Source organism: Equus przewalskii, chromosome 11, assembly GCF_037783145.1.
Source record: "Equus przewalskii isolate Varuska chromosome 11, EquPr2, whole genome shotgun sequence".
Taxonomy (NCBI): domain Eukaryota; kingdom Metazoa; phylum Chordata; class Mammalia; order Perissodactyla; family Equidae; genus Equus; species Equus przewalskii.
Window position 1 is genome coordinate 18,149,943 of NC_091841.1, and position 72,089 is coordinate 18,222,031.

A 72,089-nucleotide genomic window follows, 5' to 3' on the forward strand; every position below is an offset into this window, starting at 1 on the left:
CTACACCATATATTACAGAAGGCCTTGACTTACATTGGAAGCATCCCTTGGGATGTGATAATGGTGCTGAGATCTGCAGGTGAGTGGCAGCTAACCAGGTGAGAAGGAGTGAGGGCAGGAAGAGTGAAGGAGCAGTTCAGACACTGGGTTCAGGGGCAAAGTCCCTGTGGCAGAAGGGAGTGTGATGATTTGAAAGAAGCCTTTGGGGCTGAAATAGAGGAAGCAGGGGCCAGAATGGTACAATGTGAGGCAGAGTGCAGAGGGTAGGAATAATGCAGGCAAAATCTGTTGGCAATCTTTAGGGTTTGTCCATTGAAGAGTTTTAGGTAGGGCTGTAACGTAACTCTCAGGAGTCATTTAGCTTAACGAGGCAGAATCCTGGCTGATTAACCTACCTTCATTCGTACAACCACAGTTCAGAGCGCTAGAGTCCAGAGGGCAGAAATCAAATGACCTGCAGGAAGGATCATGTAAATTCTAACTCATTGCTCAGTGGTCTAAGAAGTTGTGAAAGTAACAGGCCTTGGTTCTCCTCCTCTGGGAGGCTTATTGTAGAAGCAATAGAAATGTGGTTGCACGTCTCACCAAGTGTGAATGTCAGTCACCACAGGGTGAGAGAGACAATCAGTTGAGATAGTGAATTCAGGAAACTTATCTTATTAACTAGCACAAAGCAAGTTAAAATTTACTCCATCATACATGTTTTATTCTTACCAAGCATATTTTTAAACTGATTTCATGTACCCCCTACATAATCTTTTGAAATCTCCCAGGTTTGTTCAGTTGCACATAACCTATTCCATTTGGGGAACTACAAAGCTGGCCAGCTTTGACACTGAGAAATGAATGCCTTGATGTATCTAGTGACCAGAACAGCAAATGATACTTGAGCATCTCTGGAAGTTGGACCAGATGAGACAGAAAACCAACCACTGTACCCAAATCCCACTTGCACCCTCGACTATAGGCAGGAGAAATCATCTATAGATCCACTAGCAGGAGGGATGTGGTCTCTTGCCAGATCCATCCAGGCCTTAAAAAGTGCTTTATCACTTAACAACGGGGAAACATCCTGAGAAATGCGTCATTAGGCAATTTCATGATTGTGTGAACATCACAGAGTGTACTACAGAAACCCAGATGTTATAGCCTACTATGCACATAGTCCAAATGGTATAACGTATTGCACCTAGGCAACATGAGACTTATGAGGCTGATTCTGGTATAACACGGTATACTGTTTTACACTAAATTTCTTTCGTAAGTACAAAGAGTACACTCTAAAATAAGGATAAAAGTATAGCATAGTAAACCATACATAAGCCAGTAACATGGACATTTATTATCGTTATCAAGTATTATTTGCTGTACATAATTGTACAGGCTATACTTTTATTTGCCTGGCAGAGCCATGGATTTGTTTGTACCAACATCATCACAAACATCTGAGTAACATGTCGTCCTACAATGTTATGACAGCTATGACATCACTAGGTGATAGGAATTATCCAGCTCCATCACAATTTTCTGGCACCACTGTGGCATATTCAGTCCGTAATTGGCTGACACCTCATTATGTGGTACATGGCTGCACTATGAGAATCACTAAGTCAATAAAGCCTTTTATTCCTATTCATTCTCTGCCCAATTTCCCTATTCTATATTTTTATTTGATGTTATTACCATTTCAGTGCCAATTCTCAGAAAACCAGTGGTTCTTAGCTTTGACATGCCTGGTTTACTTCACAGGACTGCTGAGCAATTTAATGTTTTGTCCTTCATTGCCGCACCTTGTACCATTCTGGCCCTTGTGCCCTCTGCCTCTGCCCCAATGGTTTCCTTCAAGTCATCACACTCCCTTCTGCCACGGGGTCTTTTTTATGAATCCAGGGATTTAATTATGAAACAAACAGACAAAAAGAGTATGTTTCAGTGTTTGGAATAGGGGAATGAAATGCTCCCTGGTAGAATATAGGAAAAGAGAGGAACTCATAATGTTGACTCATTTGGAGCTGAGGATGGAAGCTTGTACTATCATGCTTTCCCTCCATGCAGCTAAGGTCAACTTTAACATGTCCCCATGATTACATGAGCAGAAGAACAGAGTCAAAATATTAGTATACTTCTGAGAATGTCCACTCATCCTCTAGCATTGAAACTTTCTCATCCTAAGACATGCTTAACTCAATGCCAGTCTTGAAAAATGCCTTGGCACAGCCTGGGGTCTACATTACAGAAAACAAATCTCTTTCTTTCATTAGGGTCATCCAATAATGAGGTAACGTCGTTCTGCTCTGGTCGGTAGAGATTAGGCAAACAAATCTTACACTTAGGGACAGTCTATTCTTTAGCAGAACACTAGTCACCTTTAAATATTGAAACTTGACCTGCTTGATCAGTTGCTTTTGAGCCTGAATGTAGAAAGCTCCTTTAAGAGATTTTATAACTTGGACAGAATATATGTTCCTATTCACATTTATTACACATAAGCATGTACAATAATGAAAATCTAAGATGAATATTGAAATATTTAGAGACTTTAATTTTAATTATAGTTAATTTTTAAAGAAAATGAAATTCACACATTTGAAAGAAGAATAAGCAAAATTTTGTACTTCAGTAGGACCTTCTTAATACATGATTGTCTTCTAAAAGCAAGTACACTGATTTCTAAAATACCCTGTTATAGATCTCTGCTCTGGCCCACTTCTGCCTATGACCTCTTCATCGGTAAAGCTTTTGCCTGGTCTCTCACTTTAGGCCCGGTGATCAAGATGATCTGACTAAGGCATACTGGTAGAAATAAGTTCAAGATCTTATTGAAAAAAATTAAAACATTGGCTCCCATATCCCTTTTGTCACCCTGACCAAAGCCACCTTGTGTTTCCTTTGCTTCTTATTTGCACAGAGAATCTTCAGGGAAGGGGGAATTCCTTGGAATTCACACTTCTGGCACAATCAGGTATGCCAGTGGTGCTCACAGTTAAGCAGGAACGAACTCTTGCACATTCACCAGCCCCCTTCAGAGAGATGCAATTATGTGCATGTTAAGTCTGAGATTCTGCATCATGTTTCCCTGTTTTGTAGTAAGCATCCTTCCAGAGGGCTCCAGATTTCTTCATTGCCCTGTGGGAGGGGTAGACAAAATCACCAGAAGGTGAGACTCTAATATAAAAGGAGCTACTCCACAGATCATTTGTTCTTTTACCTGGTTCAGGGCAATGTTATCATTTTCAGCTATATCTGAATAATGTCTTTCTCTGTTGCCCAGTGGAGGGAGTCAAATGCACTGAGTTGATTTTTAGCAGGCGTGTTCACCTTTCCTTTATGGATAAGATTGTGCTTTTCTTCCACTTATTTTCTTATGTACCCCAAGTCCTCACCTATCCTTTTCTCTGCTATTTAAAATAAAAGGGCCTCTCTGAGTCACTATAAGATAAAGCAGATAGTTGCAAGCCACCCCGCCCTATATCCACCTACCCACACTAATGTGAAAAATATTTTTCTAGGCTCTGGAGATACAAAAATGAAGAGGACAGAAGTGATTCCTGTCCACATGGAGTTCCTGGTCTAGATTGGGAGATACATATTAAGCAATTTATTAACCAATATGTTATTTAATCGTGACCTTGATAAAGGTCATGAATAAAGAGCTCCAGGTGCTACAGGAGCATGTGATGGAATTAGTGTTAGGGTCAGGGAAGACTGAGATGATGAAAAGGCATTTGACATGAGCCTTGGAGAGTAAACACAAACCGACTAGGTGATAAGAAGGGAAGGAGTGGGTTGAAAGAACCTTCTAAGCAGAAGAAAAAGTGGCAAATGAAAGAAAATGACACAGGGCAAAGAGTTATGCAGCAACTGAAGGGGCACTCAATATCTGCAGGGCAGAAAAGGAGGAGTGGATTGGCAGAGAGTCTGAAACTGGAGCACTATTCAAGGATAAGATGAGACTGGACCTGGCCTTGCTGGCATCATTCAAGATAATGTTGCATTTTATTTTCAATTCTAAAAGAAAGAGAAAGTTATTAAACCCAGATCACTGGCTGTTAATTTGACCTGTACAATGTTCTCTAGGGAACTGTGACTGCTTCAGGATGACAATGGGTTTTCAGTTTCCTCAGGTCTCACCACTCTTGGTTGGTCACCCCTGGGGTTAGGATATAGCTGATCAGTCACCCCTTCCTGATTCGCACACTTATGTCTCATCACACCCTGCAGGCATCTAACTTTGCAACCCTGGACGAGAGGATTTGACCATCCCTTCCACCACTTAAATCTAAAGCAGGTAGAGTTTCAGCAGGGGATACAAAGACAAATAATATGCAGCCCTGATTTTAAGAAGCTTGAAGTTTAGTAGGGCAGCAGGGTATTTTCATCAAGAAGTACCTAGAAGGCAGTAGGTAACAGTAATTATTATTATTATCATTACTGTTGTTGATGTTGTGCCCTGTAGAGTCTTGTGTCTATAGTGGGCATACACAGGTGTTCCTTAATGAATGGTTGTTGGGTGAATGAATTCCAAGTGAAGGAGTATTATGGGGACTGGCAGTGAAGGAAATGAGAACTTTGAGTTGAGAGAGACTATTTTATTACCTGACAATATCTCCAAATGCTTTCAACAAGGGCTTGTTCACATACTGCAGTCCATGCTTGGCACACAGTGACCTCACCAGAGGTGCCACCTTGTGATAATTATGGCACAGCATTGTGGGGAATAGACTAGGGAAAAAGAGATGAGAGATATAAAACTTGGACCTAAAGAGAGACTCGAAGGAGTGGCGTCTTTCCCCTATTATTCAATAAAATTATATCAGCAGTGCAGACCCACCCTTGACCTTGCACAATACTTCTGTTCTGGGATGTTCAAACACTCTTGGCAAAACACTGTCATTTTCTCTCTTAACCCTCTGTGAGCCATGCAGGTGGCAAATGTTTAGGAAGAGGTAAGAGAATAAATATTAGCTCCACTGAAAGTGCATACATTTGGCAAGGTCAAATGGAAGTATATTCTTTATCAACACCTCTTCTGATTTTTTACATTTTTTTTATCACTTACCCCCACAACACAACTAGCAATAAACCAGGTTTTCTTTTTTACCAGTTTGAATGACCTGAGAGTTAGAGATAACCACACTCCACCTCCATCTCTGTTTCTCTCCATCCATCTAACTACTGTATCATGAAAATGATCTAGTCATGGTATGTGGGGAGAAGTCCTAAGACAGGAATAAGAATTGAGGAGAGCTGGGATTTTACCCAAGGTTTTCACTAATTGCCAGATGATCTTCAAGGGTTTTAACTAACGGCCAGATGGCCTTCTAGGGTTTTAATCTGTTCCTTAGTAAAATAAGAATAATAACACTTTCTTTCATTGCTGAGATTTTAAAAAACTAACATGAGAGCAAGGATGAGCACATATCATGCATAGACATAAGATCTCTTTCCTTCTCTGACTATCACAGAAATGGCTTAGACGGAGAAGATCTGTAAAATTCCTCCCCTGAATATTCTAGACTGACTGACTCTCAAAGTATTGTCATTTTCTCTTTCTTTGGGGCATGTCTACCTAACTGACCCGTTGGTAAATTATTTCCAGGTACATTTCGGAAATTGCAGGAGGGATTGCATTCTCTCATGGAGTATATTGTGACCTTGACTCTAAAGATATAGATATAGATAGATAATTAAATTGTAATTAAGTTCAATGTAACTTGTTATCCAAGTGATCTAATTTTTCTTGGGTTTTCCAAACAAACCAAATGCAAAGACAATAACCACTAATTCCTAAGTCCATAGAATCAGGAAATTCAGGCACTGGCACTTTTCCAGGATTTCACTCCATTTACTCAAAAGTATTACATATCCTTCTTTTCTTTCTTCCCTTCCTTACCATTGATGTGAATAGAAAGATAGCAGGCTTTAGAGAATTCTGGTTCGTATTTTCCTTCTGATATCTCTAGCATAGTGCTCTGCTCTGGACTGTAGAGGTGATTTTTTTTTTCTTTTGAATAATATTAGCCCTGAGCTAACTACTGCCAATCCTCCTATTTTTGCTGAGGAAGACTAGCGCTGAGACTACATCCATGCCCATCTTCCTCTCTTTTATACATGGGACGCCTACCACAGCATGGCTTTTTCCAAGTGGTGCCATGGCCGCACCAGGGATCTGAAATGGTGAACCCTGGGCTGCCGAGAAGCGGAACATGCAAACTTAACTGCCATGCCACCCGGCCAGCCCCAGGAGGTGATGTTATAAGTGACAGCCCTGGCCCCTCTGATCACTGCTCTCACTGTTTCTATTACTGGTGCTCGATTTGGAAGTTCAGGTGCCTAGTGAACCAGTCATTGAAAAAGGACTGTTCAACATTACAGGTGGCCAAGACCTGCAAAGAAAAAGCTTACGTTAGATGTAAATGAGCCCAAGGGTCAAACAAAAAAAATTGTATTTATTCTTTTACTCAGTCAACAAGTGCTTATTGAGTACCTATTTTGTGTAAGAAACAATGAGGTATAAAAAATATACACAGTCCTAGGTTTCAAGAAACTTACAATTTAAAAAAGCAACAACACATTTTGCAAGGCAATACATATCAAAACATATGTAGGATGTGAAGGGGCTATGTCCCTATCAGCCCTTGAATACAGAAGTCAGAGGTGTCATGAATGCAGATTTTAGAAGTTGGAAGTGGGATTGTAAGGTCCTAGTAAAGACTGTAGGGGTTAGAATCCATTTCCATTGAGAGGACTCCTAAATGGGAAGTAAGGCATTCAATAGTTCGGTGCATAGGAGTGCAGTCAAATATAAGTGGCTTCCTTTGCAATTTTACTTTGTGAATTTAGAAAACATTATTCTGAAAAGGAGTTCATTGGCTTCTCCAGACTGCCAACATTAAGAACCCTCATGAATGTCATTTGATTCCATGCCTTTTTAAGGTTTAATTCCAGTTGGGGTTGTTGTCATTTCGAATGAAATTTTTCTATTTGTTCTATGTCAATGTTTCTCAAAGTGTACGTCACAAAAACTTGGGGTTCCCTAGGATTCTTTCAGGGGATCTGCAGTTTCAAAACTGTTCCTGTAATTCTTATAAGACATTATTTACCCTTTTCATTCTCATTCTTTCATCCATGAATGGTGGATTTTTCCAGAGTTTACTAAACATGGGATGGCATCATTAATCTGATGTTTATGTACATTGGTTTTATTCTTGCTATTTTAAACTCAATATTTAAACATATCTCCTTTTTATTTTCAAATACTGTAAATATCAATGGATATGACCTATGCAAACAATAGCTCTTTGAGCTTCTCAGTAACTTTCAAAAATGTCAATTTGTTCTGTGACCAAAAGGTTTGAGAACCACTATTCTTTACTTCATGAAAGGTCCCTTGAGTTTGGAAATGAGCTAGGAGAAGCAAGCAGCATATTGGCTGGGTTCTGGAGTTAATCATCCCATGCTACTGGAAGGCTTAGGAAACAGGGGTGTGCCGCCTTGATCACAACTCTGTTAATCATTCCTGGCATGCTTGGAGAGCATGTCATGTATTCTCTCTGGGCCTCTCTCCCTATACAATGAAAGGAGGTGAATTCTAGGGTCTTTCAAGGAGAAAAATTCATTCTGTAATTCTAGGAGTCTCAGATTCACTTGAAAGGCCATGTCATGTGGAAGTTTAAAGCAGGAGTCAGTAAACTTTTTCTACAATGTGCCAGACAGGAAATATTTTAATCCTTTGCCACAGCTACTCAATTCTGCTGTCATAGCATGAAAGCAGTCATAGATAATATGTAAATGAATGAGCATGGCTGTGTTCCAATAAAACAGTACTTATGAAAACAGGCAGTGAGCTGGATTTGCCCTTGGACTGAAATTTATTGACCTTTGCTTGAGTGCAAGAGCTCTGAAATCCAACTGCTAAGGTTTAAGACCTGCTTCTACCACTTATTAACTGTGTTACTTTAGGTAAGTTACTCAACTTCTTCATGCCTCAATTTTCTCATCTATAAAATGATAATGATCATAGCACCTCCCGTATGTAGTTGCATGCAAAGAAGTAGACAGTGCGAGGCCACAGGCAAGCATTTGGTAAGTATGAATTATTATTATTTATTTTTTCAGTGGAGTTGAGGAAGATTGATCCTGAGTTAACATCTGTTACCAATCTGTCTCTCTTACTTTGAGGAATATTCTCCCCGAGCTAACATCTGTGTTAGTCCTCCTCTATATGTTATGTCACAGGCCTTAACATCATGGCTTTATGAGTGCTGTGTAGGTCTGCACACGGCATCTGAACCCAAGAAATCCAGACTGCTAAAGCGGAGCATGCAAACCCAACCACTATGCCACCTGGCCAGCCTCTTAATTATTATCACTTGAGGTAACCAGACTCTTAATCAGTATGGTCTGAAGTATCTTCTTCCAGGATCTTCATTATTACCTGAGTGCTGAGCCAGTCCCGATTCTCTTCTCTGCTCATTTTCATTGGTACGTGGCTCATCTGGGTGACATATACTATCCAGCGACTCTCAAGAGACCTTTCAGAGAATAAAAGGGGAAGTGGTGACTCCATGGGGTGCTATGGTTCCAATCACCAGCCTGCAAGACCTAGCTAAGAATTGGAGGAAATGGAAAAGACTCAACAATTTTTCAAAAATGGTAATCATTTGTTGCTATTTTTATCTAGAGATGACACTTTAAACATTTGTTTTCATAACTTGTCATACTGCCTATTGTATGAGAGCAGTGGCCCAATAATTTGCTGTAAACATTGGTGCAGGATCAAAAGATATCTAGGGAAATTAACTGCATATGCAAAAGGATTGACAGCGTGAGATTTTTCATCAGGTAGAGCTGGTTCCAATCTCTGGTTTGGTACTGCCAGTGGCACTTACTGGCTTCAGAAACTTGGGAAAGTGATTCAATCTCTCTGACTTTGGTTTTTGGGAAATCTCTAGTCATAAAGTAACTTTAAAATATTCCTCTCATTCTATTATCTTTGGGAAAGATTATGGATGTCAAACTGGATTGTAATTTTAAATAATTTGAGATTAGATGGAATACTGCAATTCGGAATGAAGAAAGTGGGGAAAAAAGAGAAGATTGGCTAATGTTTTTCCAAGTAGCTCTTTGTATTAAACCATTTCTACCAGTTTTTTTCACACTCTTTTGATAATGTTGCAGTTATAGAGAAGGGGGCATAGTGTCATAATCTTCTGCCCATCACAAATTGATTAGACAAGGAAGGTAAGAGGATCATCCAGGTTATTGGAATAAGAGGATATTCTTGTTTTCTTACTTGACTAAATAGATAAGCCCTAGGGTTCCAAAGATTCCATAGAAATGGCCAAATATGATGAAATAGCGGATGTAAAAACTGCTGATCCAGGCAAATTCCTGCAGAGACAAATGCTCAAAAGTTAGATGCCCTGAACACAATTTCAATTCCCCTTTTCTAGGCTAGGGTCCCTTCACATACTTGCTAAATCTTATGTCCTGTTACTCAAGGAAGTTACATCTGGAAGGGACAAAGCATTTTCATTTCCCATTTTCAACCTGATCTAGCTTCAGAGAATGATTCAAGTTACACCCCAATACCTTCGGAAGTACCACTGTTGTATAGATTGCACGTTCACATATATTGGCATGAAGAAGGGAAGAGCAATTGAAGAAGTACAAAAGAAAAGATGGTGAATAAATGAGCAGATTGTGATTGCAAGTGAGCAGGAGTCTATCTTTTCCCCATACCACACCTGGAATTTTGAACCTGAGAAAGAATGCAAGGTGGAGATGCATAACCACATCCTAGACTCCACCAGGCTTTTTCAGTCTCTTAGGATGAACCAGGAATTTGGTTCAAACTCCCACAAGGAGACTAGAGAAGCTTTGAAGATTTGAGCCATTCTTGATGGAAGCATCCTGGAAGAGCTTCTTCTGTGAGCTTTCAAGTTTTCTCAAGGTCTATGGAATCCATCAGTCCTTCACATTCTTTAGGATTCATCACTGTCACAGTATGTCAAGGTGGCAGAAATAAAGAAGGTGTACTCATCTCCTGGGTAAAGGGTTATGTACCTGCTTCTCTTCTAAGACCAATGAGGATGCCTGGAGCACAAAGGCATTTATGGAGACCCTTTTGGTTTTGACAGACTCTCTCCTTGACAAAACTTTAGTCAAGTCCTCTGAATCCTCTTCTTCACTAGGCCTCAGCATTGGTCTACAAGCTCTCAAACTGCAAACTCTGAGCAAGAAAGATTTCATCCACCCTCCACAATAAGAGACTGGAACAAACACCAGCATAGCTTCTAACAGGTCAAAGCCACATCTCTGGGATGAGCCCTGCCCCCTTAAAGTCCCTCCAGAGGAAAGTCAAGACTGTCACAGAAGGTACTGCTTGTTTAAGCCAAAACGTGACTATGGGCCTCTGACCTCCCTTTTCATTTCTGCTAGAAAACTTACAACTATAAACCTTATCTATGTCCCTTTGAGATGTATCTTCTACATGCAGAAATATCTTTGTCAAGGTCCTGGGAGTCATCCTTTGGAAAGATAATCATCAGGAAGGATAGGGCCCTGCATCCATGTCTCTGTGGGAGGGTAGGAGCCTAACACAGATTTCCTAATCACATTGAGGAGCTTCCCCTCCCCTCAACGTCTTTCAGTAATTTCCTTTTCATGTGCCAGGCTTTAAGGTCTCCCACTTCTTGATTCACCAGAGTTGAGCTCCACTTATACTGAATTTTCCATTTCCTACAGCAGTAGCTTGAATAAAATCTGTCTTGCCATGTTTAAGAAAAGACTAACTCAGTTTCTCTTTGACAAATTGAGGATGACTCATTTGTACCCATGTTACTAAGTTGTCATTTGAAGGTAAAGGATATAGTGAAATAGCTGCTGAGAGTAGTATAGTTTGTGAGGTGGGCATTCTGCAGTCAATCCACACCCTTTATTCATTCTTCATAAGCTAAGGGCATATTGCAGCACTACAGACATGGGAGATGAGTTCAGAAATGAAACTTCAACTGCTTTTTTATTACATGAACACACATCTAGTTAGGCTGGGGGTCATATTCTGGTCAAAATGGGGCACCATTGTCCTCATTCCTCTTTTTGATCATGCAAGAAAAGGAGAAGGTGACTACCACAGGAAGGGGCTGCAAAATTCCAGCATGCACAGCAGAGGAAGTTGCCCCCATATCTCAAAATATGAGCTTACATGCCACTCTTTTCAGGCATGTTACCGATGACCACTGGCAACCAACATCTGGTCAAATCAGGCATCCACAACAGAGTTTCCCAGTCTTACCACTGTGAACGTTTTGGGCCAGATAATTCTTTATTGTTAGGCATTGTCCTATGTACTGTAGGATGTTTAACAGCGTCCCTGGCTTTCTACAAACCTGGAAGCTATTACCATATTTTCTTCTCTGTTATGATAACCAAAAATGTCTCCAGACATTGTCAGATGTCCCATTGGCAGCAATGTTACTCCTGGTGAAGAACCACTAATCTACAGGAGATGTTTGGGACATTCCCTGATTTGGGCTTATTTCCTGAATGTTTAGATGAGCATATTTTGAGGTTCCATGAACTTTTACTTGTGAGCTGTTATGTGTTTGATTTTGATTAAGAGCAAAGCATTTTTGCCGCTGATGTTTTTCATTACTGCCAGTGTTAATAGTTACCCTAGTTTCTTTTCAGCCTCGACCACATTCAGACCTAATATATAAATATATATATATGTGTGTGTGTGTGTGTGTGTGTGTGTGTATATCAATCTTACTCATTGATCAATAGATAGATATAGATACATAGCAGGTACACATGTATATCCAAATTATGTATATATATTATTGTCCACAAAGATATCTTCTACAGTAATGTGTAACCCCTGGGAACAGCCAACTTTCTTTCACACAGAAGCTCTATAGCTGTCTTTTATTCCCAGAGCTCTACATTTCCTGGCATCATACTGTCCATGCTTTGGCATTCTTTTGCTATCTGTCTTTTCTCCTGATCCAATACCGCTATTCTTTTCTTCTTGACAGGTCTTTAGTCTACCCAGGATGAGAGTCCCAGATGCAAATCCCCTTGATTGACATCCTGCCTTCCATCCTTCTTGGAGCATCTCCTTCCCTGCCTCATACCCAGAGTGATGAGATGACTATTAAAAATTCCCATTTGCTTTTCCATTTTCCTTTCCAGATTTTCACCCCAGGAAGTCTGAAAGAAGACATGCTGCTTTTCTCAGTCACAATAAGACAGTGGCTTGTCTCTGTTGGCAGGTTCCAGTCTGCCTTCTGGCTTGACAACTGCTTGCCTCAAGGAAATGGAATGAGAAGAAATGTGGCTGCAAGGAGACTCACCCGTGTAGAATAACAGGTGCTGCTTCTCACAGTTGATGTATTTGATTTTCTTCTTGCCATACTGCATGGAGAGAGAAGAAAACTTAGATGAAAGACAATACCTCTGGCTACTACAGTGAAGGACATCTGTGTGTATGAATGAAAGGGTCTATGAGTGTCTAGAATATCTATGGAAACAGTGATCTGATCAAAGTTCACTTGTGGTCACATTTGAGGCACTAGAAGAACCAGAAGTGGGATGGGAGGAAATCCTGTGGCATCTTTTTGCTTTAATTAAATGTGGGTAATTCTTGCATGCATGGTGTATTACGTTTGACCATGGGCATTGCGATCATTTTTTCAATCCCATGGAAACCATTTTGAAATTTTTTGTCCTTATGTTGAGTGGAGTGGTGATTCAGAAGAAAATTTCTTATGAGTTTTCCCAAATCTTCTTTAACTGCAGTGTATAGAATTCTGCTGGAAGCTCAGTCTCCATCTATATTTATTCACTCAAGAGATGTTTATTGAATGGTCATGTAGGAAAAATATAGGCATGGCTCCTCCTATCTGTTTCATCATTCCTCCTTTGTGTTCTCATCATGAATGTCATGCTGTGGTTTTTGTTGAGAAGACGTGATAATATTATATATAATCCCATGACTGGGAATTTCATTCATTTTCTTGGGGTCTCTCTCAGTTAATTTAGTCTTTCAGTGCACAAAGACAGCAAATACCCTGAGAGAAGACATAGAAGTAATGGTTGTATATCCAGTAACTAGCAGACTCTCAATGTTTAATCTAAGGAATGAATAAATAAATGATAATTCACATTCACTCTGTATTTTTGCTGTATGTTCAATTACTTATCACTCCAGGCAGTGGTTGACTCTTGCTTTCCTCATTCCCTTGATAAGTTCACTCTTACATATAGTTTTCCTCTCTTGTGGATAGTAGAGTTTTTACATCCTTCTCTTATTCTCAAAAATAAGAAGTAAATATCATGGTGATGAAGTAATAATAGCTATTTGCAGTTACTCTCAAACTTCCAAATATTTAAGTAATGGGAAGCATGGAAGAAAGAATAGCTAGAAAATGCTTGGGAGTTAGCGAACCAAGGTGAAGGGGTGATTTTGAAAATGTCTCCACAGGAGGACTCTGAACCTCCCAGGTGCACGGGACCTGGCACATTGAGGATTCAATTAATGACTGCTGAAGGACGGAATATTTGAAGAAAGTGGTAGAAAGATTCACAGTAAAATGAGAAGAAAGGAAAACTTCAAGACTCATCAGAACTATTTTTTGATGTCAAACAACTGAATTTAAAAATGTAAATAATTTTAAGTAATGTCTTCTATGGTAGCTTAGAAGCTATATTGTACAGAAGTTGAGGTTTCAAGTGAGAAGTCCCAAGAGCAGCTGTAAAACCTGCGAGGTGGCGTCCACCATTTGTGAAGAGGCAACACGCAAATTGAATATGACTCTAAAGAAGGCACTTCTGGAGAGGGTTGTGCTGCTTCGCGAACTTCAGTGAGACAAATCTTCTTTCCCTGGGGGGATAATTAGAGAAATTTAAAATGTCACAGTTTTCGTGATGAGCATAGGAGTTCACAGACATCACAGTGGCCCAAACTGTTTGCAGAACCATGGTCAAAAGCAAGTGACTTGTGATCAAAGCTAACGATTTTCTTTACAACTCTAGGCAGCATATTTCATTTCCTAATCAGCTGGGGAAGAAGATGAGTTGCAAAAAGCTGGGAAAACCTATTTTCAAAACATTGTACATAATTTTTGTTTTTTGTACCACAGGGCTTGGGCAGTGACTGACAAATCTGTGCTCTTTTATTTTATAAAACTCCTAAATTCTTCTAGAAAGAGACAGCACCCTCTTCCTAAGTACCTGATTCTCACGATTCATCATTTCCCCCTGAGAAGACAGACTTCTGTGGCTGTCCCTATACCTGATTTGTTGACAGAAGATCACCCCCTAAGAAACTTAGCAATTATTCTTGACTTTATGTCTTTAAGTTGAGGTTTAAAAAATGATCAACATGTGAGAATTTCTGGAATTGATATTTTGCTTTGTTTTCTGTGGTTTATGAAGTCCAAATTAGAGCTGGTGTCTCTAAGTATCTTCAAGACACTTGGGCAGCGGTTCATGTGTAAATGAACCAAAATGAATGTTAGCTGAAAATAACAACATAGTATCTTCTAGATGAGCTGGAATTACTTGAGATAATTAGCTATTTTGTTGTTTGTGATTTAGTGATTATTGAATATACTGACATGCCTTCTCTAAGTGAATATCTCTATATGCTGCTTAAACTTTGAAGAGTCATTGTCAACCTCAGTCATCTAGTTTCATTGTCTAACATTAGCTTGGGTTGTCTCAGAGGTAGTGACAGGTGCTGCGGAGGGATCCCTCTGCCACCAGGATTGCTGAAGCACAGTGATAGGGGTTATCACATTTCCTACTGCAGGAAGTTGGATTGGATGACCTTTATGGTCATAGAGTCACACACTCCACATCTCCTCCTGTTCTTATAACCCAAGATTCTGTCATTTCAAATTTGTAACCTGGACATAAAAGGAGAGTTGCCCTCAGAATATGCTTGAAGCTGGAACCTTCAGCTTGATTTTTACAAAGCAAACCTGTAGGCCTTTCCAAGAACCACTTCCAGTAACATTTCTCTGGTGCCCCTGATTTCTAAATGTACCTCAACAGGTTGAATGTCTCCAAACAGAATAATTGAGCCCAGGTTAATATCTTGGTCTTTGGAACAGATGTTTGGTTTTACATGACGCTGGAAGTGTCCATGATTCCATCAGTTTCTTGATATGCCCTGAGGAGAAGAGAGAGTTGATTAGCTGCAAGATTTCTCTCCTGAAATATCCTTTGCTATCAGAGTTTCCTGCATACATCTCCAAAGTCAAAATAAGATACTTGAGCTTCTCAAACTTGTCCCCACAGCCAGGTCACAGAATAATTCACTGGACAGAGGCTCTCAAAGTCTATGAACAAATAGTTATCTGATTCAGGAACATAATCCTGGATAAAACTACTCTTGATAATGAAAAAATCATAAAAACCTGTTGAAATAGAATGCTTTTCCATCATTATGTTTCATGATTCAGATTGAAGAAAAAGTCTAAAGATAGATGGGGCAGAGAGTATGCTTCCTTGTTGTAAAACAAGTAAAGAAATCTCAGTTCCAGGACCTGAATTAATTCTGTGGAAAAAAATTCGCCCTTCATTTTGAAGAATCCTATTTCAGTGAAAATTTCAAAAAAATTATGGATCTGAAATGATCTTGTAAGGGTCTTGACTCAGATCTTTGCATGAACAGGCTTCAATGCTCTGGTATAAAAATAAATGTGAGTAAAAATATTTCAGCTGAAGCCAAGCTTGAATCATGTCTGATGAGGTTGCTTGTGGTTTTATCTCTCTGAAAGAAAGTCTGAATGTGTTAATAAAACAAAGGATTCAGGAACACATCAACCTGATTCATAAACTAAATAAATACTGCTGTGTGGTGTGGACAAATTACTCATCCCCTTTGAGGGTCAATTTCGTCTCCAATAAATAGAGTATAATGACATTTATATCCATGGGACATTTGGGGAGACATGAGATGCTGTACATAAAATGTTGGCACATTGAAATATTTAGTTTCCCCTCGTTTCTCCTATTATGTTAATCATTTATAGAAGAATAAGCAGTAGACGTAGTTTTTCCTCAGTATTTGACATCTATCCATAACTGTCTGATGCATGTTTTAGATTTACACTGTTCAATTACGTAGTCCCTAGTGGCTATTGAGCACTTGAAATGTGACCAAATTAAGATGGGCTGAAAGAGTATAATGCATACTAGATGTTGAAGACTCTGAATGAAAAGGGGATGTATGTATCTTATTAATAACTTTTATGCTGATTACAGGTTGAAATGATAATATTTGAATACATATATTGTGATAAAGTTACCTTCTAAAATGTGACTATCAGAAAATTTAAAATGACATGCATTTTAAATGTGGTTGGTATTTTTTTTTATGTTGGACTACGTTGATTGATTCATCTATAGTAGAGAGAGATGAGTATGTTTGAAAATCTGTAAGTGTTGCCTTTCCAGAGTATTCACTGAGTTTTCTCATAGCCACTCACCCCCTTACCCCAATCCATCAGGAGAGGCATCCTCTTCTCAATTCTAACACTTGCTAATACCCTTACACTGGAATCTCTCTCTCAAGTCTAGATCTCTCTTGAATTTTATGCTTGAATGAGCAGTCACTTTCCAAACATTTCCTTTTGGATGTCTCATGATATTTCAAACTCAATGTGTGCCACTCAATTTCTATTCCCCCTTCTGGTGCCCCACCACACTCCAAGCTTCTCTCAAAGTGCACACTACTCACTCACTCTTAAAATTGTGTATTCACTCATTTATTCACCTATTCATTATTTATTCTGAAGTATGTGCCATATGTCAGATACTTAGCTAGGCATTTGGAATATACAGATAGACAGGATAAAGTGGTGTTCTCACACTTATGAAACATAGAATCTAGTGGGAGCAGTAGACAGTTTAACAAGAACAGTACCATAAGCAATGATACTGTTTTTCAATTAAAACCTCTGAGAACCATCATTCGCCCTCAACCAGTATCTGATTGCATCCTTTTAGCTAATGGCTAACTGTGGAAATTGCTAATGTGAGTGACAGGTTTTGATTCATGATAGATCGGGAGTAGACCTTGACAGCTCAAGATCTGGGAGCTTAGAATAGTGGTCAGAGGAATTATTGGTGTGATCAAAAGCTGCTGCCTCCAGCCTGGTCCCTGTGTATGGAAGCCACTATTACTGGAGACCAGGGTGAGAGTGATCCATAAGGAAGTACCATTACCAGCTTCATGCAAAACAGGCTGTTCCTGAACCAAATTCCATGCAGAAATTGCCCTAAATCATTCTTTATAGCCAAGGTACATCTAGGTGCAGTATAGAGAATCCAGACTCTGGACTGAAACCATCCTGATTTTAAATCCCTGCTACTAGGTGTGTGGCATCATGCAATTTCCTTATCTGTAAAATGGATGAGATTACTGGGAGGATTACAGGAAATAGCATACTTGACCCCCTCCCAAAAAAGTGTTTCAGGATGGAGTCATGGAAAGAGCATGGGCCAGATTTTCAAGGAAGGTCTTAATTTCAAATGTTCTGACTCTTTATCCCTATGATAACACGTGATTCTTGTAGGTTTTGAAATATACATGCTGGGGGTGGGGTTGAAAGATATACTACAAGGAGTCCATTTTGACTTAAGCATTGCACAGAAGTCCATAATGTGTGACATTTCTTCCCCTATTTCAGAAGGGCCCTTTTATTGTGCAAAAACTGCAATCAACAGAACATACATATTTTTGCACAGCTAGTGCTGAATATTCCAAAGAATTAATATAATCTGTGTGTTTTTCAGGGGGAAGGTAAATTGATACAAAATCAAGTTTTAAATTTAAAATTGGGATGCTTATATAAGGCAAAGATGATGTTTATATCTTAATTTTCCATGTTACCTCCCACCAGCTCACTTTTCCTTCCCACAAGTGATTTTCTCTCCTCACATAGCTCAAGCCTTTATTCATATTCCTCACAAAGCATTGTTTTTTCTATGAAAAGGAGAGTATACATGATTTGCTTTCAGAGCTATTTCCCATTACTCTGTTCATGAGTCATCAAAGTTGTATTTATTTCAACCAGTACAAAATTATTTCTGGAAATAAAATTTATAGAGAGAGCTGTGTACGAATTTAGGACAATGGGAAAGGTGTGATTTTTTAAAAAGCATCAGCAAGGGTCGGGCTGATGTGTAATATTCTATACAGTGTCACCAAATCCACTGTCAATTACTTCCAGGGCACATGAGTCTCACTTTTCCTCTGACTTTCTCAGAACAAGGGAAGGAGGGTCAAAGGGTGCATTACCTGAATCTCACAATAACATGAGAAACCATCTCTGTTTTATTTCTGTGATAGGGATTTCTGAGTGAATCAAGATATACTTCAACTAACTAACACTGGTGGATAAAGGGCAGAATAGTCTTCCTACAGAAATTCTCTGATAAAATGAAACTTGTCACGTTTAATGACAATATACTATTCACTTTAACCATTTTGAGTGACAGATATATTTCTTATTTGAATACAGATCCAACCCTGTGTTGTTCAATCTACTTAAGCCTCAATTTGCTCAGTTAGAATGTAAGTAGATAAGAAGACGGGGTGCTTCTAAGATTCTTCCAATTTAATGATTCTGTGATTTATGGCCTACTTCTTTATCTTCTTAGTAACATCACGAGTAAACATTTTTCTTAATGATTGTGGGTCCTCATTTTGATTATGGAAAGATTGTTCCTAATTTTACCAACAGCTGACAATTATTGAGCATTTCCCATTAGTCATACTTTGCATTCTGCACAACACATGAGTATCACACATAATCCTAACAACATCCCTGTCAGGTCAAAGCCATCATCTATGTCCATTTTACAATTGAAGAAAGTGAGGTTCATGGACATTAAGTAACTTGTTCAAAGTGGCCCAGCTAACCAGTGGTTGAGTTCCTACAAAGGCGGGTCTGATGTTAGAGCAGCAGTTCTTAAATCTGACTGCAGGTTAGAATCACCTGGGGAGCTATCAAAACAGTGCTGATGTCCAGACCTCCCCAGAAATGAATTAAATTAGAACTTCTAGAGAGGCAGCAGTGTTTTCTAAAACCTCCTCAGATGACTTAAAATGAGTCAGAATTGAGAAGCGAGAATGAATCTTCTGGAGATTGCATGATTTAATTTTGTATTATGATTTCTCCTACTCATCAGCTTATGGACTTTGGCTTAAATAGTTAATTAACCCTTTGAACATCAGTGTTGGCTTCAAAAAGTGGGTGCCATAATCCCCCAGCTCATGAGCATTATGTGAGACAATTTCCTAAAGGGGATAGTTCTGAACCTTGCCCTTGGTAGGCTCTCATCTAATATGAGTCCCCGTCTGCCTTCCTTGTCACTTGCTGTCAGTAGTTTCTGCTCACTACTCTGCGGGTCTGACTCCAGCATTTCCTTCACTCTCTTATTAGTTGGCCACTTCCAAGTCACTAGAGGCTAGGGAACCAGATAACCAGGAATAGATCTATTTTCTGGTTAAATGAAACTTCTCACATAAAATGGCAATAGATTATTCACTGTAAACATTTAGGGGCTGACATATTTCTAATATGAATCCAGATCCAGATTAGATGATTCTAAAATTCTTCCAATTCAATATAAAACCAGCACGTTAAGGAAAAACAAATAGGTTCTGAATCAGTGCTTATGAGTTTTCCTAAGTTGGTCTGGCTTGAATGCAAGGATTTGGTTTAGTGGAAGGCTCAAAGGCATTCCTTCCCACCCCCTCACCTCAGTTCAGGCCAGAGTATACAGTCACTAAATCCAAGAGTGTCATAGAAAAAGCAGAGATCCAATTTAACTCCTAAGGATAGAGATGAGAACACTGAAGGCCAGATATACCATTTTATTCACTCAAGGTACATAATGAGCATTATCAGAGGAGGGCTAGAAGCCACTCTTGGCAGTTCTCTTCTGTTATGGTTTCTTTCTTTGTTCATTCATTTAGTCATTCAACAAATACTTATTGAAGGTGTACAATGTGCTAGGCATTCTTCCAAGTGCTGCACTGCAGTGTGCATTGCATAGGACAGTGCACCTTGTTTCCTGGAGCTTATTTTAGGGGGATGAGACCAACCGCCATCATCACCACCTGTTTTGTCAGTAGTCTACATTTAATAACCCTTGACTCTTGAACAGAGCCATCTGACCTTCCATGACCATTCTTTTTCTTTCTCTTCATGTTTATCTCTTTTCCTGCATTTTTTCCTTTATTTCTTCATAGCCACACTCTCCAGGAACTAATGAGGCTCACTGGATTCCCCTAGTTTCCCTGCAATAAATGTCCAGACCTCTTCTAAGAACATTCCCTCTTATGGTTTTAGAGGCACATGTTCATTTTTAAAGACACTATCCTTCTCCTGTGAGGTAGTTCCTTAATGGGGTGCCAGGGACTGGGCCAAATAGTTTACTGGTGTAATAAAAAAAATTAGAATTACTTAGAGAAAAATAAACTTTTTCCTCATAAAATTCTAACTTCAGCATATATATTACAATATTATATTACATATTAGTGTACATAATTATATAATATGTTTATATTTATAATATATGTTATATATAAATATATAATATCTACATTTTTAGGGGCTGGCCTGGTGGCGCAGCAGTTAAGTGCACATGCTCCCCTTCTCAGCGGTCTGGGGTTCGCTGGTTTGGATCCCAGGTGTGGACATGGCACTGTTTGGCATGCCATGCTGTGGTAGGCATCCCACAGATAAAGTAGAGGAAGATGGGCACAGATGTTAGCTCAGGGCCAGCCTTCCTCAGCAAAAAGAGGAGGACTGTCAGTAGTTAACTCAGGGCTAGTCTTCCTCAAAAAAAATCTACAATTTTGGTACGTTTACATTTATTTGTGTGGTTGTACAAACATTTTTACTGCTGTGAGTGCACCAAGAAATTTGGAAACAAGTGCCTTAGGAAATGACTTTCAAGAATCCCATCATAGTCCCTGAGCATCCTGTCTTTGAGATGACACATCACAAATTTTTGCATCAGGCGGTTCCACTTGGACTTCTTAAATATGGATAGGTGTCCCATGTCATGCTGCAAAAAGCAACTCTGAGCCTAGAAGAGACCAAATTGTTGTTAGAGAAATTGGGATGTCAAGAAGTAATTCATAAATTAGCCTGATAGTAGGTTCAGGAGCCAGTTTGAGAAAAGGAATGGGGATCTCGTTTGATCTCAAGCTAAGCTTACTTTCTATTTCCCACATGTCACATTCTTTCCCCACTCCATTTGTTTGTGTAGATGGTTCTCCAGCTGAGAAAGATCTCCTTGTGACTGTGAAAATCTTCCATTGTGGAGTGAAAAAAGCATGACCTTTGGAGTCAGGCACATTTGGGTTCTAAACATTCTTCAACATTTATGAGCTGCACAACTCTTGCTAAGTTATCAGTAACTTGAACCTCAGTTCTTCATCTGATAAGCAGACATACGAACACCTTACTCATGGAGCTGTTGTGCAACTTAAATACATGTAAGTTGACTGGCTGTGCTAAGTATTAAATACATGTTTGCTTCCCTTCTTGTTTCCAAAAGTTGCTTTTCAAGGAATAAAACAAGTAAGCTTTTCAAAAAAAATTAAAGTATAAAATTCTGGAATTAACATTGGTGTTAATTCTCCATGAAACCTTCCCCCGTTGTTCCAATCAGAATCATATGCCTCTCTCTGCTCCAACAAGACATACTCATTCCTCTCTTTGGCGTCAATGTCATTCTGTCATACAGTATGTTTAGCAATTTGAATGACAACCTCCTCCAGTGGATGACTCATTTTCCAATTGCAGGGACCAAAAGCATTTGTCTTTATGTTCACAACACAATGTTGTGCTCATAGAAGGCCATGTTCAGAGATTCATACTTGATTCAACAGGGATTCATTGAATGCCCTGCTATGTTCCAGTTGCTGGTTTTCCTTTATGGTAAAATTCACACATTCTTAATCCTAATATAATAAGTTATAATCTCTGCTCTTAAAGAATTCATGGTTCGATGCATTGATAAATCTTGGTTGGTAAGTGAATGAAAGATAAAGATGAGTGTTGCCTGGTTCAGAAAAGAACTTCAGATACTGAAGTTGTAGGGATAAAATTGGGTAAAGAGTAGCAACTGTCATGAATTAAATATTTACCATATGCAAGGTTTATGGTAAATATTTAATTGTTTGGTTAACTTGTTTAGCCCTCAGAATATTTCCATAAGCATATTTGTTATCCTCATTTTACAGACAGCAGAACTCAGGCCCAGCAAGATTTGGTAATTTCCTTGTGAGACACTGATGAGCAGCTTGCCAAGAAGTATCACACAGCAGCTGACACCAATCTAAAGATCGAAGAAAAAGTTTTAAGTCTTCCCCTAAAGCTACCGCCTGTGCTTAGAATGCCTGCTTACCTCAGAAATTGTGAGGAGAAAGGAAATTAATATTGTAATAGGCCAGCCATTCCCAAAATGCCACAGTATTAACCAAGCCGTGGCTTCCAAAATCAAGATCTGGGCAAGGTGAAGGGAAAAGAATCCCAGATTGACATTGAACATATTCATAGCCTCTAATTTCCTCCACAATTCTTGGAAATATTCCACCAACTGGGACCGTGAAATAAATGTTCAAGGAATGAATTAGATTCTTTAAGGGAAAAAGGAACAATAACTAAGAATCTATTATATCAACTTACGAATGCCTTAATTTTGTGAATAGAAAATTATTACTATTAATAAATTTACTTGGGTGGAATCATAAGCAAAATACAATGAACAAACAAAACATTTTAAAAAGTTACAATAACTTTTTTTTCTCCTCTGGAGAAGTGAAAGATGAGTAGTGATTTTTAAATTGTCCTCAAACTGTTATGGAATTCAGTTAGAATAAATTCTTTTTTCTGAGTGGGGGTTGGTCAGTAAAGAGATACAAAATTCCAGTAGTTGTCTTTTACACTATCAGTACTGTTTCAGATGTTGATTGAGCTCTGGTTATGTTTGGAGAACTGGTTATGTTTTGTACATATGGATCTGTGCTCCTCTAGTTAGTGCTACAATTTACAAAGCGTTTTCAATGTCATCACCCATTTATATGTGCAAAGGGCTTTAGCCTATAAAATGATGAACAAAAACCAATATAATTCACTTAGATTAGCTCAAAGGATGACTTTCCCGTGAGCTGCTCAATGGATCTTCAGAAACAAGACACAGGGTCTCCAAGGCCATAAGTGTTTGTCTGCTCTGGAGGGGTCCTGGTCCTGTGGACAAGTAGTATGCATATGTGCATGTGTGTGTAGTATAATGCTAGCATTCGTTTACAAGCTTGCCACATTATACTGGAGAGTCAGTGCAAAGGCTGGAAAGAAGTATCTCTTAGTTTAATGACTAGAATGGGTTTAAAATCAGGATACTTAAGAAAGTGAACAGGGTATAAGAAAGAGATTAGGATTGTTCAGAGGTAAGAAAGGTGAGAAATTTGAAACAAAAAAGAAAGAGTTATGAAAAGAATTCTAGAAAGCAAAAGTTTCATTTCAAAACTCACTGGTGCAACTTTTAAGGGATCTGTTGCCTTGGAAAAGTCCTGATGGGCTTATCTCTCGAGCCTCCATAAACCTTGGAATTCTGATGGCCATCAATAATTTTAATAGGTCATGTCTGTGGTGCCTCCCAGCCTGATCACCTTTTTCAACCCATTTATTGTACAGAGTAGGGGGTTACAAAAGCCCAGATAATTAACAGGTCTGAAATCATCAGGAAGACATTGACAAATGCTGGAGTTAAACCTGTGCTTCCTGACACCCACTTTCATGCTCAACCAGTGATTCTCTCTCTCTCTCTCTCCATATATATATATATATATATATATATATATATATATATATGTGTGTGTGTGTGTGTGTGTGTATGTGTAAATACGTATATATCTATATAGATGTACTAAAGAAAATTTATGGTAGAATTTTACCCTCAAAGACCCATACTCTTTTAGATAATGAATGATTATCTCATAGTTGTCAGATACTACTGGGGTCTTCTTTTCCACGGAGAAAAATTTTTATTTATTTATTTATTTATTTATTTTTTGAGGATGATTAGCTCTGAGCTAACTAATGCCAATCCTTCTCTTTTTGCTGAGGAACTCTGGCCCTGAGCTAACATCCATGCCCATCTTCCTCTACTTTATACGTGGGACTCCTACCACAGCATGGCTTTTTGCCAAGCGGTGCCATGTCCATACCTGGGATCTGAAATGGCAAACCCCAGGCCGCAGATAAGCAGAACGTGTGCATTTAACTGCTGCGCCACCAGGACACTCCCCATGGAGAAAATTTTTAGGAAAAATAATTAAGGTTTGTATCATCTTCCTTTTTTAACCTAGGGCTTCCTGCCCTAAATAATGGGGATATATCTAGAGGTTTGTCAATTATTAGTGCCACCACTGATTCATGCTATAGATAGTATCTAAAATTTGTTTAGCATTTTCTATATTCTAGACCCTGCACTTTTAATGCCTTCAACTCTTTCAATAATCTCCCAATAATATTTATAAGGTTAGCGCTATTGTGGTTGCTATTTTATAGACAGAGAAACTGAAGCACAGAGAGGTTTTGTAACTGGCCTAAACCGACACAACTTGTTGCTGTGCTAGGTTGTGAGTCCAGGCTGTCTACCCTCAGAGCCCTCTATTCTTAATACAGAGCTGTGCTCCCTGACACACAGCCTTGTGGGATGCACACGATGGATGTCAACCTAAGGACTGAGCCTGAGTGTTTGTTTCAGGTCTGCAATTAACCAGTTCTGTGACCTGAGATGCCTCCTGCCCCTCTGTGAGTTCGTTTTCTCATTTCTTAATGCTGAAATATAATCCTTATTCTATCTGCCTCACAGTGATATAAAAATCAGCACTTTGTGCAAATTATTTTAAAAGAATTACACAAATGTCAGCTGTTTAAAAAATACATTCCAAAAAAATGAAATGTTCAATGTTAGCTAAAATCTCTTTAATGCTAATGTAAAACCATCCCAGTGAATTTTTAGTCTTCTAGAGACTCTGTCCTTTGAAAGACAGTATTTCAGGGAACCAAAGTGGTAGAGAAAGAAAGAGTAGCGCCCTGTCTTGGGGAAACCTAAGGAACTGGGCCAGACAGAAGTGACTTGGAGACCCAGTTCTTTGACACACTTGCTGCATGACTTTCAGAAAGTAATTTATTCTCCCTGAACTATATTTCCCCAAATGTAAAACAGGCTGTTGTTAATCCAGACTTCTTAGCTCAGCACCCAAGACACTGTCTCCCTCTCCTCCTTTTCTTTTCTGTTCTCCTACCTCTCCCCTCCTCTCATCGTCTTCTCCTCCTTCTCCTCTTCTCATCCTCAGTCCATGACAGTAGGTGAAATTAATTGAGCACACATATTTGCCATTATTGTCCTAAGACAAAGGAAACAGCTAAGCTGGGATGCTCATTTTTGGTTGGCGCTTACTCATGACATGAATCATATCCATACTCTATCTCTGTACACATCCTCTTCTCACTGCCCTAGTCTTGTCTCTGTTGGCTTTGCTCATTTCTAGGCATTTGGGATTCTCTCTTTCAGAGCTGCACACAACTCTACCCTCTTTCACACTGCAGACCTCTAAATAGTTGAAATGGAGTTTGGTGTATTTCCTCTAAGTTTTTCTCATGCCTTCCCTGTTACGTTGACCTCTGACTCTCATGAGAAGGAACTTGAGTTTCTTTGTGTCCCTCCTTGAGTGTGGTGTCCAGTGATAAGGAGTGGACTGACCAGCACACAGAAAAATAAACCTACTTTCTTTGTTCCATACATGCTACTCATGGGCACACATCAAAATACTGCATTTGCTTCTTTCATTTAGCTCAGAACATTCTGTTGCCTTATACGAAACTTGTGGCTAATTTATATATGTGTTCCTTTACCCCTTTTGCCCTCCCCTCAACCCCTTCCTCTCTCGTAAGCACCTATCAGTTGAACATGACGCAGTCTACACAGAAATCAAAATATAATACATGCACCTGAAATTTACACAATGTTATAAGCCAATATTACCTCAATAAAATGACTTAAAGACAAAAGAGATATGCACCCAAATTTCTCTAACAAAAGTGCACTTGTTGTGCATATGTTATTTTATCTTATTACAGAAAAAAAACTTTGATTACAGTGAATTATTTCTGGGAAAAAACAAAGAATATCTTGTAACTATTCATATATATTTCCTGTCATCAAATGCTTTGCAATCCTCATTATAATTATTGCAAAACAGCCCATGATATGGTCCTTGAGGAGTGGAAAAGTGTCATGCTCTCCAGTGAAGGTGAGCAGGACATAAAATCAGAGGGCTTGAGGTCCAATGTTTACTCTACAACTTAGAGGTTTTTACAGGTTGCACCCTGAAAGACTAATATGGATCAAAGTATGGTGTCTGTGTGCCAGCTCTGGACCTATGGCTGCACCTGCCTGGAAGGGGCACCCTTTGGTTATTTACTTAGAAACTATTCTCCAACTCTCCCTCCTCCTCATAATAGGTGAATAATGATACATAAGTAGTCTGTCCCATAGGGTCACTAATTCATTCATTTACTTAGTCATTCTAAAACCCTTTTTAGGATTCCATCCTATTTATTGATTAAGAGTGCAGGCTTGGGAATGAAACATATCTGGTTTGCATCTGGGCCTCACCGCTTACCAGGAATGTCCTGAGGAGTTTGCGGAAGCTCTTGGAGCCTTGGTTTCCTTAACCAGAATATGGGAATAACAATACCTTCATCTCAGTATTGTTGTAAAAATCAGAAGAGCTAAAATAAAGTGCTCCCTTTGGTGCTTGGCACAGATTAAACCCTCCAAAGTATTCAACTCTCGTGTTTTATTATTACTTACTTCTCCTGAGATGGGTTGTAATTTTCTCCAAAGAACTTACAGAGGAAAATAAATTCATAAAACAAAATTGGCGCATCAAATCTTATTATTGAACATATGAGCCATCTGATTGTTTTCAAACTACATGATTTAAAACTAATTGCACAGTACAAATAACTAGAATCTAGGCTTGGTCTTCCCACCTGGAAGAGACCACACCAGAAAAGCCAGAAACAACCTATAAGTCCGAGAAGAACATTTCAATCTGTCTAGGTTATCCTAGACATCCAATAAATGTTACAAGATTTTTTTTCAGTTAGCCATTTTGATGGAGGAGAGTGATGAGGATAAGCAGTGAAAGAAAGTGGAAATACTAGAACTTAACAAAAATAAAGGTTTTGATTCTGAGCCCAGCTGCTAGGTGACCTTGGACCAGCCTCTTAATGTCTGTGATTTTCATTTCTTTTGTAAAAGTGGTTTGTATAACCTGTATTACTCTGAATGACCTACAGGATCCAAGAAACCTCTGCAAATTCTAAAAGCCTATGTCATCGCAGGTTTTCCTCATTGTTATTAATGACATTTGATGTGTAACAGATGAACTGCTGTCTTTGTTTTAGAATTTCCAATGAAATGGGTCTCAGAAATTTCTACTTGTGGACAGATATATTTGTTTAGGTATTACTCGCCTATTTGTAAATTTCTTCTTATCAAACAGTGACTCCATTTCAACACAAAACAAAACACTGATGACAAAACAAAACCCAGAATACACAAACATAGTATCCATCAACATCTGAGTTCATTTAAAACCCAGTCCAGAGACAGGGCAGAGATTTGATTTCCTTCCCATGGCATCTTCCCCAGCATACTGGTTGAGGATCTGGCAGCTACCTGGATGCCTGTTGGCCCAGCCAGTAACATCGTATACCTTGCAGCTGATCACTACCCACTGGTCAGCCTGCTGATTGTGTTTCTGGATCTCCTGCCAACTGTAACTGCTTAGGATTTGTCTGGGCTTCTCACAACACTTCCTATTTGCCTCCTGCTTCATAGAAACCTTGATTTTCTCATCTTCCTCTGGTTTCAAGTTCCCCTGATGATTCTCACCTAGATAGGGCTGTCTCTTTCCTAACAAGACTCCCACTGCCCTCAGGTTTTTCTTCAAACTTCATCATCAATGAATCCTTGGGATTTCTGGATTGACTCCTGAAATTTCTACTCCTCACCTCGGATTGTATCATTAAAATGTCCTCTTCCTCTCCTTTCATTCCATTGAAGTATGATGCCTACTCAGAAAACTTTTTAGCTTAGTTGTCTCATCACGAACCCAAGAGCGAACTACTTCTTAGCCTCTAACTTTATGTCTGTCCTGATTCTTTTCTTCCCTGATGGAGTCTGAGACAGCTTCCCTCCTGGGAGTTAGGACCTGTCTCTCTTCACTTCTCTCCCATGATGCTCTTCTCTTACTACATCCTCCTTCATCATTAAATATCTCTTAGGATAGAGTTGGGTCCAATGCCAGTTGGGCTGAATGTTGTGGAGTGTCACATGACTCCCCTGCTTTGTTTCATGCTGTATTGGACTCACCAGCCCTCTGACCTGCCAGTGAATGAAGACATTTAAATTTTTTAATTCGACATGTGTGGGTTTACCAAAAGACAACATCAATGATACACTACTTTATCTCTTTTGTTTCCCATTCAAAGCCCACTAAATCTGTCAATATGCCTAAAGTTAATAGTAACTGACATTTGCTAGAACACATGATGATTTACACAGCCCCTGTTGTATGCATTATCTGATTTAATTCTCACATTGATCTTTTCAGGAAAGTGCTATTAGTGTGCCATATTCCAGGTAAGAACACAAAGGCTGAAGAACTCAGGTTCCTGCCTGAGTCATTCTGTCAGTGACAAGCAAACTGGTGCATGAATTCAGATTCTCTGATTCCAAATCCCAACTCTTTCAATTCTGCTCTGCAAACCTAGGGTCTAGACATTTCCCTATGTCTACAACTTTACTGAGTCATTTAGAAGGGAAGCAGAAGGACACATTCCATTCTGGTTAGGGGGAGTAGGGACTGGGTGAAAGGTCCTAATTTTAAGAAAAGAGGCAGCATGACATAATAGAAAGAGCCCATTCTCGTATTCAAGAATCTGTGTCAAGGGATTCAGCAAGTCACTCAGGCCAAGATTTATGTACTAAATGTTTCATTCCAGTGCTATGTATAATTGCGAAAAACCGGAAATGACCTACATGTCTAACAATAAGGAAGAAGGCTGATTTATTATATCTATATATTGAATATGATGTAAATATTAAAAACAAAGCTTTATAGAATTTTTAATGGCATGTACTCATGTTTGCAATATAACAAGTGGAAAATCTGCGATAAAATTCTGTGTACTGTATAAGATGTGATTGAAAGGGAAAACACCAAGATGTCGGCATTAGCTCTCTTTGGATTATAGTATTATTGATGTTTCTTTCTTCGTTATTCTTTATGGTTTGTTCCAAATTTTCTACAAATGAATGAATATTATTTTTCTAAATTGAGAAAAACAAGAGTTCTTTTTTGCAAAATAAAATACAGTACCAAAGAAAGAAAGGAAAAGCATGGATTTTGGATCTAGATGTGTCTGGGATCCAATTTCAGCTCTACCACTTATTAACTGTAGAACATCATGCAAATTACCTACCTTCTTTGGGCTTTAGTTTTCGCATCTATAAAATGAAAGATTAAGCACAATTTTCAGGATTACAGTAAATTAACATAAATTCTATGGTATTTACACAAAAGACCTCAGTAGTTTCCATGATTTCTGTATGAGCATCTCACAAATTCAAGATCTATACATTTGGTACATTTGGTGGGTTAAATACATAAATTCAGGATAGCTCCAGAATTTCAGCATAATTGAATTTTGAGGGCAACAATCTGGTTGGAAGTTTGTTACAGGTTGTAGCCACTCCTGACACGGGAAGGGTTAATAATCACTGGAAAAGGCTTGCCAACAAACTGTAACCCAGAGGTGAGAAGGCCGGTTAGCCAATAACAGATAAGACCTCCAGGGGGAGGCAACCTAGGCCAGGCATGGTCACCTGGGGGCACAGATGGAGAAATGATATCAGGAGCAGGAGGGGCCATTGCCTAGGAGGCCTTGCATGCTCTGATCTAAAAATATATGAGCACAGCAATAACATGATAATATCAAAACAGAGGCCGAGGGAGGGCTCCTTGAGAAATCACTAAGAATTCTTGGCATTCACTAATTACATTGTCCTGAACATCTGTGTATGTTTAACAGTTGTAAGCTATGTATATATTGAAATGCTGGTTATAATAAACTCAGAGTGGCCATCAGCCATCTCTGCATCTATCCTGATGTGTACATTGGATTGCAACACCGACACAGGCATGGAAAACATTTCTTCAGAGGAGTTGGCTGGCACCTTATGTAATCATGAGATAATGTCATTTTGTCATATCACACAATGCTGACCCACTGGTGTGTGTGTGTGTATTGAGGGAGATAGCTGAAGACCTTCACATCCCTCCACTGGCTTTACCATTGACAGCACTTTGTGCATAGCAGGGACTGTGTAATTGTTAGTTTTCTGTCTGTCCCTGCTTGGATACCAAGTAGGCTATAATGATAGCTACCCATTGCTTTAAAACATTTGTACTTGTGTTATTTTGGAGGCAGCAAGACTGTTTACAATACTGTAAACTACATAAACTTTGGAGCAGAAATATCCAAGCTGGGTATTCTTGCACTGGATTCTCATTATCCTTGTACCTCAGCTTTCTTATTCTACAAAAAAAGATGAACAAAACTATACTCATAAGTTTGTAGAGATGAGTACATTATGTTATATATTGCAAGAAGCTAGGCTAGCACCAAATACCCGGAGTTACGCAGAAGAAGTGGCAGCTAATATTATTATTATTGTACATTTTTATAATTTTGCTCAACAAGGTGATTGCCTGGCCCTGTTAGTTATTCTCTCAGCTCCCTGGGCTTCACTTCATTTTGTTTATTTGGTTTTCTTAAAAGTCATTTAAAGGACCATTGTTATCAAGGCCCAGGTACCTTATCATTTCAACAAACATCATTTGAAAAACATCCCAATGAGTTAGTGGTGCTTTGACTTTGAAGCATCTCATGGTTTCATTGCAGACATTCAGGAAGGACTGCTTTAGTCGCAGAGGCTCACAGCACTCAGTTGGTCTCCTGACAGCTGGTGATTGATTGACCCTGGTCTTCCCATGAGCAGGATTTAAGGGGGGCAGCATAGCCTCATATTCTTACAGCCTCCTCAAAATCACTTACTCTTGTGCTTTCAGCTACTGCGTTGTCTCATGCAGAGAGTGAAGAAATGGAGACCTAATCCTAAAGAGGAAAACATGAACACCCAAGATTATTTTCTTTTCAACTTGTCAAGGAATATATGAGAAAGGCTAGAGAATAAAGCAATAAATTATATTATCAGGTTCAGGTGGGTAATAATTTTGCCTGATTGGTTTGTCACTGTACTCATAGAGTCTGGCCTAGGATTAGATTCTCACTAAATATTTATTAAATAACTGAATACATGTATGAATGAATGACCAGAGTTCTGGGACCTAGTTTCAGGTTTGCCAGTGACCTTTAGCTGGTCACTCAGGTACTTCATTTGTAGAAAGAAAGAGTGAGTATTATTGAAAAAAAAACCTAACAAGTATTGCAGAGGCTGTGGAGAAAAGGGGACTCTCATACAATGCTGGTGGGAATGCAAACAGGTACAGCCACTGTAGAAAACAAGATGAAGAAGTCTCAAAAAGTTAAAAATAGGAAAACCATATGATTAAGCTCTTGTACTTCTGGGTATTTATACAAAGAACATGAAAACACTAATTCAAAAAGATATATCCACCCTCTCTTCATTGTAGCATTATTCACAAGGGCTATCTTCTGGATTAGGCACTCACGATGACAGATATATTCAGCTAAAATTTATGGAGTTTCTACTCTTGGCTATGTCCTTCACATCTGTTATTTTTTCTTCTTCTTCACAATAGATGCGTAGGTATTTTCACTCTCATCTTAGAGACAAGTAAATTGAAGGTCTATTTGGTACTTAAGATTTTTAACCAGGGCCTGAATTGGAAATTGATCGCTGGTCTGTATGACTCGAAGATCCTCTGTTAATTGACCATAGGTAATTCAGTATGCATAGTGTTAAATATTCATGCTTAGTTTGTTTGAGAGGCATGGGATTTGTCAATCATTACATTTGGTTGTTGGTTGTAAGAGTCCTTATTTTTTTCCCTTTTTGGCCTTAGTAATTCTAAGCTAGTAAAAGGAGTTCCTCTCAGCAAAGATGGAACAGGTTTTTCAAGAAGACTTTTGGAAAGGCTAAAGGGAGAAATATATAGACATAATGTTCATAGTTTATTAATTCAACAAATATTTGCCAAGGTTCTTTTACAAGCTGGATGTTGAAGATACCGATAAGAACAAGACAAAATCCTAACCCTCAAGTGCCTTGGTTCAATGTGTGAGAGAACCATTTATAGGATGTTATGATATCACAGAAAAGAGAGGGGCCCAAACTGTCTTTGGGAATTCAGGGAAGCCTCGATGGAGGAGTCCTTAGGATGAGTTTTGAAGAACAATAAGACCCACCAAGAGACTTATTGGAAATGGAGATTCCTAAATGAAAGATTTGCCCTGCAAAGCAGATACTGGGACACAATCACTTGCCTAGTAGCCTAATCTATCTTCCAGGGATGGCCCCAGGTCTGGGGGTTCCTTTACACAGACATGAAGGGCAAGTGGAGAATCATTGTCTATAACAGAGTCTATTCTCTTGCTCTGTGTCTGTCTCACAGCTCATACAACATTCTCGGCATTTCCCCAACCATCAATTCTTTCTCCTTTGTCACTAGATAACCACAAGTCCATTAAAAAGTGTTTCATTCTATATCTTCAAGCTACCTTCTGTTCTTTTCCTTCACTCTGGCAACTTCTTGAAAGGACAGTCTTCGAGTACTCCTACCATTTCTAAGAACACTGTTACTTCCATGTAGACTGGCTATTACTCCCATCAACCACAGAAATCTCTCCCCTGGGTTACCATGACTGCTTAGCTGCTCAAACCAGGAGCTCCTGCTTAGTATTCCCCCTCTTAATCTCCATGTAGCATCTGGCCCAGTTAACCAGACAACTCTTTCCTCTTCTGGCTTCTGGATATTGTACTCTCTTGGCACTTTGCCTTCGCCAATCATTCATCAGCTTCTCCTCCCATCACTTGAGCATTTCCTAAGATTCTGCCTCCTTCGCATGTACCTTGTCTCCAGGTGCAAAAGTGTTGACTCTCATTACTTCACCACAAAGGTTTCTTGAGGTGTCTGCCTCTAGTTTTGAACTTTTACTCTGGCTCTAAATCATAGTTGGCAATCTGGTAAAGCCTATGGAATTCTTCTTGGAAAGGTTTTTTAAACACAAAATACATAATATTATAAAAAAGCTCAGGTATGTTAAAAGGATGATTAATGGTCTGAGGATCGATCTGCACTGTCTAATAGAACTTTCTGCCATGATGGCAATGTTCTACGTCTGGGCTTTCCCATACAGTAGGCACCAGTTTCATGTGCCTACTGGGGACTTGAAATGTGGCTAGTATTGAAATGTGGTTGCTGGGAATAACTTTTTAATTTCATTTCATGAATTCAAATTTAAATGTAAATAGCCACATATGGCTAGTAGCTAGAGCATTGGATCAGTATAGATCTAAATATTTATTTCCTCATACCTCCTAGATGGCTGTTAGCAAATTATACTCAATTTGCCTCAAAACTGATTGAACCCCATTCTAAAATAGCTCATTCTCCTGACATCTTTTTTATTATCAATGCATTATTCGTCACCAGGTATCCAAACCTCTCTCATCTTTTATTTCACCCTCTTACGTGCCATTTTTTCCTAAAAATAGAAAATATTTATTAAATATTCACTGTGTCTGAGCATTGTGTTAACTGTTTCGTATATACTATCACATTGCCCAAAAAATTATGACGTGGGAACTATTGTTTTTTACACTTTGCAATAGATTGTGGAGGTCAAATAAATTATCGTGTATGGTAACATACTCATATCATTAATCAGCAGATCTAGGTGTTTCTAGTTTTATTAAAAGTACTAATTTCTCACATAGGCTCAACCAAACTCATTAAGAAGTCAGGATGTGACTATTGAGGACTAACACATGAGACAGTTTCATTGTAGTGATGGAACAGTTTTGTGTCCTAATTTTGGTGGTAGTTACTTGAGGCTATGTGATAAAACTTTATAGAACTGTATACCAAAACAAACAAACAAAGAATAATAGGACAAGCAAATACCGATGAAATCCAAATAATATATGTACCTGAGTTAAGAGTATAGCATCATGGTCAATTTTCTGGTTTGGACTATGGGCTATGGTTATGCAACATGTCAGTACTGGGAGAAGGAGAAGCTAGCTTCGGGGTACATGAGAACTCTATGCTACAATTTTTGCATCTCTTGTGAGTCTTAAACTCTTTTAAAATAAGAAGTTGTTAGAAAATCAAACTCATATTCAATTTAACTTCTCCCTCCCTGACTAAAACCTTGGCTGAGTTGGCCTAGTAACTGGAGGGGCTTTCTTCTCTATTCCCTCTGTTATTGGAGTGTGGAGGAGAGAGTAAAAGTAAGAATCTTCTATTCATAGCTGACATTAGTGAGTTCAGCTGATTTTGCTTTCTTGTGATTCCTGTTCCCTTATATCAGAGTTCCTCAACATAAGCACTATTGACATTTTGGGCCAGATAATTCTTTATTGCTGGTGGGTGATGGGACTGTCTTGAGCATTGTAGGATGTTCAGCAGCATTCCTGGCCTCTAGCCTCTAGATGTTCATAGCAAACACTCCTTATTTCCCCACAAAGTCATGATATTCAAGCTGGTTCTCTAGATATTTGCCAGTTGTTCACTGGGGGACAAAATCACCCCTAGTAGGGAATCTCTGCCTTACAAGCACGTGCCCACAATGGCAAGGATGGAGGGGATGGATAAGGTTCCTATAGGCCTCATCAAGGAAAGAAGACTAAACTCTAAGGAACTCTTGAGCATTTGGCTACAACTTCTAGCTGACTCATAGCTGATGGCAAAATGCTGTCCCTACACTGTAGTGGTCTGCAGTAACTATGAGGCAGCCAACCTTTTCTCCCTGCCTGTCTTTCTCTGTGGCTTACTGGATTCCTCTGCTCAAATGAAGGGGCTGTAATTGCCCACTTTTACCCCACTATGTCACAACATTGGTTTAAACAGAAACAAAATCTTTGTAAATATAGTGACTATGGAGGAAAATGATAAATTGTTCAGGCCCATCTTCTCCTAAAAACCTTATTCACCTGATATATCCCTTAGAGATATTCCCCCTTTAACCGACTGCTATCTATAGTTTCCTCTATTCATTCGGCATATAGTCAATGTGTCTTGGATTGCTAATTACACATTGAACTATGTAGAGCATCCTAACTGAAACAAAGATCATAGAATGTCAAATGGCCTAAAGCCAATGAACCTGAGAGAGCATAGAGTTCAATGCTTTAACAGGTGAGCTATAGAGCTATTGGGACTCACCACAATGTCATATATGGAATAAGTTATCAACCCAGTCTGTACTCAGGTTCAATAACCCAGGGTCAGGGACATTTTAATAAAAGTATTCCCCAAAAGCAACAGTTTTTGATAGGAAATGTAGCATGGGAGTTGAGCATCAACTGTGGAGGTAGATAGATCTGGTTTCAAATTTCAGTTCCACAATTAAACAGGGTATGTGACATTGGGAAAAATTTGTGACTTTTCCAAATGTCATCTATAAAATGGAGATTAAAGTAGAATCTAATTAATAGATAGTGTTGTGGAGTAATTGATATAATGTATTCAAACTTTTTAGCACAGTGCTTGCCCCATAGCAAACACTTCATCATCTACATCCTCATCATCACAGCATGGCGTTTTGAGGTTTAGAAAAGTCTTTCACATACATTTAATCTTCTTTCGAGTTAAGTGTTAGTTACATCTATAGCTGAGCAAACAGTTTCTGAGATACACTTGATTTAATTCACACATCTTGTTGCATGAAAACACAAGCATAAGTCTTATGATATAATACTCATGCTTCGAGATCTTGTCAAGATGGCAGTGTGAGCAGACGTTGAACTCGCTTCCTCCTACAAATACAACCAAGTTACAATTTTTGGAAAGATTATCCCAGATTTAAAACTGAAAACTGGATAAAAAAGAACCCCCACAAAAAGGGACACTCCTGATGAAGGCAGAAGAGACAGTAATTCCTGCTAGAGAGGAAAAAAAAATCTTTGGGAGCAGCGGAGCTTCACAGCTTTCCAGGTGGGAGCCACCATAAGGTATGCTGCCCTCCCTGGAGGAGTGAGGTCCGGAGCAGGGGAGATACTGCTATAAGCACACTTCAGACTCAGCCAAACTGAGACCAGGGTCTTACTGTCTGGCTTTGCTGGCTATTAACTGCAATGAAGATACCTCCATAAAATCTATTGGCTGAAAGCCAAAAAGACCTGGGTCTTAAAGGGCCCATGCACAAACTCACTCATCGCAGCAAACTAAAATCAACAGAGAGACAGCTTATAGTCCTTTGGTGAAACGAGACTCACTTGGTGGGCTTTGGGGACATCTTGGTGAGAGGAGGGACCTCTCCGGAGATTGAGACATTGGTGGGTCCATTGTTCTAAGCTGGTCAGGGCATGCGGAGGCAGACCCCTGTGGGTGCCATTGAGGTTCATCCCTTGGGCTGTTAGCCCAGGGTCTGCCACACCCACTAGAGAACAGACTAAATCCAGTTCAGTCAGGGCAGGCAACCCGCCCTAGGGGCTGACCCACCTAACAGCAATCTCTCAGGTTACATTTCAGCCTGCATTGACTGGATGACTTGATCCTCAACAGGTGGGCAAGGGTGTCTGCCTCTGTGGGGCAGGGCCTGTGGGAGGACCAGGTGAAATGTGGGGGGCATTGTTGGAGAGGTGAGGGCCCCTGCAGTGTGTTATTGGGGTACACTCCAGGGGGTTGAGAAGTGTGCATGGACCAGGACTGTGCTGACAGTGTGTGTGGTCCTGTGGGGGGTGATGTTTATCAGCAGCAGAAGACCTGTGCTTCACAAATAGCCATAAAAAGGATCAGCCCCACCTTCCAAAGCCTGAAACAATTGAGAGCCACAGTGCATAGGGTCAGCCCCACTCAGCTGTACTCCTAAGAGAACTGACAACAGCCTTGTAGGCCTGAGGCCTACCACAACTGTAAGCCCCTGAGCCTAGCAATGAGCTACACTGGGTACCAAACCGATGAAGAGGAAAATTATAATAGGAGTGTGCTGATAGACTTTGTAGCCAACAGTGCTGATGCTCCCCAAACCAGATTTACAAACAGCTGGCCAGGGAAGGAAAGATTAGACTCCCTGGGTACCTACAGTGGGAGTAAGCCTGCCACAGCAGAAGGACACAAGGAGCTCACAAAGGGGTCACTCCTGGTTCTTATAGACTTGTAATGAGAGGGAAGCACACTGTGGGGCCTCGTAAGGCATTTCATACATAAGACGAATTCTCCAAGATCAGGAGACATAGCCAACACACGTAATAAATAGAAATCAGCACAGCGAAACAGGCATAATGAGGAGACAAAAGAATACTTTCGAAGCAAGGGAACAGTACAAAACCCCAGAAAAAGGGCTAAATGACACAGAAACTAGTGTCCTGCTTGACAAATAGTTAAAATAAAATATCATGAGGATGCTCAGAGATATGGGGAGAAGAATGGATGAGCACAGTGAGCACATCAGCAAAGAACTGGAAGATATTTAAAAAATCAGAAATGAAGAATACAAGACTGGAAATGAGAAATTCACTAGAGGGACTCAATAGCAGAGTAGAGGAAGCAGAAGAACAGATCAGCAAGCTAGACGAAAGACTAGAGGAAATCACCCAAGCAGAACAGAAAAGAGAAAAAAGAATGAGACAGAATGAGCACAGTCTAAGAGAACTATGGGACAATCTCAAGCATGCTAACATTCAGATTATAGGGGTCCCAGAAGGAGAACAGAGAGAGAAAGGGACAGAAAATTTATTTGTAGAAATAAGATGAAAATTTTCCTAACCTGAGGAAGGAAACAGACATCCAAGTTCAGGAAGCACAAAGAGGCCCACACCAAGACATATTGTAATTAAATTGTCAAAAATTAAAGACAAAGAGAGAATCCTAAAAGCAGCAAGACAAAGGCGACACGTGACATATAAAGGGAAGCCCATAAGACAATCAGAGGACTTCTCAGCCGAGACCCTACAGGTGAGAAGAGAATGGCATGACATATTTAAAGTGCTACAAGGAAAAACCTACAGGCAAGAATAGTCTATCCGTCAAGGTTGCCATTCAGAATGGAAGGAGAGATAAAGTGCTTCCCAGACAAGCCAAAATTAAAGGAGTTTATCACCAAGAAACCAGTTCTACAAGAAATGCTGAAGGGACTTTTTTAAGTGGGAAAGCAACGATGACAAATAGAGATAAAAAAATTATCAAGAAAACAAAAAAACAACAGCAACAAAACAGGCAATAAAATTGTTTGTAAGGTAAAAATAGAGTACAGGCAGCAGATCAACTACCTGTACAGATAATACGAAGGTTAAAAAACAAATGTACTAAAATCACCTATTTCAATGATAAGAGTGTAATGGCTAGACACACATTAAACAAGAGACTCTATATGTTTTGAAAAATATATAATGTGGGAGGAGGGGAGTGAAAAAGTAGAGCTTTTAGAAAGAGGACAAACTAAAGAGTCTATCAACTCAATATTGACTGTTATATGCATAGCGCATTAAATAGGATCCTCATGGTAATCACAAATCAGAAACATATAACAAGCAAGAAAAAAAGTAACACAAAAGAAAACAAACAAATTACTAAAGATAGCCATCAAACAACAAGGGAAGAGAGCAGGAGAAAAAGAAAGGAACAGAGATGAACTACTAAAACACCAAGGAAAAAAGTAACAAAATGGCAATAAATACATATTTATCCATAGCTACTTTAAATGTCAATGGACTAAATGCTCCAATCAAAAGGAATGGGGTGGGCAATTGGATAAAAAAAAACAAGACCCATATATATGCTGCATACAAGAGACACACTTCAGACCTAAAGACACTCACAAACCGAAAGTGAAAGGATGGAAAAAGATATTCCATGCAAACGACAAAGAAAAGAAAGCCTAGGTAGCAATACTCATATCAGACAAAATAGGCTTTCAAACAAAAACTGTAACAAGAGACAAAGACGGGCACTACATAATCATAAAGAGAACAATCTAGCAAGAAGATATAACACTTGTAAATATCTATGCAGCCAACATAGGAGCACCTAAATAAATAAAGCAAGTATTAACAGACATAAAAGGAGAAATAGACAGTAACACAATAATAGTAGGGGACATTACACTCCACTTACACCAATGGATACGTCATCCAAACAGAAGATCAATAAGAAAACACTGGCCTTAAATGACACATTAGACCAGATGGACTTAGTAGATATATACAGAACATTCCATCCGAAAACCACAGAATACACATTCTTTTCAAATGCCCATGGAACATTCTCCAGGACTGACCACATGCTGGTGACAAAACAAGTCTCAATAAAGTTAAGAAGATCAAAATAATACCATGCATCTTTTCTGAACCACAAAGATATGAAACTAGAAATCAACTACAGGAAGAAAACCAGAAAAGCCACAAAAATGTGTAGATTAAACAAAATGCTACTGAACAACGATTGAGTCAATGAAGAAATACAAGGGCAAATCAAAAAATTCCTGGAGACAAATGAAAATGAAAACACGACATGCCAAAATCTGTGGGATACAGCAAAAGCAGTTCTAAGAGGGAAGTTGATAGCAATTCAGGCCTACCTCAACAAAGAAGAAGAATCCCAAGTAGATAATCTAAAAGTGTATCTAAAGGTACTGGAAAAAGAGCAACAAACAAAGCCCAAAATCAGCATAAGGAAGCAAATAATACAAATCAGAGCAAAATAACCAAAATAGAGACTAAGAAAAAAAATAGAAAAATTGATGAAACTAAGAGCTGGTTCTTTGAAAAGGTAAACAAAGTTGACAAACCCTTAGGTAGACTCACCAAGAAAAAAAAGAGAGAAGGCTCCAATAAATAAAAAAAGAAATGTAAGAGGAGAGATTATAACAGACATCTCAGAAATACAAAAGATAATAAGAGAGTAGTATGAAAAGCTATATGCCAACAAATTGGATAATCTAGCAGAAATGGATAAATTCTTGGAAACATGCAACCTTTCAAAACTGGACCAAGAAGAAGTAGAGAATTTGAATAGACCAATCACCAGTAAGGAGATTGAAACAGCAATCAAAAACCTCCCGAAAAATAAAAGTCCAGGACCAGATGGCTTCCCTGGTGAATTCTACCAAACATTCAAAGAAGACTTAATACATATCCTTCTCAAAATCTTCCAAAAAATTGAAGAGGAGGGGAGGATTTCTAACTCATTTGATGAAGCCAACATTATCCTGACACCAAAAAAAAGACAAGGACAACACAAAAAAAGAAAGTTACAGGCCAATTTCACTGATGAGCATCGATGCAAAAATCCTCAAAAAAATACTAGCAAATCGAGTACAACAATAGATTAAAAAGATAATACACCATGATCAAGTGGGTTTCATTCCAGGAATGCAGGGATGGTTCAACATCCACAAATCTATCAACGTGATACACCCCAGTAAGAAAATAAAGAATAAAAATCACATGATCATCTCAATAGACGCAGAGAAAGCATTTGACAAGATACAGTATCCATTTATGATGAAAACTCTAAATAAAATGGGTATAGAAGAAAAACATCCCAACATAATACAGACCATATATGACAAACACACAGCTAATATCATTCTCCATGGAGAAAAACTGAAAGCTATCCCTCTAAGTACAAGAACCAGACAAGGATGCCCACTGTCACCACTCTTATTTAACATAGTATTGGAAGTCCTAGCCAGAGCCATCAGACAAGAAAAAGTAAAAGTGATCCACATTGGAAAAGAAGAAGTGAAACTCTCACTCTTTGCAGATCCATGATTTTATATCTAGAAAACCCTAAAAGTTCTACTAAAAAAACTTTTGGAAACAATAAAGGAATGCAGTAAAGTGGCAGGATACAAAATCAACATACATAAATCCGTTGTGTTTCTATACACTAACAATGTAGTAACAGAAAGAGAAATTAAGAATACAATCCCATTTAACCATTGCAACAAAAAGAATAAAATACCTAGGAATAAACTTAACCAAAGTGGTGAAAGATCTGTACACTGAAAACTATAAAACATTGTTGAAAGAAATCAAGGAAGACACAAAGGAATGCAAAGATAGTCCGTGCTCTTGGACTGGAAGAATTAACATTGTTAAAATGCCCATACTTCCTAAAGCAATCTATAGCTTCAATGCAATCAATATCAAAGTTCCAACAACACTTTTCACAAAAATAGAACAAAGAATCCTAAAATTTATATGGAACAACGAAAGACCCTGAATAGCCAAAGGATTCCTCAGAAAAAAGAACAAAGCAGGTGGTATCACATTCCTTATTTACAAATATACTACAAAGCCATAGTCACCAAAACAGCATGGTACTGGCACAAAAACAGATACACAGATCAACAGATCAACTAATACAGCTCAACAACAAAGAATCCAACAATCCAATTAGAAAATGGGCAAAATATCTGAACAGAGATTTCTCCAAAGAAGATATACAGATGGCCAACAGGCATATGAGAAGATGCTCAACATCATTAGCTATCAGGGAAATGCAAATCAAAACTACAATGAGGTATCACCTCACTCCAGTCAGAATGGCTATAATTAACAGGACAGGAAACAGCAAATTTTGGAGAGGATGTGGAGAGACGGGAACGCTTTTCACTGCTGGTGGAAGTTCAAACTGGTGCAACCACTATGGAAAGCAGTATGGAGTATAATCAGAAAATTAAGAATAGATCTACCATATAATCCAGCTGTCCCACTGCTGGGTATGTATCCAAAGAACTTGAAAACACAAAGGGAGAAAGATACTTGCACCCCTATGTTCATTACAGCATTATACACAATAGCCAAGACATGGAAGCAAACTAGGTGTCCATCAAGTGACTAATGGATAAAGAAGATGTTGTATTCATACATGATGGACTACTACTCAGCCATAAGAAATGACAAAATCCGTCCATTTGTGACAACATGGATGGACCTTGATGGTATTATGCTGAATGAAATAAGTCAGAGGGAGAAAGTCAAATACCATATGATCTCACTCATAAGTAGAAGATTAAAACAATGACAAACACACACATAGCATTGGAGATTGGATTGGTGGTTACCATAGGGGAAGGGGGGAGGGGGAGGGCAAAAGGGGTGATTAAGCTCACATGTGAGGGGATGGACTATAATTAGTTTTGGGGTGGTGAACATGATGTAATCTACACAGAATTCGAAATATATTATGATGGACATCCTAAAATAAACAAATAAATGAAAAAAAATATATAAGGGTGAAGCGTATGGCGTCACAATGCTCAGCTGGATAAGGAGAGGTGGAATGAGGAGTGAAGCAAATGAAACAACCCAGCCCTCTGATGAAAAGCAAGATGAAAATCTGGAAAAACAATTACGTATGCTGAAGGAGCTGTGCCTACTGACAAAATAAAAGAGGATGATTGAAATAGATTAATTAGATTAGAAGATCTACACTGACCCCATTTCTATACCCACCGCAAATAAAATCTTAGCAGTTCAGAAGGAGAAAATTCAGAAATTGAGCATTCTGACTCCCTAAATTTATCCATGGGATACCTTATTCCAACAGGGGATCTCTGTCAAGGAAATGGCCTGAGAAGAATACTTATGCTGTGGGCTGAGTCAAACATCAGCAGAATTTGGAGTGTCCCGAATTCCAGCTTCTCAGAGATGCATCTCACCACTATTTGTCTACCTCCTCAAGTCATATTGCCAGGAAGGTCCCTCTCTTTATGTGCAGAGTTACCCACCTTTCACCTTTAGTGTGAGGTTTCCAAGAGCTTATCTCCCAGGAGGAAAATAAGCATCTTAGTGAGGAGACTTGAATTTTAAAAGAAAGATCATAACTATCAAACTTTGAGAATTCTGAAATCATGGTTATTGTACATGTTTTATTATGTTTGTTAACTGTTTTCTCTCTCCAAAAGGATTAGCAGGGAAACTGCTTTAAAGTGTTATTACATTACTTTTGTAAAGTGAAAAAGCAGTCGACATATAACAAATACTCATTTATATAAAAAAAAAGACTCATGCTTCTCCTCCAAAGTTTCCTACCTTCCAGTTATGATTTTTGTATTTGATGGCTATTTCCTGAGGCTTAACATTTTTACAGTAGGGGTTAAATATTTGCTGGGCCAAATGTTCTATTATTTCTTATATGTTGATCCCTCTTCCCCCAAAAAATCCATCTAAATATTCTTAAAAGGCAGGTTCTTATCTCAGATACCTCGATAGGCCACATACATATGGATTTAAGCTGAACTCATAACTTGTTTTCCTCAAATACTCGTTGATGCAGACAATGTTCTAGTATGCAATGGAGATGTGATGTGAGCTCTGATATCTAGACAACCTACTCTGTCTATGCAAAAGTCAGAAGGGGGATCAAATGACAGCATGGATCATGCAGGCAGAGTGGGGCAGGAAAGGATCACCAGACCAGTGCTTATTAAATGCTCTTTGTCACTTTGATTTTGGGCCAAAAAATAAACCAAACCAAAAAACAGTGGAGAAAAGACAAGAATACAAAGGAGAGAAAGTGAAGCCACCTTCAATAATTCAAAATGCCTGTAGGAGAATGTACTTTTAACATAAGATTAATAAAAATGGCATATTTCTTTGGGTTTTTTGGTGAAGCATGAGTAATAATGATAATGCCTATTTAACAACGTTTTGATATAGAGTCGAAATTCACATTTTTTTTGGTTATTCTTCAAAGAAAACTTTCTCTGAAGCCTGAGCTACAGTTAAAAAAACAAAAAAAGAAAGCTTGTTGTATTGCTGGCCTGGTGGGGCAGCAGTTGGGTGCACACGTTTCGCTTTGGCTGCTCAGGGTGTGGTGGATCGGATGCCTGTTGCAGACATGGCACCACCTGCTAAGCCATGCTGTGGTAGGTGGTGCACATATAAAGTAGAGGAAAATGGGCACAGATGTTAGCTGCGGGCCGGGCTTCCTCAGTAAAAAGAGGAGGATTGGCAGCAGATGATAGCTCAGGGCTGATCTTCCTCAAAAAGAAAAAAAAAAAAGCTTATTGGAGGAACTGAAAATGAACATCTGTGTGCCTGGAGTTGTTTAATGAGTGGTACAATGGCATGGAAAGAGTTAAAGAGGTAACAGATGCAAGATCTTGCTGGAACCTTGATGAAATTTGCCTTTCATTTGAAGTACAACTGGTCACCATTAACAGATTTGAGGTAGCTGAGGAACATGATCTGCATTGAGATACTGAAAGAACATTCATTCTGGATACTGTGTACAAAGAGGTTGGGGAAGAATTTAAGTGGAGAGACAATTAGGGAGCTGTTGCATAGTCCAGGTAAGAGGTGATGTTGGATTGGAAAAGAGTGATCATGGAAATGGAGAGATTGTACTACTGAATCATTCTTCACAATTCTTCTCTGATATATTGTCCCTTTTTGTGGAGTTTCTTTTTATCCAGTTTTCAGTTTTCTATCCAGGGTAATTTTTCCAAAAATATTTGTAACCTGGCTGTGTTCGCGGGTGGAGATGAGTTCAGAGTTTGCTTATGCCGCCATCTTGACGAGATCCCTCTGCACTATTACTTGCTGGCTTTGTGATATATGCCTCTTTGAACATTAATTTTCTCATCTGTCACATAGTGATAATATCCATCTTCCTCCTGGTGATGTGTAAGTGAGGTGATGCATTTCAGTGTATCCAGGTTATCCTAGGCATCCAATAAATGTTACAATATTTTTTTAAGTTAGCCATTTTGATGTGGGAGAGTGATGAGGATAAGCAGTGAAGAAAAGTGGAAAAACTAGAGTTTAAGAAAAATAAAGGTTTTGATTCTGAGCTCAGCTGCTAGGTGACCTTGGGCCAGACTTTCTTCTTTTTCTTTTTTACTGCACTTTACTTTATTGTGTTTCACAGATACTGCAGTTTTATCATTTTATATTTTAAATTTATTTTATTTATTTTTTAATTGCAGTATTATTGGATTATAACATTATATAGCTTTTGGATGTACATCATAATATATTTTGAATTCTGTGTAGATTACACATGTTCACCACACAAAAACTAACTATAGTCCAACCACTCACATGTGAACCTAGTCACCCCGTTTGCCCTCCCCCTTACCCCCATGGTAACCACCAATCCATTCTCTGTTGCTATGTGTTTGTTTGTTGTTGTTTTAACTTCTACATATGAGTGAGATCATATGGTAATTGCCTTTCTCCCTCTGACTTATTTCACTCAGCATAATACCCTCAAGGACCATCCATGTTGTCACAAATGGCCAGATTTCATCATTTATTATGGCTGAATAGTATTCCATCATTTGTGTATAGCACATCTTCTTTATCCGTTTGTCCCATGATGGGCACCTATGTTGCTTCCAAGACTTGGCTATTGTGTATAGTGCTGCAGTGAACATAGGGGTGCATGTAACTATATGCCTTTGTGTTTTAAGTTATTTGGATAAATACCCAGCATTGGGATACCTTGCTCATATGGTAGATCTATTCTTAGTTTTCTGAGGACACTTCATCCTGCTTACCATAGTGGCTGCACCAGCTTGCACTCCCACCAGTAGTGTACAAGTGTCCCTTCTCTCCACATTCTTTCCAACACTTGTCATTTCCTGTCTTGTTAACTCTATCCATTCTGACTGGAGTGAGTTGATACCTCATTGTAGTTTTGATTTGCATTTCCCTGATAGCTAATGATGTTGATCATCTTTTCATATACCTGTTTGCCATCTGTATATCTTCTTTGGAGAAATCTCTGTTCTGATCTTTTGCCCATTTTTTAATTGGGTTGTTGGGTTTTTTGTTGCTGAGCTGTATAAGTTCTTTTTATATTTTGGATATTAACCCCTTATCTGATATATGGTTTGCAAATATCTTCTCCCAATTATTAGGTTGTCTTTTTGCTTTGTTGATTGTTTCCTTTGCTGTGCCATATATGACAAACTCACAGCAAATATCATTCTCCATGGAGAAAAACTGAAAGCTATCCCTTTAAGAACAGGAACCAGACAAGGATGCTGACTGTCACCACTCTTTTTAACATAGTATTGGAAGTCCTAGCCAGAGCAATCAGGGAAGAAAAAGAAATAAAAGGGATCCAGATTGGAAAAGAAGAAGTGAAACAGTCACTCTTTGCAGATGACATGATTTTCTACCTAGAAAACCCTAAAGAATCCACTAATAAATTTTTAGGAAGGATAAAGGAATACAGTCAAGTCACGGGATACAAAATCAAGTTACAAAATTAGGGTATATTTCTATACATTAACAACAAAGTAGAAGAATGAGAAATTAAATATGCAATCCCATTTATAATTGCAACAAAAAGAATAAAATACCAAGGAATAAACTTAGCCAAAGAGGTGAAAGATCTGTACACCAAAAACTATAAAACTTTGTTGAAAGAAATTGAAGAAGACGCAAAGGAATGGAAAGATACTCCATGCTCTTGGATTTGAAGAATTAACATCGTTAAAATGTCCATACTTCCTAAAGCAATACACAGATTCAATGCAATCCCTATCAACGTTTCAATGTTTTTCACAGAAATAGAACAAATATTCCTAAAATTTATATGGAACAACAAAACATCCCGAATAGCCAAAGGATTCCTGAGAAAAAAAAACAAAGCTGGAGATATCCCACTCCCTGATTTCAAATTATACTTCAAAGCCATAGTAACCAAAACAGCATGGTACTGGCACAAAAACAGACACAGATCAATGGAACAAAATCTAGAGCCCAGAAATAAACCCACACATTTATGGACAGCTAATATTCAATAAGGGAGCCAAGAGCATATGATGGAGAAAGAAGAATCTCTTCAATAAGTGGTGTTGGAAAAACTGGACAGCCACGTGCAAAAGAATGAAAGTAGACCATTCCCTTACACCATGAACAAAAATCAACTCAAAATGGATAAAAGACTTGCATGTAAGACCCAAAACCATGAAACTTCTAGAAGAAAACACAGGCAGTTTGCTCTTTGACATCGGTCTTAGCGTATTTTCAAGTACCATGTCTGACCAGGCAAGTTAAACAAAAGAAAAAATAAACAAATGGGCCAGTTTTTTAATGTCTCTGATTTTCCTTTCTTCTGTAAAAGTGGGGTGTATTGCGTGTATTACACTGAATGACCTACAGGACACAAGAAAGCTCTGCAAATTCTAAAAGCCTATGTCATTGTAGGTTTTCCTCATTGTTATTAATGACATTTGATGCCTAACAGACGAACTGCTGTCTTTGTTTTAGAATTTCCAATGAAATGGGTCTGAGAAATTTCTACTTGTGGAGAGACATATTTGTCTGGATATTATTCACCTATTTGTAAATTTCTTCTAACAAAACAGTGACTCTACTGGAAAACAAAATGAAACATCAACAACAAAACAAAACCCAGAATACACAAACATAGTAGCCATCAACGTCTGAGTTCATCCAAAACCCAGTCCAGAGACAGGGCAGAGATTTGATTTCCTTACCGTAGCATCTTCCCCAGCACAGTAATTGAGGACGCGGTGGCCACCTGGATGCCTGTTGGCCCAGCCAGTAACATCGTAGACCTTGCGACAGATCACTATCCACTGTTCAGCCTTCTGATTGTGTTTCTGTATCTCCTGCCAGCTGTACCTGTTGAGGATTTGTCTGAGCTTCTCACAACAGTCCCCATTTGCCTCTTGCTTCATAGAAGCCTTGGCTTTCTCATTTGCCTCTGGTTTCAAGTTCCCCTGATGCTTCTCACCTAGATAGGGCTGTCTCTTTCCTACAAGACTCCCACTGCCCTCATGTTTTTCTTCAAACTTCATCATCATTGAACCCTTGGGATTTCTGGGTTGACTCTCAAAACTTCTACTCCTAACCTCTGATTGTATCATTAAAATGACCTTTTTCTCTCCTTTCATTCAATTGAAGTATGATACCTACTCAGAAAATGTTTTAGCTTAGTTGTCTCCTGATGCACCCAAGAGTGAACAACTTCCTAGCCTGTAACTTTCTGTCTCTCCTGAGTCTATTCTTCCCTGATGGAGTCTGAACCATCTTCCCTCCTGGGAGGTAGGACTTGTCTCTCTTGACTTCTCTCCCTTGGTGCTCCTCTCTTACTAACATGCTCCTGCATCATTAAATATCTCTTAGGATAGAGTTGGGGCCAATGGCAGTTGGACTGAATGTTGTGGAGTGTCACATGACTCCCCTGCTCTGTTTCATGTTGGGTTGGACTCACCACTCTCTGACCTGCCAGTGAATGAAGACATTCAGATTTGTTAATTCAACATGTGTGGGTTTACCAAAAGACAACATCAACAATACACTACTTTATCTATTTTGTTTCCCTTTCAAAGCCCACTAAATTGTCAGTATGCCTAAAGTTAATAGCAACTGACATTTTCTAGAACACATGATGATTTACTCAGCCCCTGTGGCATGCTTTATCTGATTTAATTCTCACATTGATCTTTTCAGGAAAGTGCTATTAGTGCGCCATATTCCAGGTGAGAAAACTAAGGCCTAAGATCTAAGGTAACTGTCAGAGTCACTCGGTCAATGAGAAGAACACTGGTGCATGAATTCACATTTTCTGATTCCAAATCCCAACTCTTTAAACTCTGTTCAGGAAACCTAAGCTCTAGAGATTTCCCTATGTCTAGAACTTGACTGAGTCATTTACAAAGGAGACAGAAGGAGACATTCCATGGTGGTTGGGGATGGGGTAGGGATGGAGGGAAAGGTCTTAATTTTAAGGAAAGAAGCAGCATGAAATAATAGAAAAAGTCCATTCTAGTATTTGGGAATCAGTGCCAAGGGTTTCAGCAAGTAACTCAGGCCAAGATTTATGTACTAAGGGTTTTATTCCAGTGCTATGTATGATTGCTAAAAATCAGAAACTACCTACATGTCTAACAATAAGGAAGAAGGCTGATTTATTTTAGATAGATAGATTGATAGATAGATTATTATATAGATATCAAAAATAAAGCTTTATAAAATTTATAATGGCATGGAATCATGTTTGCAATATAACATGTGAAAAAAATCTGCTGGTAATCTTCTATGTAAAGTGTATGATTGGAAGGGAAAACACCAAAGTGTCAGCATTAATTCTCTTTGGATTATAGTATTATTGAAGTTTTTTCTTCATTATTCTTTATGATATGTCCCAAATTTTCTACAAGTAAACATATATTATTTTTATAATTTGAGAAAGTCAAGTTTTCTTTTTGGAAAAATAAAGTACAGTACCAAAGAAAGAAAGGAAAAGCATGGATTTTGGATCTAGATCTGTCTGGGTTCCTATTTCAGTTCTAACTGCTTATTAACTGTAGAACATCATGCAAATTGCCTTTTTTCTTTGGGCTTTAGTTTTCCCATCTATAAAATGAAAGATCAAGCACAATTTTCAGGATTACAGTAAATTAACATAAGTGGTTGGTATTTACACAAAAACCCTCAGTAGTTTCCAGGATTTTTGTATGGGAGTCTCACAAATCCAAGATATATACATTTGGTACATTTGGTGGTTTAAATGCATAAATTCAGGATAGAACCAGAATTTCAGTGTAAGTGAAGTTTGAGAACAACAATCTGGTTTGAATTTTGTTGTGGGCATGTAAAATGTTTACCCATAGGAGTTGGCTGGCACCTTATGTAATCATGAGATAATGTCATTTTGTCATATCACACAATGCTGATTCACTGGTGTGTGCATGTGTTGAGGGAGATAGCTGAAGACCTACACATGCCTCCACTGGCGTTACCATTGGCAGCACTTGGTGCGTAGCAGGGGCTGGGTAATTACTATTTTTCTGTCTGTGCCTGCCTGGACACCAAGTAGACAATAATGATAGCTACCCATTCCTTTAAAACATCCTTACTTTTGTTATTTTGGAGGCAGGGAGGCTGTTTACAATGCTGGAAACAACATAAACTTTGGAGCCAGAAATATCCAAGCTGGGTATTCTTGCATTGGATTCTCATTATCCTTGCACCTCAGCTTTCTTATTATATAAAAAAAGATGAATAAAAACTATACTCATAAGTTTGTAGAGATGATTAAATAATGTTATATATGGCGAGAATCTAGGCTAGGCCCAAATACCCAGAGGTACTCAGTAGATGTGGTAGCTGCTGTTATTATTATTTTATATGTTTCCATTTTTGCTCAAGAAGATGGGTGCCTGGCCCTGTTAGTTATTCTCTCAGCTCCCTGGGCTTCACTTCATTTTGTTTATTTGTTTTTTTTGTAAACGTCATTTAAAAGACCGTTGTTATCAAGGCCCAGGTGCCTTATCATTTCAACAAAGTTTATTTGAAATACATCCCAATGAGTTAGTGGTGCTTTGACTTTGAAGCATCTCATGGTTTCATTGCAGACATTCAGGAAGGACTGCTTTAGTCACAGAGGCTCGCAGCACTCAGTTGGTCTCCTGACAGCTGGTGATTGACTGACCCTGGCCTTCCCATGAGCAGGATTTAAGGGGGGCAGCATAGCCTCATATTCTTACAGCCTCCTCAAAATCACTTACTCTTGTGCTTTCAGCTACTGTGTTGTCTCATGAAGAGAATGGAGAAATGGAGACCTAATCCTGAAAAAGAAAACCTGAATACCCAAGATTATTTTCTGTTCAACTTGTCAAGGAAGATAGGAGAATGGTTAGAGGATAGAGCAATAAATTAAATTATCAGGTCCTGGAGGGTCACAATTTTGCCTGATTGGTTTGTCACTGTATTTGTAGAGTCTGGCCTAGGATTAGATTCTCAGTAAATATTTATTGAATAACTGCATACATGCATGAATGAGTGGCCAAAGTTCTGGGACTGAGTTTCAGGTTTGCCAGTGACCTTATTTGGTTGCTCAGGTACTTCATTTGTAGCAAGAGTGACTGTTATTGAAAACAAACTATCAAGTATTGGAGAGGCTGTGGACAAAAGGGGACCCTCATACAATGCTGGTGGGAATGCAAACAGGTGCAGCCACTGTGGAAAACAGCATGGAGATTTCTCAAAAAACTGAACATAGGAAACCCCTATGGTCTAGCTCTTCTACTTCTGGGTATTTATTCTAAGAACATGAGAACACTAATTCAAACAGATATATGCACCATCTATTCATTGGAGCATTATTCACAAACAGTATCTCCTGGATTAGACACTCAGGATGACAGATATATTCAGCTAAAATTTATGGAGTTTCTACTCTTGGCTATGTCTTTCACATCTGTTATTTTCTTTTCTTCTTCACAATATACAGGTAGGTATTTTCATTCTCATCTTAGAGATGAGTAAATTGAAGGCCTATTTGGCACTTAAGGTCATTCTGGATCTTATATTTAGCGAGGGCCTGAATTGGAAATTGATCCCTTGTCTGTAGGATTCCTTGATCCTCTGTTAATTGACCATAGGTAATTCAGTATGGCTAGTGTTAAATATTCATGCTTAGTTTGTTTGAGTGACATGGGATTTGTCAATCATTACATTTGGTTGTTGGTTGTAAATGTCATTAGTTTTCCCCTTCTTGGCCTTAGTAATTCCAAGCTGGTAAAGGGAATTCCCCTCAGCAAAGAGGGAACAGGTTTTTCAAGAAGGCTTTTGGAAAGGCTAAAGGGAGAAATATATAGACATAATGTTCATTAGTTTATTAAGTCAACAAATATTTGCCAAGGTTCCTTTACAAGCTAGATTTGAGGATACCAATAAGAACAGGACAAAACACTAACCCCTCAAGTGTCTTGGTTCAAGGTGAGAGAGAAGAATTTATAGGATATTATGATATCACAGAAAAGAGAGGGCGCAAACTGTCTTTAGGAATTCAGGGAAGCTTCGATGGAGGAGTCCTTAGGCTGAGTTTTGAAGAAGGAAAACGCCCTGGAACAGAATTATTGGAAATGGAGATTCCCAAATGAAAGATTTTCCCTGCAGAGCTGATACTGATACACAATCACTGCCTTGTAGCCTAATCTATCTTCCAGGGATGGCTCCAGATTGGGGGTTCCTTGACATAGACATGAAGGGCAAGTGGAGAATCATTGCCTATAACAGTCTATTCTCGTGCCCTCTGTCTCACAGCTAATATAACATTCTTGGCATTTCCCCAACTATCAGCTCTTTCTCCTTTGTCTCTAGATAACCACAGGGCCATTAAAAAATGTTTCATTCTATATCTTCAAGCTACCTTCTGATCTTTTCCTTCACTCTGCAACTTCCTGACAAAAACAGTCTTCAAGTACTCCTACCATTCCTAAGAACTCAGTTACATCCATGTAAAATGGCTACTATTCCCATTAACCACAGAAACTTCTCCCCTGATTTACCATGACTGCTTAGATGCTCAAACCAGGAGTTCCTGCTTAGTATTCCCCCTCTTAATCTCCATGTAGCATCTGGCCCAGTTAACCAGACAACTCTTTCCTCTTCTGGCTTCTGGATCCTGAACTCTCTTGGTGCTTTGCCTTATTCAGCCATTCATCAGCTTCTCCTCCCATCACTTGAGCATTTCCTAAGATTCTGCCTCCTTCGCATGTACCTTCTCTCCTGGTGCAACAGTGTTGCCTCTCATTACTTCACCACAAGGGTTTCTCAAGGTGCATGCCTCTAGTTCAGATCTTTCACTGTGGCTCTAAATCATATTTGGCAATCTGGTAAAGCCTATGCACTTCTCCTTGGAAAGGCTTTTAAAACACACAAGACAAAATATGTAATATTATAAAAAAGTTCAAGTATGTTAAAAGGATGATTGAAGGTCTGAGGATCTATCTGCATGGTCTACTAGAACTTCCTGCCATGATGGCAATGTTCTACATCTGGGCTGTCCAGTAAAATAGGCACTAGTCTCATGTACCTATTGAGGACATGAAATGTGGCTAGTGTTGAAATGTGGTTACTGGGAATGAATTTTTAATTTCATTTCATGAATTCAAATTTAAATGTAAATAGCCACATATGGCTAGTGGTTAGTGCAATGGATCAGTACAGATCTAAATATTTATTTCCTCATACCTGCTAGATGACAGTTAGCAAATTATACTCAATTTGCCTCAAAACTGATTGAAACTTATTCTAAAATAGCTCATTCTCCTGACATCTTTTTTATTGTCAATGCATTATTTGTCACCAGGTATCCAAACCTCACTTATCTTTTATTTCACTCTCTACTTGCCATTTTCTCCTAAAAATAGAAAAGATTAATTAAATAGTCACTGTGTCTGAGCATTGTATTAACTGTTTTGTATATACTAGCAATTCCCCAAAAAAGTGTGAAGTGGGAACTATTGTTTGTTACAGTTTGTAACAGATTGCAGAGGTCAAATAAATTACCTTGTATGATTTCATATTCACATCATTAATCGGCAGATCCAGATGTTTCTAGTTTTATTAAAAGTACTAATTTTTCACATAGGGTCAACCAAACTGATTAAGAAGTCAGGATGTGACTATTGAGTAGCAACTCATGAGAGAGTTTTATTGTATTGATGGAACAGTTCCATGTCCTCATTATGGTGGTAGTTTCTTGAGGCTATGTCATCAAATGTTATAGAACTGTATACCAAAACAAACAAAGAAAAAGAGGGCATGTAAATACTGATGAAGTCAAAATAATGTCTGCAGCTGAGTTAAGAGTATAACATCATGGTCGATTTTCTGGTTTCGACTATGGACTATGGTTATGTAACATGTCAGTACTGGGAGAAGGAGAAGCTAGTTTCAGGGTACATGAGAACTCTATACTATAATTTTTGCATCTCTTGTGAGTCTTATCCTCTGAAAATAAGAAGTTATTAGAAAATCAATCTCATACTCAGTTTAACTTTTCCCTTCCTGAAAAAAACCTTGGCTGAGTTGACCTAGTAAGTAGAGGTGCTTTCTTCTCTGTTCCTTTTGTTATTGGAGTGCAAGAGAAAGTAGAAATATGAATATTTTATTCATAGCTGACATTAGTGAGTTTAGCTGATTTTGCTTTCTTGTGATTCCTCTTCCCTTATATCAGAGTTCCTCAACTTTAGCACTACTGACATTTTGGGCCAGATAATTCCTTATTGCTGATGGGTGAGGGGGCTGTCTTGAGCATTGTAGGATGTTCAGCAGTGTTCCTGACCTCTACCCTCTAGATGTCCATAGAAAACTCTCCTTATTTCCCCACAAAGTCATGATATTCAATCTGGTTCCCTAAATATTTGTCAGTTGTTAGCTTGAGGATACAATCACCGCTGGTGGAGAATCTCTGCCTTACATGCACATGTCCACAATAGTAAGGATGGAGTGAATGGATAAGGTCCCCATAGGCCTCATCAAGGAAAGAAGACTAAACTCCGAGAAACTCTTGAGCATTTGGCTACAAATTCTAGCTGACTCATTGATGATGGCAAAATGCTGTCCCTACATTGTGGTGGTCTACAGTAAACATGAGGCCACTGACTTTTCTCCCTGTCTGCCTTTCTCTGTGGCTTACTGGCTTCCTCTTCTCAAATGAAGGGCCTGTAATTGCAAACTTTTACTCCACCATGCCACCACATTACCTTAAGCAAAAACAAAATCTTTGTAAATATAGTGACTATGGAGGAAAATAATAAATAGTTCAGGCCCACCTTCTCCAACAAACCTTCTTTACCTGCTGTATCCCTTAGAGATCTTTCCCCTTTAACCCACTTCTATCTGTAGTTTCCTCTATTTATTTGGAATACAGTCAATGTGACTTGGATTGCTAATTACATTGTGAACTATTTCAAGCAAACTAACTGAAACAAAGATTGTAGAATGTCAAATGACCTAGAAGGAATGAACCTGAGAAAGCATAGAGTTCAACCCTTTAACAGGTGAGGTACAGAGCTATTACGACCCACCCCAATGTCACACATGGGATAAGTTATTGACTTAGTCTGTACTCAGATTCAATAAGCCAGGGTCAGCAACATTTTAATAAAAGTATTTCCAAAAAGCAACAGCTTTTGATAGGAAATATAGCATGGGAGTTGAGCATTAACTATGGAGGTAGATAGATTTGGTTTCAAATTTCAGTTCCCCAATTAAACAGGGTATGTGACATTGAGAAAAATTTGTAACTTCTCCGAATGTCTTCTATAAAATGGAGATTGTAGTAGAATCTAGTTAATAGATAGTTTGGTGAGAATTAATTGATATAACATATTTAAAATGTTTAGCCCAGTGCTTGCCCCATAGCAAACACTTCATCATCTACATCCTCATCATCACAGCAAGGTGTTTCGGAGTTTACAAAACTCTTTCACATACGTTTAACCTTCTTTGGGGGTAGGTTTGGGGCTAGGTTATAGCTGAGTAAACAGGTTCAGAGAGACACTTCATTAAATTTACACAGCCTATTACATGAAAACACACCCATAAGTCTTCTGATACAAGACTCATGCTTCTCCTCCAAAGTTTCCTACCTTCCAGTTAAGATTTTTGTATTTGATAGCTATTTCCTGAGGCTTTGCATTTTTACAATAGATGTTAAATATTTTCTGGGCCAAATGTTCTATTGTTTCTTATGTGTTGATCCCTGTGCCCAAGAAACATCCAGCTAAAAATTCTTACAAGGCAGGTTCTTATCTCAGATACTCTTGATAGGCCACATACATATGGTTTGAACCTGAACTCATAACTTTTTTTCTCAAATACTCATTGCTGCAGATGATGTTGTAGCATGCAAGGCAGATGTGATGTGAGCTCTGAAATCTAGACAACCTACTCTATCTATGCACAGGTCAGAGGAAGATAGAATGACAGCAGGGATCATATAGGTGGCATGGGGCAGGAAAGGATCAGCACACCAGGACTTATTAAATGCCCTTTGTCAGATTGATTCTGGGCCAAAAAATAAACCAAACCAGAAAACAGTAGAGCAAAGACAAAATCACAAAGGAGAGAAGGTGAAGCCACCTCCAAAATATTCAAATCACCTGAAGGAGAAGATACTTTTAACATAAGATTAATAAAAATGGCATATTTCTTTGCTTTTTGTTGGTACTGCATGAGTAATAATGATGACAGCTATTTAATAAGATTTTGATATAGAGTTGAAATTAATATAATTCTTTTGCTGTGTTCGAAGAAAATTTTCTCTGAAGCCTGAGTTACAGTTAAAAAAATAAGCTTGTTCTTGTGGGGCTGGCTGGCCGGCCTAGCAGCTCAGCACTTGGGTGTGCACATTTCACTTCAGTGGCCCGGGGTTCGCAGGTTCGGATCCCGGGTGTGGACATGGCACCACTTGCCAAGCCATGCTGTGGTAGGCACCCCGCATATAAAGCAGAGGAAGATGGGCATGGATGTTACCTCAGGACCAGTCTTCCTCAGGAAAAGGAGGAGGATTGGCAAGAGATGTTAGCTCAGGGCTTATCTTCCTCAAAACAAGAAAAAAATCTTGTTGGAGGAAGTGAAAATGAGCGTCTCTGTGCTTGGAGTTGTTTAATGAGTGGTACAATGGCAGGAAAAGAGTTAAAGAGCTAACAGATGGAAGATCTTGCTGGTATCTTTATGGGGTTTGCATTTTCTTTGAAGTACAACTGGTCACCATTAACAGATTTGAAGTAGCTGAGGAACATTATCTGCTCTGAGATACTGAAAGGTCATTCAATCTGGATTGTGTAGAAAGAGGTTGGAGAAGAATAGAAATGGAGAGACAATTTAGGGAGCTTTTGCATAGTCCAGGTAAGAGGATGTTGGATTGGAAAAGAGTGACCACGGAAATGGAGAGATTGTACTATTGAATCATTCTTCACCATTCTTCTCTGATGTATTGCTTTACTAATCAGGAAAAAAATAAAACTGAATTTTAAAGAAGCAGCTTCTTGGTCCATGCACTCATACGACTGTACTCTCAAAATACCCAATGCTTAATGTTATCGGAACCTATATTAGGTTGAATGATATATAATTGCTGTTTTTTGAATGTTAAACTAGTGAAATACAATTAGTTTTGTGTGGTTCAGTGTAGCAAGTAAAGGTCTATCAGTTGAAAACTTGTTGAGCATCTATTTTTGCCAGCTTTGGGCTGGTTTGTACTACATTGACTGTGTCTATCTTTAATCATCTGGCTGTGCTATCAGACAGGGACCGTCCACTTAGGGACAGAGACTACAACTTTCATATCTGCCTTCCCACCCACCTGTACAGTGACTGGCTGATGTTAGCAGGGAGAACATTATTTGTGTGGAAGAAGCAAGTCTGAAAAAGTAGGAATGCTGGGCCAAGCCTGAGGAAAGTATGAATAGAATCAGCAAAGAATATGGCTTGTGATGGATATTCTGATTCTTAATGTTACCGTCCTCATTGGTGGTGATTGATTGAAGTGATAAAGAAAGGAGAAGAAGGAATAGGAAGAATCCTGTAATTTCTTACAAAACCTAAGGAGGCATTGATCTCATCTCTTGAGCCTAAGTCATAAGAAAATGTAGGGAATTGTTCTAAAGTTGGAATGTAGCTCTCCATGTGGTGTGCTGTGGTTTTCAAGATTGGTTCATGTTTTCAAATACTTCTCTGGACGAATGTAATTGGATTCTGGTTTATAGTCTTACGCTGGGGATTGGGCAGAATGACATGTGTAGCTAGTGAGTCTTTTACTAATCAAAGCAGAATTGAATCTTCATGATCAAAGTCTGCAATGAGGCAAAAGCAGCATGTGCCTTTGTGGGAGTTACGTTACATCGGAATTTCCTCCACTTGTCCCATGAGATCTACCATGACCTTGTCAGCAACATGATGCCTGTGATCTTTGAATTTACTTCTTTGTACCCTGGGCCAAGTCTAAATCACCATCTCTGTGGAATGATGATTAAAAAACAAAGGGTTCTCCTCTCATAAGTAAAACAAACACACCCAGGAGTAGCACATCCATTTGACAGGATGATGATGATGATAACAATAACACTAATAATAATAAATCATTTGTTAAGCACTCAAGATGTGCCTAAACCCTTTACATGCATTAGAAAAGTTAATCCTCACAATAATCCTATAAGTACATAAAATTTTAGTAAGTTGACCAGTTTTACACAGTTTTTAAGTGGCAGTGCTGGGAAGTTAATTATGTAGTGACTAATCTAGTTAGAGTTACTACTTTAACTCTCAACCCTGAAACTTCCTTCTAGTACACAGACCTTAACTTTGTTTTTATAATATGCTTTGTTTTGGAGCCCCCTCAACCTACTTAACCTCGAAAACTCCTTTGGATATTTTAAGACCCATTTAAGGAAATCTGTGTAGAATTCCCTAACTCTCTTGTGTTTCCTTGGTACTTGGTGCATGCCTCTATCCCACTTAATTATCATTATGTGTCTATATCTTTGTCTCTCTCATGAAACTGTGAGCTCCAAGAGGAACAGCGCTATGTTTCTTCTTCTTATCCTCAGGACCTGGACAAGATCAACGCCTAATAAATGTTTTATGAGTGAATAATGAAAGAATGACAACAATAACTCAATTATATGAACAGAGCTAAAATTCAGACAATAAGTAGAATAACAGTTTGTGCAGTCCAAATGAATGGCACAGCATTCATGCTCTGATGTGCACGAATTACTCTCAGAAAAGTGTGGTGAAATGTATTGAAATGTGTGTCTCTCATGCCTTTCTAATGGAATGACCCAACTATTCTTTGATGATATGGTTACATTAGAGCAACTGTGACCCTGTTTTGTGACCTCTCTCATCCAGGCCATAGTGGCTGGTCCAGGATAGCTACCCAACCCAAAATGTACCAGTGATATTCTTCTGGAATTGGCTATTATTTGGAATGGAGGAGATGTAAATTTAAGAGCTGTTGGATGTGGTTACTTTCCAACACTTGGGCCAGGAACTCAAAAATACTTGTCTGTAGCAAGTGTGAAAAGTAAAGAGATTCAATGAAAAAAAAATTCAGCTTTAAATGCAGGAAAGAATCCTGGGTAAATCTCCTGTGGTTCTTCAGTGACTGAGATCTACAAGGTCCATGATCAAATGGAAATTTATATTGTGTTCACTCTTATATCCCCAGGTCTAGCATGGCAGTCATTTAGTAATTTGTTCAATGGATGAATAAGTAAAGTCCAAACCAGAAGAAATAGTTGGAGGAAGAAAAGAGACAGCTGGTCTCACTTACATTGATGCTAGGAGGTGTTATATGTCATGGAGGATTATAACTGACTGCCACAGCTGATTCCATCATTTAACTTAGAATCTTTTGCTTTGAAAACTACGGCAAGAGCTCACTTGGGTTGATTTGATAATCATCAGAGTTACCTGGAGTTTTTGTAAATGTTGAATTCTCAGCATCAGCTGTGGAAATTCTGATTCAATTAGTCTGGTGTGGAGTTGAAGAGTTTCCCTTTATCAAATTCTTCCCAGGAGATTCTTCAGAATAGCCAGGTTCTAGAGTTACATGGATCCCCACAGCTTGTGGTTCATCTATCTCCCACTTCTAAATTAGACTATTTATTACATTAAATGGGTGTTTTTGGTAACATTAATGTGTCATCCATTAAGTGATTATTTATTAAGTATCCAATACATATAAAGCAAAGCACAAATTGATCACTTGTTCTGTGTTAAAAAATTTCCTAATAGGAAACCTGTTACTCCCTTTCTTCAATTAAACAAATAAGCAATACTTACTTTAGGATCAGAAGTTTCATGGTGCCACCTCTGGGTATGAGCTTCTCAGGGAGCTTCCAGGGTGTAACTTAAAATGGGAACCTTATGTCAAGGGCAGGGAAACACTGAAAAAGGAGGCAGCCCACTCCAGATTTGGTAGTGGACATGCTTAAGAAGCAAAGGAACTTGCTCACAAGGTTTCTGTTGGGCAGCTGCAAGATGAGATTTCTGCACATGCCTGCCAAATGCTAAAGTGTATATAGGGATCTTGACTGGGTTCAGTCATATATACAGGGGGCCTTGCCTGGGTTCAGTTATACACACATTCCAGATACTTTCATTACCACATTGCTATCTCAAGGTTGTATCCTTGGGGTAGCTTCTGGGAGTGGAGAGGGCATGCAGAGCAAACATCCCAATGTCATGGGAGGAGTGCAGGGCCTCCAATTATTTGAGTCCAGCTCATGGGTCAACTGGTAGTCACATCTTGATGAGCTCCTCCAACACCATCTCATTGGAATGTAAAAAGTACCTCCCTCCTCTATGTGTGGAGTCACAAATTCTGTGATATGAGAAGGTCAGAGAGTATGGAGTCTTGAAAAGCTATTTTTATTACCCTAAGCTGTAGTCATTTATCCCTGTCCTATATGCTTGTTTCTCAGAGAGATAGGGTACAGACCTGATCCAAGACAAACTGGAAGCTGAAACTCTGATCACAAAGCTAAATTGCACCCCTGTGAATTATGAAGTTATCTGTACTTAGAGATCCTGAAAGTCATGGGTCTCATGACTGCCCATTCAAAGGAGGGAGTAGTTGAACAGTGAAAAAGCAAACATTGATCCGGGCATCTGGGGTTGTAGTGCCCATTATTGATGAGCTGGATACATTATAACACCATATCCTCTTTCTGGATCTCCACAGCCTCATCTTTCATTGAAGGATGGCATCAGATATACTTGTTCTTAGACTCGAGTACTTGGAGAGCCTAAAGGGTACTCACTTAGAAGCCAAAAGCTATCATTTTGTTTAATCATTTGGTACCAAGACGTTCAAAACTGCAAACACAAAACTTGAGTAATAAGATTGCCTGGCAGAACTTGGTAATACAGTGTTCATTATGAAATAGACATTATTTTTACGATTTGAGTGAAGACAAAATTTTTCTTTCAGCCGTTCAGGGTTCCAACATAAGAAAACTACTTTAGATAATATCTGAAGTTCCTTCCAGCTCTTAGATAAATGGAAGCCATGTCTGATTTCCCTGCTGAGATAAGTTATTCAGTCCTATTCTATGACCATAGCAAAGTGTAATTTTGACTCTGTTTTATCACATAAGGAGATTAGATCCACACAGAACATGAGATTTAATAATAAACACTAATCTCCTGGGAAGAAACGTGCAGAGCGTTGTACTAAATGTTCTCATACTCAAGAGAGGGCTGTGTTCCATGTCTGCCCACCAGTGTTTACCATCTGATGCCATTTTCCAACTTCCGCAATCCTACACTAGACAATAGATGGAGTCACAAGGAGGACACTGTCCCTTGCCCATGCACATTACCCTACCTTTCTAGGGGACTCCTACTCATTCTTCAAAACTCAGTTTAAGTAGTACTTTTATTTTTTCAAGCTCAACCTTGACAGAGCTGGAACTGCTCTTTGGGTTCTCATTTTCTCTCAGGCATACTGTGATTGTAGCTCTTGTCATATCTTGTGTGTACTGTCATCACTATTGTCTTTTTCCTCCACTAGACTGAAATGTTTGATGGCAGGGATCATGCATTTTTAACCCTGTATTTCCCACATCAGGCAGTAATGAGGGCCCAGTCAGTACTTGATGAGTACAGAATGAATGAATTGATCAAAGGCCAGCTAAGACCCAGAGATGTTCACATTCTACTCTGTCTTATATTCTCTGTGATGGAGGGGGCAGGGTGGATGGGTGCAAGTCTCAGTTAAACCCCAAGCTCCCTTCTAATCTTAGCAGTCTCAGACCTTGTGCCTCATTTCAGGGTCATCCCTATCCCTGTTTGTCCTCTTCCACCCTAATTAGAAGTGTCCTTAAGTATTTAGTTCTAGGTGAACTTTTTTTTGGAAGGGATATGCTGATAACACTCTCATGTCATTTGCCTCTTTAGATCTGATCATAATTACAAAGCTTGAAAACAAATTCTCATGGTGGGAGAAAGGTGCCTTCTGAAGGCCTAGCAAACTCTTCAGCTGACAAAATAAAGACTCCAGCTTTGATTCTGAGAGTTGTTTACTGCTGCAAGTGTCAATTTCCTGTCTCTGTGGACTGATGGTGTGTAATGAATGGTCAGCTCTGCAGTGATCTTCTGATTCTTGTAGTTGAGGTTTTACTTTTTACTGCCTAACTACTATGTTGCACAATGTTAAATGAAATTTCTCAAGCAGTCTTTACAGAAGAACCTTAGCCTCATTTGGCAGATGAGAGTCAGAATAGACAAGAAGAATCTTGCTCAATGTCACACAGCTGGAAAGTGACTGGCCAGGAAATAGGACATGATTGCAACTGGCTTCATGGCTAAAGTTCATGCTATTTTCATGGGGTCATTCAGTTCTAATTTTAGTTGATCTCAATTTATTGTCTGGTTGCATCCTAAAGATCCTCCACCATTCCCTCTCTGCTTGGGAAGATTCTTCAGACATGTCATAAAGAATTCTCTCTTCAATTTCTGATCTATTCTCTATGGGCTGATTCTAAACTAGAAGGAAGTATACTAAGGATCCCTCGGTCCTGTCCTTTCATCAAATATAGTACAAAACACTCACTGTACCACAGATATTGCATTAGTACTTTAGTGTTAAAAATATCAATAGATTAGTTCTTCCCACAGAGAGCTGATAATCTATAATGGTAACAAGATAACTTCAAAAATAACTATGAAACAAGTCAACATCTTAAAACTGTTGTGAAAGTGGTATAAGCAATACAATGCATTGAGTCAAAGTTGGAAGAATAGTAGTTTGCTTGATATGATCACTGCGACCTCATAAGAAGATGACATGGTATTAGACCATGAAAGATAGAGTGCAGTTCCAATGGCAGTGATAAGTAGTGAACAGATGGGCAGAGGTAATAAGAGGAGCAAACATTTTGTAAAAATATATTGTATAGTGAGAATGAGGAAAACTAAAAAATTCCAGGTCACTGAATGAATGAAAGCAGGAATTTGGAGTTAAAATGAGAATTGCAGTGTTAGTGATGGATTGTGACAGGCTTTCAATGCCAATTTGAGAAAATTTGATCTTAATATTCTATGTAATACACAAAAGAAGCTTACTTGAAATAGTTGCTCGTACCCTTCTTTATTGTCATTTTAAAAACCACAGATACATGAGTTCTAGCCATTACAACAGGCTACAAAAACAACTAGGTGTCTCAAAAGAGCCTATCAAGAACCCTGAAGAAATGTGTGACACTGATGGCCACTAAAACAATTTTGACTGGGCTATATCTGTATTTCAGTGTTTGGGTAGATTTGCTGTGGAGGCTGCTGCCTGACTTTAGGGTACACTTTTACTCAGGGCCACAGAAGGAGATGAGGGAGGGAATGGTGCGTCCATGGAAAAGGGAGAAGCGAGACATACAATGACTGCCTCTCTCTACAGCTTTGTAGAATTGCAATTAATTTGCCTATTCCCAAAGTAAAATAAAGTTGAAAGAAGTCCAAACAGTGGCACACATCTGTAAAGTTACTTTGGGCACATTAATTCAACTATGTGAGCATCAAATTGCTTGTTATCGGCACTGAATTAGAGCCTTCTTTCAGTTGTTCCCCCACAAATCAAGGTCATTCTTGATTGAAGTCACTTACAACTCTTTGGCTTTTGTGGGAAATGTGTTATCACTGGGGTTTTGGAAAACACCAGTATTTCCTTGTCCCACGCTCAGTTCTGATGTCAAGTTCCCCCTCAGAAAATCCTTTTCTGGCTCTCTATGTCATAAAGTTCCCATTGCCCATATTAGACTCTGGCCTATTTTTCTCTTTTAGTTGCCTCATAACTTCCTATCATTAACTCAACATCGCTGTCTCTCACTGACTTTTTTTTAACTTAACTTTTGCTTAAAAATTGAGTTTCTGGGGCCAGCCTTGTTGTGCAGCAGTTAAGTGCACACGTTCCACTTCTGGACGGCCCGGGGTTCACGGGTTCATATCCCAGGTGTGGACATGGAACTGCTTGGCACACCATGCTTTGGTAGGCATCCCACATATAAAGTAGAGGAAGATGAGCACGGATGTTAGCTCAGGGCCAGCCTTTGTCAGCAAAAAGAGGAGGACTGGCAGCAGTTAGCTCAGGGCTAAGCTTCCTCCAAAAAAAATTTAAAAAATAAAAACATTGAGTTTCTTTCAGTATAAACATCCAGAGAAGAGGGCATTGTCTGCTTCTATCCCAGATGACTCCCAACGTCCCAGACCTTCCCTCACGACTAAAACATATTTTGTGTACAAATGACTATTAGCGCCCAACACAAGAGGCATAGAAGAGGCTCAGTCAACTGTACATCTTTCAGGCTACAGATCAGTGATCAGTCTACGTTGGGCATTATCTCCTCACCTCAGCCATCCAAATGCCAGTGTGTAAGAATCTATTTCTTTGCTTAGACTAAACAATAAGACTTAATTTATATGGATAGTACTTGGAGAAGGAATGAAATAAAATTAAAGGACTTTCTAAAAGAAAGACCACTCTCCTGTCCCCTGCCTCGACCTTTCCCCTTTAAGGAGACTTTGGGTGTTCTCCCTCCTGCATTGCAATCTCATTCTGATTTTGTTCCATAGCTGACAGAAACCAAAGATCAAAATATTCTTGGATATCTTGGAATTTCTACAATTTCATTTGGTGGAAGAGTCTCAGACTGTGTGGAGGAGATTGTTTCTATGAGAGCTTTACTTGAAAGATGATGAAAGAGACACTACAGTTGAGGGCTGACTGGAATGGGGAAAGGCTGGAGGCAGACACAAAAATGACATGATGTGTGCAATAGTTTAGAGTGAGAGGTAATGAGGACTGGAAAAAGGATGGGGGTGGTGGTAATGGAGGGGAAAGGCAGTGGACATCTCCTAGCCTTTTCATGGCAAACACATGCATCATCTCTGAATTCCTTTGTTGAGATTCCAGGAACTAATACTCCCAGTAGAGGCACCAGTTGGCAGAATTATTGCTGCCAAAGACTTCCTTTAGTCTTCTCAGCTTCCACTGAGGCCAGTCGAGAATTTATTACCCTGAGCAAGATCTACAGATCTCTATTGTAGTCTCATTAGGTAGGTAGAGACCACAAGGTGATGAAAATCACCTTCTAATGACACTGCATTTTCAAAGGATTATCAAATATCTAGAATAACATTGATGGGGGTTAAGGGTGGGTATGATATGGCATGCTGGAAAGAGCCACGAAATGGGAATCAGGAGGTGGGAGTTCTTGCAATGGCTCTGTCCTTGGTTAAATCTGGCTTTGTGCTAGCCATTTACGCTTTCTGAGCTTTGGTGTTCTTCCAGATCGAATGAATGGGTTGGGGCACAGTTGGTTTTTAACTTTGGCCAATGATCAAGCCCTTGCCTCAAATCAATCTGGATGAAGACCTGAAGATGAGAAAAAGATACCTGAAAGATGTAGTGATGGGGCTTGAGTGTGGAGCTTGAATCTTGCTTGCTCAGCCTCTGTTTATCAAGCCCTGCCCTCAATCTCTGGTCATTCATGAGACATTGTCAGAAATCCAGAGGGCATTGTGAATTTTTAGATGATCTCTGATGTTCCTTTATGTTCAGCCCTGTGATACCTGAGTTTGCAGGCAGAAGATTCACATTGACTTCCTTAATCCCCCTGTGCTGCTGAGTTGGTTAGAAAGCTGGAGCAGCTAGTGAAGCTGCATTCCATACATAGCAGCTTCCCTTCAATGCCTCAAACATCTCCTATTGGTTGTTGACTCAAAGCTTTGCACTAGTGTTTCACATGTTCAGAGATACCCTTTCTCCATATTTTTTCATGCTTTACTGATTTGTCATCATGTACATCTCTAAATAAATACATTTGGAACGAGTCCTTCCTTTAGAGATAGATACGCTGAGAAGATCCTTACTTGAATCTGTCTGCTGTGAGGCCCTCGGCAGGATCTCGGCAATGTGCTCCCAAGACCACGTGCTTTTGAAAACTTTAAAATGATAAGATATTTTAATTGCAATCAATTAAGGCCACTATTGCTTTCTTCTCTCATTTTTCCCCCTGTCACATGTTTCCTTCTGTTGGGTGGCTTTGAGACTTCACACCTCGATTTCCCTATTCACAAAATGAGAATAAGAACAGCACCTAACTCTGACTTCTTGGGAGAGTGAAATGTATTCATAAGCTGCAAAGTTCCTAGAACAGTGAGTGCTTGTTATGCAGGAAATGCTGGTTTATTTTATTGTTGTCAGTTTACCTAGAATGTAACAGAACAGTCGACATATCACTGGATTCAAGTGAATGCTGGCTGCACCCTCGTAGACTTGTAAGTAACTCACTAATATGAAAACCATCAAAGCAGAAAGGGTCCAAACTCCTTCTCTTATAGTGGATGTAACTAAGGTCAAGAGTAATGAAGTGGCTTCTGCACATCTCATAGCTAGGAAGGGCCCAATGTGGGACTGAGACCTAGGTTTTCTGATAGAAAGTGAGGTGACTCTCAAGCACATCATGGCATGCTTATGCTATAAACAAAAGAATCATCCCTGAAACAGCTGCTCACTCCCCTCTTTATTCTTCTTTTACATACTCCATTCCTGTGGGTGTCAGCCCTTAGAATAGGCTAGAGAACAACAGCATGTCCCAAAAGAGTCAGCCAGGAGCCCTGCAAAACCTGTGACACTTAGGGCTACCAAACTAATTTTGACTGGGCTATAGATGTATTTTAGCGTTGGGTAGATTTGCTTGGGGGTCTACTGACTGACTTTAGGGCACAGCCAAAGAGCATGGGCAGATCTGAATTCATAACCCAGTTGTTGGCAGTTAGAGCCATATCTCATTACCATACACAAGGAGAAACTCAAGATGGTGGGATGATATAGATGTAAAAAAGAAAACCAAAATATTGCTTGAGGAATGAATGGGTGAATTGTTATCAACTTGAATTAGAGAAAGCCCTTGTAATTATGACACAGTCATCTATAAGCCACAAAAAATAGGGTCAGAATATTTGGCCACCTTAAAAAACAAAAACATGATAATAAGCAAAATTCAGTCTTCCCCATGGCCAAAATCAACAGACAGAGGACAGATTGATACAACAGTTGCCATTTATTTCCCAGACCAAAGATTAATTTCTTTAACATTAAGTATCGTGCCAAAAGTTAAATCTAATACAGCAATTATATTTCTCATTTGTTAGTTGGGCTAACAGCCAAAAGTCTATAAATTACTCCTTGGATGAAGTTTTAAATGCCCTCGAAGTTCTGGTCAGTGTAGAAATCTATTCCTCCAATTCAAGATGATGTAGCAAATTATATAAGTTATTCTGTACCACCTACACAAAATGACATAGCCACAGGGTTCTTCATTGTTGTACAACCAAAGACTGGGAAACAATTTAGGTTTCCACCAAAAGATTGATTATATAAACTATTGTTCACGTATAGTGGGGAGTAGCATGTGGCAATATGAGAAGCTTTCTAGGTACTGTCTTGGAAAGGTCTCCAGGACATATTTTTAAGTGAAACAGGAAAATAAAATAAAGTGTATGTAATGTATTTCATTTGGATAAGGAAGGAGGATATAGTATGAAATTATACTTGCTTGTATTTGCATGAAAACTTGAATTATGCCCAAGAGACCACAAGTAAACCATTTTTAGTTAGCTCTAGGAAGTGGGGATGAGGGATGGAATGGTGTGGACCAGGAAAAATGGGAAGTGAGATTTCCTACGTACACCTTTCTATTTTCCGTTAATGAAATATAAATAACTTGTGTATTCCAAAATGAAAATCAATTTTAAAGAATTCCCAGTCATGTTACATATTTGTAAAGTAACTTTGGGCAACTTGTTTCAACTTCTTGATCCTCAAATTTCTCATTTATACAATGGGGAAAATAAGCATTAACCTTTAGCCTTTCTTGAGTTGTTCCCACAAATCAAGCTCATTGTTTTCTGTTTTATTGAAATAACATTGATTTATGATATTATATAAATTTCAGGTGCACATCATTATATTTCGACTTCTGTGTAGAATACATCATGTTCACCACCCAAAGCCTAATCATCACCATAGACATTTGAGTAATCACCCATTTCCCCCAGAACAACCATATGTTCCAGTTATTCCACTGCTGGGGATTTATCCAAAGAACATTAAAACACAGATGCAGAAAGATGTATGCACCCCTATGTTCAAGCTCTTTTTTAACTCAAGTCATTTACTCTTCTGTGCCAAATATGCAATAATAGAGTTTGAGAAGAACGTCTGTTTTTTTCTCATCCCACACTCAGCTCTAATGTTAATTTCCTCCTTTGAAAATTCTTCTGTGGCCACACTCAGTAATATTGTCCCCGCTCTGTGCTTTAGCGTCTGGCTTATTTTTCTCTTTTAATTTCCTTGTAACTTCTTATTGTTAGCTAAGCTTCGTTCTCTCTCCCTATTATTATTTTTCCATACTTGTTTATTTTATATTTTTGTCTCCTTCATCATAAACATCATGAGAAGAAGGTATCGTCTGCTTCTATCACAGTTGAATCCTGAGAACCCAGAACCATCCCTCATGTCTAAGACATATTTTCAAATGAATGACTGTTAGTACCCGATGCAAGATGCATAGGAGAGGCTCAGTTGATTTTATCTCTTTAAAACTCTCATGGGCTACATATCAGGGATCAGGCTGTGTTGAGTATCATCTCCTCACTTCAGTTATCAAAATACCAGTTTTTAAGAATATATTTCTTTGTTTAATCTTAACAGTGAGACTTAACATATATGGATAGCATTCAGAGTAATATTTAAAGAAAATTAAAAGACTTTCTGAAATAAAGGCCACTCCTCTGCTCCCTGAATTCACCTTTCCTAGTTAATGAGACTTGGGGTGTTCGCCCATCCTCATTACAATCTCACTCTTATTTTGTTCCATAACAGACAGAAACAAAGAGCCACGCCCTCTAAGATGTTTGCCCAGAGTGAAAGCAGCCCCGCAGCTGCTTGTACCTTGGTGTCAGATAATTGCTCACAGAGAGTTTGCATATCTTACTAGAGAGAAGGAGCTGAATTGTATCTTCCCACTGCAAAATCTCTGGAGAGAAATCTCAGAGTCTATTTTTCCTTTCTTTTCCTCCTTAAGAAAAGCAATATATTTGGACCTGATTTCACCTTTGAGAAGGAAGCAGGGGTAAAAAAATGTAGATCCTTTATTCCTTTTAACCATGCAAATAGTTAGTTTTTGAACTCTGGTGTTGGTTTTATAGAGAAATATTTAGAATGTCCTAAGGGTTTTAGATCCTTAAACACAATATGTGTGCAGTAGTGTAAGTGAAGTTCTCTCTTATTCACATATTGCTTCCCTTGGACTCCTTTTCCCCATACCCAAGCACAGTGGGGCCTATGGGAGGTTTATCCTTATGCTTAACTTAAAATATATATTATAATGTTATATTTACATCATATAGTACACATTTATATGCCTGTGGGACAATGGTTTTAGCAAAACAAGGTGGAAGGAGAGTTATTTTTCAATCACATTGCCTAATGTCACCAGTTTATCTAGCTAATGCCAGAGACCTCACTAGCATATTTTTGGGAGTTCATAGTTTGCTTGATTACTTCAATTTCCCACTACAAGGATATAGACTAAATTAATGACGTCAACAAGCTGGGAGATTTATGTACAATATTACACACATTATGCAAGTGGATCATTAAAGACTCTGCATTGTACTTGAGAGCATAATGGAAATGTCCAAGATGGGAGTTTGGAGAGGCACATGCTCACTGCAAGATCCATTTCAGTCCCCATGCGTGTGTGTGTTGTATTTCTTGTCTACCTGGGGTGTGAGGAAATAGTGTTTTGTGCAGGGACTGCTTTCACAGATCAGAGAATTGTACGTGATCAGGTGATTCATTTAGGGTAAGAGACTGGAACCAAACCTGATGATTTTCCTCAGTCTAAACTTTCTTTCTCAGCATGAAGTAAACTGATTTCTAAGAAGCCAGAACAGGACCCAGAGGATGAATCTGAGGCCTTACTGCACTAGATAATAAAAGCTCAAGGCGAGGCATGGGTCCTGTTCAAATCTACACCCTCCAGTGGTATATTGTGGGCAATAAACTGATGATTTTTTATTAGTATCTAGACTAACTATGCCTTAAGATTTCAAGGCACTATGAAATACACCAATATTATTTCATATTTATTATTTTATTTAATATGTACACCAGTAGTTCAAACCTGGGTGTGTTATCCTTATTTTACAGAAATTGAATCAGATCAGAGAAGTTCAGGAATTGTCCAAAGTCTCAGAGCAGGTAACAGTGGCTCTGAGGGCTGGTGTCATCTCTTCTAGGTCTAAGTCAATTCTTCTTGCTATGCCTCACCTGCTCTCATTTATTGTAATGATTGAAAGAGACAAAAGAGGGAAGGAAGGAAGGGAGGGAGGGAGGGAGAAAGGAAGGAAGGAACAAAGGAAGAAAGGAAGGAAAGAAGGAAGGAAGAGAATAATGGTCAGAGTAGTGAACCATGTCACAGCATTTGAGAGGCTAACTTTGCAAAGAGCACCCAGAGAGAAGCTCCATCAGGATCCCTTGGAGAAACCAGACTGTGGTGTCAGATTGCAAATTACACATGAAGCATGGGAAATCCATTCATATCTCAGGTAGATATTCAAACAATCTATATTTTAATTTTTTTTTCTATAACTGATGTTACCTGGTGGGCCCATATGCAGCTAAGTAACACAGGCCACCACGTTGCATTTAAATTCTTAAATGCACTTGAACTGATCATCTCTGAATGTCCCATCTCTCAGATGCCTTTTATTCTCCATACTCTGCCCAGGTTGGCCTCTTGAGGTATGAGGAAGGGGCATTCAGGGACTTTATGGTGAGTGGAATGGGAGGTGTATCGTGGGATCATGTGAGGGAACTTGTATTGTCTTCTGGCTTCCCTGGTCTCTATGGTAACTTTCTGGCTAGCCTAATTATTTCCATCCGGCTGCCGTCCTCAGCCGGTGATCGCATGTCCTCTTCTCTCTTAGCTCAGGCAGGGCACTGTGGTCTTCTCTGTTTTCAAGACCTCACCCTGGTCTTGCTGGTAATGACAATATTCACAAGTTACAAGAAGAAATGAAGATAGCCTGGGAAGACTCTGTTGTATCTCTTGATTCAGTCCATAGCTGGGGTACATAGCCCAAAGTGTGCAAAGCAAAATAACCTCAGATTTTCCCTACTGTCGGGCCCAGGAGAGCACCCTCTAACCACCATTCCACCATACTACATGTCTTTGCAAGTGTACAGAGTTGAAGGAGAGGAGAAATGATGATCATTATTCCACTTAGTCCAACGATTTATGAGAGTAGCCAGTTCTTGTAGGAGGATTTGATTAGCGTCCTAAGGAGATATCCTAAAGAGGTCTCAAAGGCCAGTGGACTCAAACTTCTGTCAAAAGGACTATAAAACCTCTCTGCCCACCACCCAACTTCTCAGAATGTGCCCTATATTGGTGAGGTGGTTTCTCTGAGTTAGGTCAGCTGTGAGGGCCTTTGGCTTCTGGATAGTGGCTAGATGTTACTAATTTTGATATTCTACTTTCACATTCAAGCAAACTTGTTCAGTCTCAGATCCACTACTTTCCCAGATACTTCATTTCTATCTCCAATACTAGAAGCTGGTTTTCTTTATAGGGTCATATTTTCAAATATACCCACTTCCCCCAGAAAAGGGGTTCATCACTCTATTTGAGTTACAACATGCACAATGAATATAGAAAAAGAAAGCTCTTAAATTAAGGCCAGATGGCCAGGTTCAATAGCTAAGGGAACCATATACAGAAAGTGTGATAAAAATTTGTGACATAATTGAGTGAAAGTTGATTGCATACAGTAAGACTGACAAGATCACCCAAGAACCTCAACACCCTTTGGGAAGCATCTTTCTAAAGGCCATAAACCTTAAAATTTGATCTGCTCATTCTCATGGACTTCCACATGATAATGAATCTTTTGTT

At 38.9% G+C, this 72,089-nt stretch overlaps 1 protein-coding gene across 3 annotated transcripts; it reads right to left on the bottom strand.

Moving 5' to 3' along the window:
• Positions 1-2,517: 2,517 nt before the first annotated feature.
• On the bottom strand, positions 2,518-48,415 carry LOC103563054 (fatty acid desaturase 2-like protein FADS2B). Of its 3 annotated transcripts, XM_070563910.1 has the most exons (9): positions 47,796-48,408; positions 31,239-31,298; positions 15,056-15,181; positions 13,767-13,888; positions 12,360-12,420; positions 9,296-9,393; positions 8,438-8,534; positions 4,597-4,722; positions 2,518-3,126 (listed from the first exon to the last, which is right to left on the bottom strand). In XM_070563910.1, the coding sequence occupies exons 5-8, from the start codon at positions 12,417-12,419 to the stop codon at positions 4,696-4,698; spliced, it is 282 nt and encodes a 93-aa protein (XP_070420011.1). In that variant the 5' UTR covers position 12,420; positions 13,767-13,888; positions 15,056-15,181; positions 31,239-31,298; positions 47,796-48,408; the 3' UTR covers positions 2,518-3,126; positions 4,597-4,695. The 3 variants fall into 3 exon arrangements, 2 of the variants coding, with proteins under 2 accessions (XP_070420011.1, XP_070420010.1); XM_070563909.1 differs by lacking the exons at positions 2,518-3,126; positions 4,597-4,722; positions 31,239-31,298 and having other exon boundaries at positions 6,432-8,534; positions 47,796-48,415; XR_011523876.1 differs by lacking the exons at positions 2,518-3,126; positions 4,597-4,722; positions 8,438-8,534; ... (2 more) ...; positions 13,767-13,888; positions 15,056-15,181 and adding an exon at positions 20,217-21,117 and having other exon boundaries at positions 47,796-48,410.
• Positions 48,416-72,089: the final 23,674 nt, after the last annotated feature.

Bases quoted from the DNA above. Each gene is read 5' to 3' on its own strand.
- LOC103563054 (XM_070563909.1), bottom strand. From the start codon at position 12,419: ATGGCAAGAAGAAAATCAAATACATCAACTGTGAGAAGCAGCACCTGT. The intron at 9,394-12,359 runs GTGAGTCTCCTT...TTGTCTCTGCAG, and splicing joins GCACCTGTTATTCTACACGG to GAATTTGCCTGGATCAGCAG. The intron at 8,535-9,295 runs GTAAGAAAACAA...ATTCTCTGAAAG, and splicing joins GGGCTTATCTATTTAGTCAA to GTCTCTTGAGAGTCGCTGGA.